Source organism: Trichechus manatus, unplaced genomic scaffold, assembly GCF_000243295.1.
Source record: "Trichechus manatus latirostris isolate Lorelei unplaced genomic scaffold, TriManLat1.0 scaffold00113, whole genome shotgun sequence".
In the NCBI taxonomy this organism is placed as follows: Eukaryota; Metazoa; Chordata; class Mammalia; order Sirenia; family Trichechidae; genus Trichechus; species Trichechus manatus.
This window is the reverse complement of record NW_004444049.1, coordinates 7,624,235-7,696,045: the sequence shown is the minus strand read 5'-3', so window position 1 is coordinate 7,696,045 and position 71,811 is coordinate 7,624,235. Positions and strand designations below refer to the sequence as shown.

At 43.2% G+C, this 71,811-nt stretch overlaps 3 protein-coding genes and 1 pseudogene across 3 annotated transcripts in view; 2 read left to right on the top strand and 2 right to left on the bottom strand.

Annotated features, from left to right (window-relative positions):
- LOC101346251 (solute carrier family 22 member 9-like) overlaps window positions 1-1,796 on the top strand; it is a 67,472-nt pseudogene extending 65,676 nt beyond the window's left edge.
- Window positions 1,797-24,860: 23,064 nt separating this feature from the next.
- On the bottom strand, window positions 24,861-49,400 carry PLAAT5 (phospholipase A and acyltransferase 5). Its single transcript, XM_023738126.1, has 5 exons — window positions 49,321-49,400; window positions 44,619-44,727; window positions 29,865-29,973; window positions 27,579-27,841; window positions 24,861-25,126 (listed from the first exon to the last, which is right to left on the bottom strand). The coding sequence occupies exons 1-5, from the start codon at window positions 49,398-49,400 to the stop codon at window positions 25,034-25,036; spliced, it is 654 nt and encodes a 217-aa protein (XP_023593894.1). The 3' UTR covers window positions 24,861-25,033.
- A 7,032-nt stretch (window positions 49,401-56,432) lies between these two features.
- On the top strand, window positions 56,433-69,312 carry LGALS12 (galectin 12). The gene is made up of 9 exons (XM_004383815.3): window positions 56,433-56,888; window positions 58,675-58,763; window positions 58,905-59,118; window positions 60,090-60,209; window positions 60,752-60,790; window positions 61,821-61,847; window positions 62,488-62,576; window positions 67,678-67,828; window positions 68,331-69,312. Exons 1-9 carry the CDS (start codon window positions 56,820-56,822, stop codon window positions 68,475-68,477), a joined length of 945 nt encoding a protein of 314 aa, XP_004383872.1. The 5' UTR covers window positions 56,433-56,819; the 3' UTR covers window positions 68,478-69,312.
- A 1,572-nt stretch (window positions 69,313-70,884) lies between these two features.
- Window positions 70,885-71,811, bottom strand: part of LOC101345736 (uncharacterized) — a 20,515-nt gene continuing 19,588 nt past the window's right edge. The window contains exon 6 of the mRNA XM_004383932.1: window positions 70,885-70,938. Within this exon, the coding sequence (XP_004383989.1) occupies window positions 70,885-70,938 (54 nt within the window). The remainder of the gene's footprint in view (window positions 70,939-71,811) is intronic.

The window sequence follows — 71,811 nt, the reverse complement described above, 5'->3', positions numbered from 1 at the left end:
TCAAGCTTCTCTTCATTCTGTCCATCAGCATAGAAGTCATGTCCTTTTATGACTCTCTTGTGCAATATTTAGCCCTGGTCAATATTGTATCTTCACCTATGTTTTCAACTCCTCAAGGACATAGATGAGTCTTAGACTCCTCAGAATTTGCCCACATGACAGTCCTACGTTCTACAGTAGGAGTATAGGAGGCACTAGGCAGAATAATGGAAGGAAACTCCTGCCAGACTCACTCTCCCTTCTCCTTTTCTGGAAAGTCTTAAATATGCATGGAGATTTGGTGCAATTACTTAGGTCTTTTTATTCACTATTTCTCTTAGTCAAGGTTCTCCAGAAAAACAGAACCAGTGAGATAGATGTATATATATAGAAAGAGATTTACAACAAGGCATTGGCTCACAGGACTGTGGGGCTGGCGAGTCCAGAATCTGTAGGTCAGGTAACAGGCTGGAGCCTCCTGCTGGCTCATGCAATTCAAGAAGACTGGCAAATTCAAAATCTGTAGGTCAAGTGGCAGGCTGCAGACTTCTGCAGACTTGCATCCCAAGACTCATAGATCAGGCAATGGGAAGAATGCAAATTCAAGACAGTGAGGGGGATTTTCCAAAATAACTATTTGTAGTCTGGAAGCAGACCACACCTTAAGGAAACTCCCTTTCCAACTGACTGATTGATTACATTACATGAGGTTACGTTGTGGAAGGTGACGAGCTTACATTGCATTAGATTACATTATGAAACAGCAACTAGTTCAGTGTCTGGCCAAACTATGGGGAACCATAACCTAACCAAGTTGACATACACGATTAACCATTACACTATTTACAATGTAATATGTAGATAAGTCACGTTTCTCAGCTCATCAGCCCCTCCACATTTTCTGCCTTTCTGCGGTTTCTCTACAACGTATTTTATGTTCGCGTACATCTTTGATAGGGGCTTTTTCTCTTGTATTTTGGGGGTGATGATTCCTTCAGCTCAGATTTCCTGATCTCACTGGTCTTCCTCTTTCCAGAAATGCAGACCTTGAATGTGATCTTGGCAATTTTGGGAATGGGAGCTGCTTCTGCCATTAACACCTGTTCCAGTGTCCACACCAATGAACTGTTCCCCACATCAATCAGGTACAAAATGCTCTGTCAGGGTCAAAAGAGAACTGGACCAGCTAGTGGGCACTTATGAAAGGAAGAAAACTGAGACTAGTTAGTTATCAAAAGTAATTCACTGTAATAGTATTAATAATAACAACAAATTAGAGCCAAATTTACTGGAAGTTGACTTTTTGCCAGGCACTGTGTAAGCCCTTCAATGCATCATCTCACTTTAATATTATGAACCACTCAAAGGGTAGGTGCAATGGGTATCGTTATTTTTTAAATGATCAAATTGTGTCTTAATGCCCTTGTGAACTTGAAAAAAAACAGCTAGTAAATAAGACAGCACATTTGAAAAGCAAGGGAATGCAGTCAATCTCTATGTATCCAAATGCTGTGCTGTAGTGGCTCCCATAATGAAAGCAAAATAATACATTAAGATTTCATGTGTGGCTTTTACCAGATTTTTTTTGTATTATCTTGTGCACTTCAAGGGCAAGAACTTCAGGAATCGGTTTAACGGCCAATAGTAGTGGAGCAGCCTTGGCTCCCCTCTTGATGACCCTAGTGGTGTATTCTGCCTCCCTGCTCTGGATCATCTATGGAGTCGCGCCCATCATGGCTGGCCTTGTTGTCCTTCTCCTTCCTGAAACCAGGAATTGGCCCCTGCTGGACACCACCCAGGATGTGGAAAATGAGTGAGTAAACCCTCTAACTTCCCGTTGAGGGAGCTGTGTGCTGTATAGGTCTCTGATGAGAAAAGCAAAACACCATTGAGGACCCTCTCTCCCTAAGCAGGCTCAGCCCTGAGTTTTTTCCTTTTGTGGCATTGCCTTGAGTTCACTATCCCCATCCACAGTGACGTAAGACTCCACCTGAGACTCTCTAGATATCACAGACCAGGTCTTCCCAGTTGTACCAGTAGGTTCAGTGGTGAAGAGGACACAATTAGGTCTTCTCTGTTTGCGCCCCCTCCTTGCTTAGTATGAGGCAAACCCCCTTGATGGTATTTCACAAATATGCACAGATCTAAATACCAGATTCTCATCCCTCAGTCCTTGTACCCTGCCATCCATTGAGAGCCAGCGAGCTGACTGACTACCCTTAGCTGTAGGCCTGATGACTGCCCTGGACTCTGAAGAAATGGGAAAGATCACATGAAGGACAAGAGTGTTCTCGCACAAAGGCAATATATCCAAAGAGAAGGAGTCCTGTTGTGTTGCCTGTGAGATTCAGTTAATCTGGTTTCACTGGGAATGAAAGTGTTAAGAAAAGAGAATAAGGAAAGGACATGGTAAGGGAAGGGAATTTCAAAGTGATAAAGAACAGGAAAGGATTCTAAAATTTTTCTGTGCTTCCCTTGCCTTTTCCAAAGACTCCTTTGGCCAATGCCATGGTGACCAAGGGTGAGAATAGCAACTGTGAAAGCTACTTACCCATATTCTGCCCTGGGAACTTGGTGTTTTACTTCACAAGATTTACTCGAGCTCTCACATAGAAAGCATGGTTTGTATCAAAGCTGGTGGGCAGATTATCAGCTAGCTTATCCCATGTCTTTGGTTTATGTTTTTTTTAATGTGTTTGATGGTTTCATTTTATTTGTCCCAGGAGGAAAGGCTCAAGAAAAGCAAAGGAAGATACCTACATGAAAGTGACACAGTTTTAAGGAATTCTAAGAGCTGCTGCAAATTAAAGAAAAAAAAATCAAAGTCATTGCTATATACTTTCAAAATTTGGAAAATAAATAAAAAGATATAATGGAAAATAAATCTGATTTATAATTGTGGTATTAAATTTGTAAATATAAAATACCTATCATTATAAGAAATATGAAGAAAACCATAATACTTTATAAACATTCACAGTAGAATATTTATATGATTGTAGATACCTAGCACATTTCTGTGTAGGAAAACTGAATCTCATTAAAAATATCAATGCTCCCACAATTAATTGATGAAGTAGTTACAAGTAAAAGCCCTAGATTTTCAGAATAACTTTACAAATAGTTCCAAATTTTTCTGGAACTTAATAATAAACAAAATGATTCAGAAAAAGGAGGATCATGGAGTGAGGATGGAGTTGGCAGGTAAATGTGTAGTAGCATATGCTAGACTGCTCTAGAAGCTACAATAGTCAAAACAGTAATAGCTGATGTTTTTACAAATCGAAAGAAGTCCAGAAACAGACCTTTTTATGTATAACATTTAATATATGATAATTTAGACTTCATAAAACACTGGGGTAAATGAATGATTATGCAACAAATAACACTAAATATTTGGATATAAACGAATAATACTTTGGTACTTAAACAGATATCTTCTTGGATAACTACATAGCACAAAGCTGGATCCTTTGAGGCAGAGGTCAAACATTTCCACTTTCCCACTTCTGCGTTATTTCTGACACCAGTCATCCCATGGCGTTCTCTCTCTCTCTACTGGATTCAATAATTCATTGCAATTCTCACAAAGCTCATGGAATCATCAAACCTGCAATAACAAACAGAGAAATATATAAACAAAGGATATAAACAAACATGAAGATAATGTATGGGGTGAGGTCCACATGGGACCCCAACATCTCAAGGGGACATGCTTACCCTCCTAAGAACAGATGTTCACTCTCAAATACTCCATGATATCTCTCTGGGGCAGAAGTACCTGCACAGCTCTTGGGGCCAACCTGCCTCCTGCATCTTAGCTCTGTGCCACTCTACTGCTGTGGTCCATGCCCACTGTTTGTCTCCACAGTTTCTGCCACCATACTGCCAGTCCACAGCTCTAAGCAGCTCTTTAACCCGGGTATGGAAGGGTTTCCAGCACGGGGGCTTCTGTGTCCTAACAAACTCACCACACTCTCAACACTCAGCCAAGAAGCCCCTGAAACCACTGTGTTTCATCTGGGCTCACTCTCCAGTCCAAGTACTCTGCTATCACTCCTCTGCCTGGCCTACCGGCTTCTCCTGGCCCCTGCCATTTCTCTTGGTTACTGGTAACTGCTCTGCTTTCCACCAGATTTAGCTCTTTACCCAGGTCCAGTGCTCCATCAGTGTTATAGCTCTTTATCGGTGTCTTAGTTATCTAGTGCTGCTATAACAGAAATGCCACAAGTGAATGGCTTCAACAAACAGAAATTTATTCTCTCATAGTCTAGGAGGCTAAGAAGTCCAAATTCAGGGTGCCAGCTCTAGGGGAAGGCTTACTTTCTCTGTCGGTTCTAGGGGAATGTCCTTGTCATCAATCTTCCCTGTTGAAGAGCTTCTCAGCGCAGGGACTTTGGGTCCAAAGGACACATTATTCTCCTGGCTCTTGTTTCTTGGTGGTATGAGGTCCTCCTGTCTCTCTGCTCACTTCTCTCTTTTATATCTCAAAAGAGATTGACTTAAGACACAACCTAATCTTGTAGATTGAATCCTGCCTCATTAATATAGCTGCCAATAATCCCACCTCATTAACACCATAGAGGTAGGATTTACAACACATAGGAAAATCACATCGGATAACAAAATGGTGGACAATCACACAATACTGGGAATGGAATCATGGCCCAGCCAAGTTGACACACATTTTGGGGGGATACAATTCAACCCATGACAATCAGTGTTACAGTTCCTTGCTGGGTCTGGTAGAGTCCTCAGAGCAGGGCCTCTATACCCCAAAGGACACACCAACCCTTCCAGCCCTCATCATCCAAGAGGCCTGAAGTCTCTGTTTTTCAACTCTTTATAGAGAGCCTTTCTTGTCAATTTCGAGGTGGAGCCTCCCTAGCTGGATTGGAGCCCAACCAATCCTCCTGGTTGATCGGCCAGCAACAAATCCTTGATTACTCAGGAGATGCCGATCAACTCAGGCCTTGTCAATCACGGGCCAGACTGAACAAAAGTAACAAATCCTTGAGTTGTTTATAGCATACCCAGGAAATGTCAATCAACTCAGGAAATCTCCTCCCAAGTTGTTTTTTTTCCACAAACCCAGGGCAAAAAGACCACATAAGGGAACTCATTGCCCCACAGGACTTTATACTTGTAATGCATTGAATTGTGTCTCTCAAAAATTTATGTTTAAGTCCTAACTCCTGCTCTCTGTGAAAGTGACTGTCTTAGTGTTCTCCAGAGGAACAGAACCAATAAGATATATGCATGTATGTGTGTGTGTGTGTGTGTGTGTGTATATATATATATAGTGAGATTTATTAAAAGAATTGGCTCACACAACTGTGGGGCTGACAAGTCCAAAATCCATAGGTCAGGCAACAGGCTGGAAATTCTAGTCTTATGTCTCAAAATTGGTAGACCAGGTGGTGGGGGGAGGGGTTTCAGCAGAATGTCTATTTATAGTCTTGAGGCAAAATCTTTCTCCACCAGGAAACCTCAGGTTTTTTTTTTTAAGGCCTTCAACTGATTGGATGAGGCCCACCTACATTATGGAGGGAAATCTACTTTATTAAGTTCAACTGATTTAAATGCTAATCACATGTAAATAACCTTCACAGCAACATCTAGACTAGCGTTTGACCAAACAAATGGGCACCATAGCCTAGACAAGTTGACACATACAATTAACTATCACCGTGCCCTGTTTGGAAATAAGGTCTTTGAAGATGTTATCAGCTAACATGAAGTCATACTGGAATAGGGTGGGTTCTAATTCTATATGAATGACGTCCTTATAAAAGAGGAGAACATGCATACACAGAGATACATACACAGATGGAAGGAGGCTGTGTGAAGATGCATCTATAAGATAAGGAATGCCAAGAAATGGCTGAGGCTACCAGAAGCTGGACAAGGCCAATACCAGAAGTGGACAAGACAAAAAAGGATAATCCCCTAGAGCAGACAGAGAGAGCATGGCCTTGACAATAATCTGAATTCAGACTACTAACCTCTAGAACTGTGAGACAATAAATTTCTGTTGTTTAAAGCCAGCCACGTTATGGTACTTTGTTATGGCAGCCCTAGGAAACCAATGTTATTGCTGTTGTTAGGTGTTGTGGAGTTGGTTCCAACTTATAGCCACCTTACGTACAATAGAACCAAACACTGCCATGTCCTGCACCATCCTCACAATCGTTGCTATGTTTGAGCCCATTATTGCAGCCACTGTGTCAATCCATCTCGTTGAGGATCTTCCTCTTTTTCACTGATCCTCTATTTTACCAAGCATGATGTCCTTCTCCAGGGACTGATCCTTCCTGATAATATGTCCAAAGTAAGTGAGACAAAGCCTCACCCTCCTCACTTCTAAGGAACAAACCTGTCCAAGACAGGTTTGTTCATTCTTTTGGCAGCCCATGATATATTCAATCTTCTTCACCAACACCATAATTCAAAGACATCAATTCTTCAGTCTTCCTTATTCATTGTCCAGTTTTGCATGGATATGAAGTGATTGAAAATACTATGGCTTGGGTCACGCACACCTTAGTCCTCAAAATGACATCTTTGCTTTTTTATAATGTCAAAAAAATTCCTTGATTAAAAAGTTAAATAGGACAAATAGACGGTTGTTTTCCACAGAAAACTTGGCTACAAAATCTTGTCTTGGCATAAGAAATTGTTCTGAATAATAAAGTGAACGCTAGAAATTTAATGATAGGTAGATTTGACTATATATTCATTTAAAGTCTCTGGAGGGAAAAACCCTAAAAAACTTGGGTCATTGAGGTTATGTCAATGGTGGTGGAATGATTTGGAAAAGGATAGCAAAAATGGTTGTACAACTTGAGGAATGTAACCAGTGTTACTGAACTGTACAGTAGAAATTGTTGAGATGGTGTATTTTTGTTGTGTATATTTTCACCACAATAAAATTAAAATTAATTAATTAAATTTTTAAAAACCTAGTAGAAGAAAACTAGAAAAATATTCACCAGTTAACTTTTAGTGGTGAATTTTTAATTGATTTTTACTTTCTTTGTAAATTTCTGTGTTCAAAGTTTAAACAAGGAATATGTAAAATTTCAAAATATTATAAGATATTGTCAAAAATGAAACATTAAAAGACAAAAATAATTTTCAAAATGTACATATACATTTAACATAAATAATTCTTATGAATATCTATGAAAAAAGATAATAAATACTCAGTAGAAAAATGGGTAAAAGGAAAGAACATCTAACTTTCAAGAGAAAAAAATCTTACGACTAGTAAATTTATGAAAAACTGTACAAATCCACTGGAACTTAATGACATACAAAGTAAAAGGAAATATCAACTTCTGTTTTCCAAAAGAGCAAAGATTTTAAAATATGTTAATTCTCAAGGTTGGTAAGAATGCAGTTAAATCGAAACTCATGAATTGGTGGTGAAATTACAAAATAAAACATGCTATTGTTGTGACTTGTTGTTAGCTGCTGTCAAGCTGGCTTCAACTCATGGCAACTCTATGTACTATATAGTGAAATGTTGCCCAGTCCTGTGCCATCTTCATGATCGTTGATATGCTCAAGACCATTGTTTCAGCTACTGAAAATGTGCTTAGAGCTGCTAAAAACACAATTTGGAAACATTAACAGCTTCAGAATGATCTTTCATTAATTCAGCAACCATGTATTAAAAGTGTAATAACAAACAAGCAGTCTGATAGGTGCTCTGGATACAAAGATGAAATGAAAAAAAAAAAGGCATAGAACAGATATAACAGTATGCATTTTTGTCCACAAGTGCAGATGTGGTGTCACATTTTCATTTTCTACAAGTCAACATGATTTTACTTTAAGGTCCCTGTGATAGTTAAGATTGTGTGTCAACTTGGCTGGGCCATGATTCTCAGTGTTTTGACAGTCATATAATGTTGTGATCACTTCCCTATTGACATTTGACACGTGATTACCCCCATGATGAGATCTGCTGTGAGTAGCCAATCAGTTGAAGGGGAGTTGGGTTGGCCATGTGGCCTGCATGAAGTGTGGATGGACGTTCAGGCAGGGACTCTGTGCTTTTGCTGTTCTGGATCCTGCAGCTGGCTCCTGTTCATCTGACCTCCAGTTCTTGAGACTTTAGCTAGCAGCTTACCTGAGGTCTTGCCTGCCGATCTTGGGATTTGTCGATCTGTACAGCCTGTGAGCAAGAGCCCTGCTTTCTGGCCTGCTGATCTTGGGTTCGCCAGCCCCAGCGGCCGTGTGAATCAGGAAAAGCCTCTTTCCTGACCCACCTCGTGAGCCATTTCCTTGATATAAATCTCTCTTTCTCCCTCCCTCTCCCTCCTTTTCTCTCTCTCTCTCCATATATATTTATTTATTATTTATTTATTTATATGCTTTACTGGTTTCACTTCTCTAGAGAACCCAGCCTAAGACAGTCCCCATTCCCTCCATGCTGGCAGTAAATTACAAGTCATTTGGGTTGGGGGATTATTTCCACAAACCCTCTGTATTAGCTTCCCAGGGCTGTCATAACAAAAAACCCCAAAGTGTATGGCTTTAAAGAACAGAAATTCATTATCTCACAGTTTTGGAGGATAGTAGTCCAAGTCAGGGTACCCACCATGTTGATCTCTTCTGGAGACTCTGAGAGAGAAACGGTTCCATGCCTCTCTCCTAGGTTCTGGTGGCTTCCAGCAATCCTTGACATTCCTTGGCTTGCAGCTGCATCTGCATTCATCATCACATGGCCATCCTTCTGTCTATTTCTGTGTCTGTTCTCCTCTTTTATAAGACACCACTTAGATGGGATTAGGATCCACCCTAGTCCATTATGACCTCAGGTTAGCTGATATCTTCAACAACCCTATTTCCAAATAAGGTTACATTAACTGGCTATCACTTATCTGTTCAAAGAGATTACCAGGTTACCACTGGGCCTGTGCACACAGATGCTGCAACACTGCCATTCATGACCACAATGAGGCACTGAAATCCAGAGCTTCCAATCTGACAACTCAGTCCCTTTGCAGTCACCATGCTAGGAGTCTGCTGCTTCTCTGAGGTGTTGTTAGGGGCCAGAACCGGAACCTTTCTTCTCCAGGACCAACAGACTGTCTCACATCATCGGCCCTTCCCAAACACCCGCCTTCCTTCTGTAAACCCTCTTCTCTCATTATTTCTTCCACAGTCCCTCTAGTTACCCTATGGAACTTATGTTTTGGAAACAAAAGTCAACCAGTCTTACAAGCTTCTTCTGTTTTTCACCTGCAAAATGCCTTCCAAGAGATCAAGAGATCAACCAGCAACCTGTAGGAATGTGAGAAATAGACAAGGGAAATTCCAAAGAAACCGTCTATAATGAATATCTTTGGTTTACCCAGCCACATTCACTTGAGAAAGAACAGACAACATCTATTGTTGTTCATGGCCACAAGGACTAGTGGCCAGTCTTCAGAATCTGATGTTTTTGGAAGAGTATGTCACATGGATCTTCATGTGCCTTTGATGTCTGTCATGAATTGAATTGTGTCCCCAAAAAATATCTGTCAACTTGGCTAGGTCATGATTCCCAGTATTGTATGATTGTCTACCATTTTATAGTCTGATGTGATTTCCCCATGTGTTGTAAATCCTATCACTATGATGTAATAAAATGGATTGGTGGCAGTTATATTGATGAGGTCTACAAGGTTAGTGTCTTAAGCCAATCTCTTTTGAGATATGAAAGAGAAGCGAGCAGAGAGACGTGGGGACCTCATACCACCAAGAAAGCAGTGCGAGGAGCACAGCAAGTCCTTTGGACCTGATGTTCCTGCACTGAGATGCTCCCAGACCAAGGGAGGACTGATGTATCACAAGGACCTTCCTCCAGAGCTGACAGAGAAAGAAAGCCTTCCCCTGGAGCTGATGCCTTGAATTTGGACTTGTAGCCTACTAGACTGTGAGAGAATAAATTTCTCTTGTTAAATCTATCCACCTGTGGTATTTCTGTTACAGCAGCACTAGATGACTAAGACAATGTCATAGGCCAGCATCTGTACCCAGGGGACAATCAGTGGAGCAGGGATTAAAAATGGTGAGGTATATTTTTGGTAGAGAACTATAGTGAAAATAAGTATAGGTATTCTGCTGTAGTGAGGAAAATGGACCAGTTTTTTTGTCTTGTTTTGTGGCGCACAAAACCAAAAGGTCAGTGGTTCAAACCCAGCAGCCACTCTGCAGAAGAAAAGACTTGACAATCTGCTCCCATAAAGATAATAGTCTTGGAAAACCAATGAGGCAGTTCTACTCCGTCCTGTAGGGTCTGTATTAGTTGGAACCGACTCAACGGGAGTTGGTTTTTGTTGTTTTTACTAGCAAAGCTGAGATTTTATTTTGCTTTCTTTGTACTTAAGATAACAGATTTTCCCCTTCCACCCACTTTTTTTTATATAGACTTTATTTTTTTGAGCAGTTTTAGGTTTACAGAAAAATTGTGCGGAAAGTACTGAGAGTTCCAATATGTCACCTTCCTACCCTAACCCCATCTTAGTCAGGTCCTCTAGATAAATAGAACCAGTAACATACAGAAAGAGAGATTTGTTTTGAGGAATTGGCTCACACAGTTGTAGGGGCTATCAAGTCCAAAATTGGTAGGTCAGGCCGTGGAGGGGAGAGAGGAATTCTAACAGAGTGTCTATTTATAGTCTGGAGGCAGAATCCTCCCTTGAGAAACCTCTAGTTTTGATTTTAAGGCCTTCAAATGATTCAATGAGTCTCACTCAGATTATGGAGGATAATCTGATTTACCTAAGACCAACTAATTTAAATGCTAACCACATGTAAATATTTCATCTGAACATCTAGGCTAATGTTTGACCAAACAAATGGGCACCATAGCCTAGCCAAGTTAACACATAAAATTAACCATCACACCCTTGTGCACTGTTTCTCACATTATTAATAACTTGCATGCATGTGGTGCATTTGTTACAATTTATGAGCCAATAGTAATATATTATTATTAACTAAAGTCCATAGTTTACATTGGGGTAACACTAACTCTTAGTGTTGTTTGTTCTATACCAGTTGCCAACAAGTCAATCCAAATTCATGGTGACCCCATGTGTGTCAAAGTAGAACTGGGTTCCGCATAATTTTCAATGGCTAATTTTTTTAGTAGACTGTCAGGCCTTTCTTTCGAGCCACCTCTGGGTAGACTCAAAACTCCAACCTTTTGGTTAGCAACTGAGTATTTTAACCATTGCAGCACCCAGGGCCTGCATACAATCCTATATGTATTGAAAAATGCATAATGTTATGTGTTCATCATTACATGATCAATCAGTTTCACTGTCTTAAAAATGCCCTGTGCTCTGTCTGTTCATCCCTCCCCTCACCCACTTAGCCCCTGACAACCACTGATCTTCTTTTTGTCCCTATAGTTTTGTCTTTTACAGAAGGTTATATAATTGAGTCAAACAGTGTATAGATTTTCCAGACTGGCTTCTTTCACTTAGAAACATGCATTTAAAGGTCCTCTATGTCTTTTCATAGCTTGATAGCTCGTTACTTTTTTATTGCTGAATAATACTCCATCGTATGGATGCACGCTACCTTGTTTACCCATTCACCTCTTGAAGGATATCTTTGTTGTTTCCAATTTTTGGTAATTATGGATAAAGCTGCTATAAACATTCATGTGCAGATTTTTATGTAGACATGTGTTTTCAACTCATGGGTAAATACTTAGTAGTGTAATTGTTGGATTATGTGGGAAGCCTATGTTTAGCTGGGTAAGAAACTGTCAGACTGTCTTCCAAAGTGGCTGTACCATTTTGCATTCCAACCAGCAATGAATGAGAGTTCTTGTTGCTCAAGTGGACCAGTTTTCCTTCAGTTTGACACAGAACAGCAGATATGTTCTTCAAGCACCTGGTTAATATTCTCTGTAAGGCCATCAATCTGCATTAGCATTACCAGTTATTTTTTTTCTTTTTATTTACTTGTGTTTTACAGTATTTTTCAAACTGAATCTTATTTAAAATAAATAAATAAGTCTGAAAAATGATGGTTACATTTCAAATAGGAAAGGGAATAGTAGAAATTATGGCAAATTCTCTCTCCTGATTGTTATATTAGAGCTTCTTCCTGCATAGAAACATGCATAGCCCCTGGGAAGGAAGCCCTGTAAACAATCCTATTCTGAGTGATGTGACTATGGATGATTTTTGATAGTCATGTTATATAAAGCAAGATTCTCTTAGTTTCTTGTAATTAGTTTCCTGGAATCTAGTTACAGGTTCTTAGGCCAGGATGGTGCCTGGAGCAAGGGCAGCTTAATCGTAGGCCGGCAGGTGATTTATAAGAGAAATTGGCATGAAAATCTCTGACGAAAGAGGTATCCAATTGTAGTCCTTCCAACCAGCAGATAGAGAGTAAATTTAGCAGAAGCAGATGCTGAGTTTGTGAAGAAAGGTACCACGAAGTTATGGGTAAGCCAAAATTAAGAGTAAACCAAAACTATAATTAAATATAATTAGTCAGTTTGGAGTGGGAACTATAACATTAGAGGAAGCAGAAGAATCCAAAAGCTTTGCTGTGATTCAGGTTTTAACAAATTCCTGCTGCTATATAGACAACAAAATGGTCCCTGGAATTAGGTTGGACATTACCATTTTCCTCTTTATAGTTCAGTCTCGGTGAAACAAACTCTACAAGTGTATCCTGGGTTCCTACAAGAATCCCATATCACTACTGGTATCATTATTCCTCCTGTTAAGGTCCAGGCTTGATCACAGGCAGCAAGCCTCCGACCATGTGAACTGGTCTGTCTCCTATAACCCTCTGTTACATCCACTCTGCCTACTGTTGCCCTTTCACCTAAAACTTCCACTTGTATATCTTATAATATGATATTAGGAGCTAGAGAGCATGGGAGAGGTTCTAGATTCCTTCTTTTACCACCACCAGCTCAAATACCTTAAATAATGAAACTCACGTGGTTGACAGTGGCAGTTGTAAAAACTAGCCTCCACTCTTAAGTATGTAATTTGAAGTCACAAAGACCTTTCAATGAGTACATCTAGAGAGCCCCAGATGGACATGTGCTAATCACGTTATAACCCATGAAGGGGAAAAGGTGAATGGATGTGATTAGCAAGAGACTCAAATTTCCTTTGCTTGTTCCTCTCCACATTCTGAAATCCTCCACTTTCTCTTTATTCCTCTCAAACTTACTACTGTACACTTGTCCTTGGATTTGGCATTAGTATTTGATTAACAAATACCAGGTCCAGGTAGGGATGAGGCTGTGCAGATGTACTTCCGTAAACATAACTCTCAAGAGTAGTTTCTCTTGAACTATAGACCTTTTAATTAAAGAGACAAGCAATGTGTCCCCTATACATTGGGACAGGTGTCTTATAGCCAACACAGACATTCCTATTTAAGAAGGGGAAAGGAAAGCACACGGGAGTCATTCGTCCATAGCGGTTCTGAAATCCAGCTGGGCAAATGTTGGAGGTTTCATGATTAAGACTCATTCATACTCCTCTCCAAGAGATGTTCTACATGCCTTTTGGCTACATCCTCTAGGCTCTTTGTTTTACTCTCCTTTTTCATTAAAATTAACACATGATTGTAGATGTGTGGTTATCTCAATCTGCTCCTTGTCAGTAGAATTTGAGGGACGGGGGTCCGATGGCTCTGTAATTTTCTGTTCAAGCTGGAAGTGTTTCTACTAATATAATTCTATTAAAATTTTCTAGGCCTCCTGTGGATCTTATTAGGGAACATTCAGACAAAAGTCACACCCACATATTTTTCAAAATAAGCTTGTCTCTATCTTGTGCTTCTGCTAAGGGACAGAGTCTTTAATCTTCCTAAAAGTGCTATTTTTTAATTGAGAGGAACTGTGAGTCACCACACTATTAAAATCTTTAGATAACTTCTGGTTGGACTGAATAATAACCTAAGAAATACCATATTTTATGAAAATAATGCACACCTTCTACATTTGTTTGCCAACCACTCCCTCCCACATGAGGTGTCTTCATAAATGTGCTGTGCTAATTTTTTTACAGCAACATGTAAAAAAAATTGGCATAATTAAGCTTATGAAAATACTCCCTGGAGGGAGGGTGCAGATGGCAAACAAACATAGAAGGGATGCATTATTTGCGTACAAATACGGTAACCTAGTATATTTCTCATGTTTTAATAAAGGATATTTTTAAACTTTCGACTACCAGCTCCTTCATGTTGAACAGTCCTTTTTTAGTTTTTTTCTCTCTTCTTGCATTTTACTATAAGCAGCAAGAAGAAACTAGGCCTCATCTTCAGCACTTTTTCCAGAAATCTCCTTAACAACATTAACCAGTTATTAGGCATATCTTCTACTTTCCACACATACTATAAGCAACGATGTTGCTAAACATGTGCCATTTCATAGAAAAAGATCCCTTTCCTCCAGTTTCCATAAACACATTCTTTACTTCCCTTTAAGCCACACTCAGTCTCCTCAAAATTACATAATGCTTCTAAAAACAGTTTATTGAAGGCTGTTTAAGTTTTTTACTAACATTCTCATGTAAATCCTTCCAGTTTATACCTATTACCTAATTCCAAAGCCACTTTCACATTCATAGGTATTTCTTAGGACTACAACCTGCACCGCTTTGGGCAAAGCTGCTGCAAAAGTGTTGAAAAGCAAAGATGTCACCTTGAAGACTAACGTGCGCCTGGCCCAAGCCATGGTGTTTTCATTGCTTCATATGCATGTGAAAGCTGGACGATGGATAAGGAAGACTGAAGAAGAATTGACACCTTTGAACTGTGGTGTTGACGAAGAATATTGAATATACCATGGACTGCCAAAAGAACTAACACATCTGTCTTGGAAGAAGTACAACCAGAATGCTCCTTCAAAGAAAGGATGGTGAAACTACATCTTACATACTTTGGACATGTTATCAGGAGGGATCAGTCCCTGGAGAAGAACATTATACTTGGTAAAGTAGAGGGTCAGTGAAAAAGAGGAAGACCCTCAATGAGATGGATTGACACAGTGACTGCAACAATGGGCTCAAGCATAACAATGATTGTGAGATTGGCACACAACTTGGCAGTGTTTCCTTCTGTTGTACATAGGGCCACTATGAGTTGGAACCAACTCAATCGCACCTAACAACAAAAACAAGCCCTCTGCTCCCAGTACCAAAGCCTATATTAGTTATCTATTGCTGCAAAACATAGCATCCCAAACTTAGCAACTTAAAACAACAAACATTTATTATCTTACACAGTTCATGATGATCAAGAATCCTGGAGCAACTTAACTAGATACCTCTGGCTCTAAGTCTCTTATGACATTGCAGTCAAACTGTTTGCAAGGGTTCAGTTACCTAAAGGCTTGAGTGATGTTGAAGGATCTGAATCCAAGATAGCTCACTTACTGGCTGCTGTTAGCAGAGGTCTCATTTCCTTGTCACATGGGCCTCCTCTCAGGGAATGTCCTCACAGCATGCATCTTGCTTTCCCCAGATGAATGATCCAAGAGGCAAAGCTACCAGGATAGAAGCCACAGTGCCTTTTTGTAACCTAGCCTCCAAAACCACGCACCATTTTTTCTGCTTCTTTTAGTTCCTCAGAAATGAGTCACTAAGTCCAGCCTACACTGCAGGGGAGGAGATTAGGCTCCAATTTTTAAAAGGAGGTGTATCAAAGTATTTGTGGATATAATTCTTTTAAAAACCGCAAACTACATCACTGTTCAAGCTGCTTCTCCGTCTTCCCAATCCTGTGTCCCTTATACACTTGAAACTGTTGGTTATAAGCAACCATATGTACCTTTCTTTCCATTCTTAACATCATATATCTGTCAGGCTCCTCATGTTTACTCTTGATAGACAAGCCTCAGTGACAATGGCCCACTCTTCCTGAGTCCAACCTTGGAAAGTAGGAGTCCAGAGTATAAGCCCCCAAGAAGCAGTAGTATTAGTAGAAGAAGTAGTATTAGAGCACTATTTTCCTAATGTTCAGGGGTTTGGTGGAGATGCCTTAGGGCTCCCCTGGAAACTCACAGGATATAGAGGTATGGGAGAACAGAACCCGCAGCATCTGCTTTTGAGTGAGACATACAAAAACTTTTTGCTATATTCCCCTGTCTTAGTTATCTAGTGCTGTTATAACAGAAATATCACAAATGGAGGCTTTAACAAACAGAAATTTATTCTCTCACAGTTTAAGAAGCTAGAAGTGCAAATTCAGGCTGCCAACTCCAAGGGAATTCTTTCTCTCTATCTGCTCTGGGGAAAGGTCCTTGTCATCAATTTTCCATTTGGTCTAGGAGTTTCTCAGCACAGGGACCCTATGTCCAAAGGACACACTCTGCTCCTGGCTCTTCTTTCTTGGTGGTAGGAGGTCCCTCTCTCTCTGCTCTCTTCTCTCTCCTTTTATCTCTTGTAAGATAAAAGGTGGTGCCAGCCAAACCCCAGGGAAACTCCCCTTACCTCTGCTCAGGGCTATGACCTAAGTAACAGTGTTGCATCCTATCCTAATCTTCATTAACAAGATCTAATCCTGTCTTATTAACATAAAGGACAGCTCACTCCCAAATGGAATCATAACTAAGATTTACAACACTTCACAAAATGGAGGATAATCACATCACAAAATGGAGGACAACCACAAAACACTGATAATCATGGCCAAGCCAAGTTGACACATATTTTGGGGGGACACAATTCAATCCATGACACCCCCTGAGCTGAAATGGTAGTGAAATCTGCTCCCACTACAGGTTTCCTGAGACACCGAAGCTACCTTCTTGGTAGGTTCTGCTGTCCAAGCAAGCTCTGCCACAGCCACAAGGTTGGCGGTCACAGTGCTGCAGAGGCTCTGACGGTCCATGGCTCCCTAGTTCCACCCTGGACTGAGGCTCTCCCACCACCACCACCAACACCTCCCCAGGAGGACACACCTTGTTGCTTTAATTCCTTGAGTGGATGCTGAATGTGGACAATCTCCCATCACAAATGTGCCATAGATCATTTCAACTTTATCCTACTCATGCTTCCAAGTCCACTATTAAGATTATATACAGTTGACTGTGGCCCTGCTAGTGGGCTGTGGATGACACATTGCTTTGCCCTTGCCTAAACTGTCCCAAAGTTATGCATTTTTGAGCCTTAATCACCCTCTCCCCCTACTTATGCCTGGGTTCATTATAAAGTAGCTCTTGCTTTCAATTTCCTTATTTTGTTGAGTGCAGTCATTCCTGTTGAAAACGTTTACCCAGTCAAAGCACTATGTAAAGCTGGTTGAGTGCAGGAGTCTGCTTAAGGGAGTCACAGAGTCTGAAATGTTGGAAATAATGGAGATAAACACATAACAGCCATGGAGTGAGGTCCTCACAGAGGTGTTTCTAAAGCATTTAAAGCAGTGGCTAGAACAGCATGAGCACTTGATGACTGTCACAATTGTTGGTGTCATTACCAGTTTATTCTCATCAATGGTTGACAGAGAATGTCTGTGAGGGCCTGAAGAGAGGGTTCTGCTGCTAAGAGAAAATATGCAAGCCACTGCACTGGAAGGTCAATCGAGGTCCTTGTCTCTGATTCAAGCCCTGACATGTTCTCTGTTCAAGGTGAGATTTCTTTTGCAGCAAAGCCTGAATGCCAAAGCACCCCCACATTGCTACAAATGCATATATGTTCTAATTAACTTTTTTTTCCTTACGACCTGAGGGCAAAATCCAGCCCTCTACCTGTTTTTTCCCCATTATTTTTTTTCATTATTCAGTTGACTTTTTTTTCTTTGTACTTTAGATGAAGATTTACAGACAAACTAGCTTCTTATTAAACGATTAGTATACAGACTGTTTTGTGATATTGGTTACTAACCCCAAGACATGTCAACATTCTCCCTTCTCCACCTTGGGTTCTCCTAATGGACTGCCCTGCACTGTTTCCTGGTACACACTGTTAGCCCTGGTACGTGCCACAAACAACCCATCCCAGCAACTCCCCTTCAGCTGGACCTGCCCTGCTGTACCATACCTGAGTGACTGACCCTGCCTATTGGAGAAGGAGGTGAAAAATATCGCACCCACAGATGAGCAAACAACAAAGAATGCACAGCCCGCCTGCTCAGACATAACCAAATAAAACAAAAAAGCAGGGCGTAACAAACAAATCTACAATCAATAAATGAAGAAAATAACCACTGAATGCCCTGAAGACAGCAAACAACATCCAAACATTTACAAAAACAGGACAGGATGGTTCCAGTAGGCATCCAAAATAAAACTCCAGGTGACCTTCTAGTAGAGGAAAAGGCACTAGATCTAACTGATAGGGAATTCAAATCTCTAATATTCAGAATTATACAAGAGTTGAAGCAAAAAACATACAGAAATGAGGAAAAAATAGACAAATTCATGGAAAAGGCAGACAAATTCATAGAAAATACAGACAAAAAAATGGAAGAATTCAAGAAAATAATACTGGAACAAAATGATGAAATAAATTCACAACTAGAAATCATAAAAAAACAACAATTAGAAATCCAGAAGATAAACAACAAGATTTCAAAAATGGACAGTTTCATAGAGGAGCTGAGGAGCAGGTTTGAAAAGATGGAAGACAGGATCAGCGAAATTGAAGACAAACACTTGGCTACAACTCTGTTTGAGGAAAAATCAGAAAAAAGAACGAAGAAAAGCGAAGAAACTCTGAGAATCATGTGGGATACAATCAAAAGCAAAAGTCTGCAAGTGATTGGAGTTCCAGAACAAGGGGAGAAAACAGAAAACACAGAGAGGATCATTGAAGAACTGCTGACAGAAAACTTCCCCAATATCATGAGAGATAAAAAGCTGACCATCCAAGAAGCTCAACAAACCCCATATAAGATAGACCCCAAAATAAAATCTCCAAAGCATATCATAATCACACAGACAAAGAATCCTGAGAGCAGCTTGAGAAAAACAAAAAGTCACATACAGAGGAGAAACAAGAAGACTAAGCTCAGATTATTTGGCAGAAACCATGCAGGCAAGAAGGCAATGGGATGACATATATAAAACCTTGAAAGAAAAAAATTGCCATCCAAGAATAATAATATATCCTGCAAAACTCTTGTTCAAATATGATGGTGAAATTAGGTCATTTCCAGATAAACAGAAATTAAGGGACTATGTAAAAACCAAACCAAACTTACAAGACTTATTAAAGGAAGTCCTTCAATCTGGGAACAAACAACATCAGACCACAGGCTGAATATAGGACAGAAGATTGTATTAGCCAGCTACCAACCTAGGAAATGAACTCTTAAGGACTATGCAAAACCAAAAGAATTACAACATGGAACCAGAGAGGTTAATCTGTAAATGACAACAGTATGAGAACAATAAAGGAGGGAATAAATGGTGTAGGTATAGAACCTTCTAATGGAGAGGAAGTCAAGAGACACCAAGTAATAACAGACTGGTTCAAATCTAGGAAGATAAGGGTAAATTTCAAGGTAACCACAAAGAAAGTTAACAAACCTACTCATCAAAATAAAGAAGAAAAACAGAGTCTCAGTAAAAACAAAACCTACAAAAACAAAACAAATTTTAAAAAATCCACAAACAAAAGGAACTCAGCACAGGAGAGTAAGAGGAACAAAGGAAACGTCAGCACCACAAAAAAAAGCACTACAAAATGCAAGCCCACTCCTAGGAATATATCCTAGAGAAATAAAAGCCGTCACACTAATAGACATATGCACACCCATATTCACTGAAGCACTGTTCACAACAGCAAAAAGATGGAAACAACCTAGATGCACATCAACAGATGAATGGATAAACAAACTATGGTACATACACACAATGGAGTATTATACAAAGATAAAGAACAATTATGAATCTGTGAAGCATCTCATAACATGGATGAAACTGGAGGACATTATGCTGAGTGAAATAAGTCAATCACAAAAAGACAAATATGGTATGAGACCTCTACTGTATAACTCACATAAAAGTTTACACACAAAGAAGAAACAATCTTTGTTGGTTATGAGGAATGGGAAGGGTCGGGGGGGGGAACTAAATAGATAAGTGGTAACTTTGGTGAAAGATAGGACAGTACACATTACTGGGGAAGCCAGCACAACTTGTACAAGGAAAGGTCATGGAAGCTCCATAGACACTTCCAAACTCCCTAAGGGACTGAGTTGCTAGGCGGAGGGCTGTGGGGACCATGGTCTCGAGGAACTTCTAGCTCAATTGGCATAACACAGTTTATAAAGACAATGTTCTACATTCTACCTTGGTGAGCAGCGTCTGGCTTCTTAAAAGCCTGTGAACAGCCATCTAAGACACCCCACTGGCCTTACCCCTTTGGGAGCAAGGGAGAATGAAGAGAACAGGATACAAGGAAAAGATTAGCCCAAAGGACTAATGGACCACAGCTACCACAGCCTCCACCAGACTGAGTCCAGCACAGCTAGATGGTGCCCGGACACCACCACTGACTGCTCTGACTGGGATCACAATAGAGGCTCCTGGACAGAGCTGGAAAAGGATGTAGAAGAAAATTCTAACTCACAAAACAAAGACCAGATTTACCGCCCTGACAGACTGGAGAAACCCCGATAGTACGGCCCTGGACACCCTTTTAGCTCAGTAGTGAAGCCTTTCCCGAAGTTCACTGTTCAGCCAGGGATTGGACAGCCTCATAAAACGAAACAGGATGAATGAAGCACAGTGTCCAGGGACAAGGACTAGAAGGCAGGAGGGGACAGGAAAGCTGGTGATACAGAACCCAAGGTTGAGAAGGGACAGTGTTGACATGTCATGGGGTTGTTAACCATTGTCATAGGGCAATATGTGTACTAACTGTCTAATGAGAAACTATTTGTTCTGCAAACCTTCATCTAAGGTACAAAATAAAAAAGAATTATCTATGTGAGATCAAATTGGCAACAAGCGACTCGAAAGGTTTGATGGGAAGCCTAGGGGACAGTGAGTTGAAGATAATGGTGATGGAATAATTTGGAAAAGGATAGTGAGAATAGTAGCACAACTGGAAGAATGTAATCGATATCACTGAATTGTACGTGCAGAAACTTTTGAAATGGTGTAACTTTGGCTATGCATATTTTCACCAAAAAAAAGGTCCTCAAGGTCGAGAAGGGAGAGTGTTGACATGTCATGGGGTTGTTAACCAATGTCATAAAACAGTATGTGCACTGACTGTTTAATGAGAAACTATTTGTTCCATAAATCCTCATCTAAAGTACAATAAAAAAAATTTTTTTAATTAATTTCTTTATATTTAACCTAGCAATCTGTTACCTTTTTTTTTTTTAACCACCACCATAATCATGCAAAAAAAGCCAACCACTTCCACTATACCAGGCAGAGGCATGGGGTTCTTAAATAGTTGCCTTCTCATTAAAATAAAGATTCTGCCCAGCTTCTAAAGCACTGGAAAGAGAAACTTTGATAGAACAGAACTTTAAGCAGTTCAAATTGCCTTCTTAGAGTTTGTATAATAATGTACTGCTCTGCTAAAGTAATAACAAAAGTTGCTATAGGAAGAGTATGGGAGTCAAACTGGTCTGTGAATCATCAGTATGCTGTGTATCCAACTCCAACTCCCCTTATGTTGTGCTTGTCTATATGTGATTGAAGCGTCCAAGATTCTATCCTGTAGATTGAGGAGTCATCATTCCCTTTAAAGCCTTACTCATTTGAACAAGTCCCCTCCTGCATGACTGCAGGAAACTAGTTCTCTCTGAAAGTATTCCCAAGGACTCCAATGGATGCTTATTTTCTAAAGCAACATGGAATCTCCCTGTTCAGCTTGCTTTCTATAGACTACCTCCAGTCATCTCAGCTCTTCTCCCCATAGCTGTAGCACTTATGGGTACTGCAAACCATGGCCACTGTCTCCTCTCTTTTTTCCTCAAGCACAGCTCATACCAGGCTGTTGCTTAACAAGTTTTACTAAGGTTTGAAGATAACAAAAGGGAATTATAACAGAAGACAAAAACTTAACACTGGGAACTGGGTAGTAGATCACCTCTGCTCCTGGCATCACAAGGGCTCCCCTCGGGCCATTTCTCCCCTCAGCCTCTGGTCCGATGCCCCAGGAATGGGTTTCTTCCCCTTTCTTCAGTTGTCATACTGACTGACATGTTTCCACTACCTGTCCTCCACTCCCAGCCAGCAAATCTGTCTTGGAAGAAATACAGCCAGAATGCTCCTTAGAAGTGAGGATGGCGAGACTTCATCTCACATACATTGGACATTTTATCAGGAGGGACCAGTCCTTGAAGAAGGACATCATGCTTGGTAGAGTAGAAGGTCAGCAAAAAAGAGGAAGACCCCCAATGAGATGGATTGACGTGGTGCCTGCAACAATGGGTTCAAACATAGCAACAATTGTGAGGATGGTGCAGGCAGCATTTCATTCTGTTGTACATAGGGTCACTATGAGTGCCACTTGGTGACACCTAACAATATTCAGCAAAACCAGATCCCTTTATACTCACAATAATCTCTGCAGAGCTGATTCCTGAAATCAGCCTTTTCTATGATTAACAAAGCACATGGATTCTGTTCAGCACCTGCTGGCTCATGGATCGCCAACAGTGGTCTTTCCACCAATAAGGAACAGGGGCACATTCAGGTTCTCTGCCTTTTGCATGTGAGACACCAAGTGGACCAATATCGCCACTGCCCTAGCATGCCCTCCCCCCAAAGTGAAAAGGAATAGACACTAAAAAATAAGCACATATACAAAAGCCGAATAGTTGACATCTCAGAAACATTACTTTCCCTTAGGGTCTCCCCACCCCAACCCCCAACAATGGCCTTAATTTCTATAAGACTAGAAAGGCTTACTGAGTGGCGCACTCGAAGGAGAGATTTCAGCTTCTACCCTAGAATGCAGAGGGTACTACTGGTTTTTAAATAACACTTTAAGAAACTCCCCTCCTCATCTGCAAAATGTGAAGTGTCCATTCCAGAGCTCACAGCTTTATGGACAGCTTGGAAGTTGGAGGAGTCTGCTGTCCAGCAAGTGGTCTCTGCCCCACACTCTCATTGTGCCTTGAGTCTGCATAAACCACTCAGAACTCCTCATAGCCAACCCTGAACACTGCTCATGTGTTCAGGAGAAGGTGGAGGTAGCCAGGCTCTGGCACCAGGTCGACACTCAGAAGTGTTTGCTGCATGAATGAGGGTGCATGAGCCCTGGTGTCCCCTGGAGTTCTCTGCCCCCTAGGTTCAAACCAGAAACGAGATAAGTGTCCTTCCGTCCCAAACATCAGCAAGAAATGGATGAGTTCATTGCTTAGAAATGACTGAACACTTCTTGGTGTGGAGGAATTGGTTGTTTCTTTTGGGATAGGCAACATCCAGTTTGTTTGACTGAAGATTATTAATGTTGTCCATGAGTTGGAAGTCTTGTTCAGATCAAAAGATTAATTAAAACATGACTTAGTTCACAGCTAAAAAGAATATGGAAGTCTCAACCTAGACCATACAGTGAATAAAGCGACTGAGAGAAGAGGTATTGGTAACTCAACTGATTTTTCAGAAAACAAAACAAAAACATAAATTAAAAAAAAAAAAAACTAGCAGCATTGGCTTTATCCCTGTCATGACTTACAGAAATGGCGGCACTCTACCTACAATCATCACAGACTGCCATGCAAAAGAAAGCGAGAGGCTTCTCAGGAAGGACAGAGGGAACTCAAAGACACACACCCAGACTCCAGGATCTAGGAAATAGGAGGAGGCAGTCAAGCTTAGATTGTTAAGAAAAGGATGGAGTGTGGGAGGGGAGGGGGGCGATGGCCTTTGATTGTGGGTCTATTCTTTCCAAATAGGAGAAAGGCTTACGAGAGATCTTAACAGATCTTATCAGAAACTTTTTGTGGGTTCCATCTTGCTATTGTCCACGTTCTTCATATGCTCTAGGCATTTCGAGAACCCTGCTCTAGCTTTCATGGATGGCTTCAGTTCTTGACTGGCATTAAAATCCCCAGTCATAAGTTCAAATTTTTGATTTATCATGTCAACATTCTTCTTCAAAACACAAAAATCTCTCCTGCCTCTCCCTCATTCACACAGTAGAAGTCAATTGATTAAATGTTTAAATATATAGATACCTGAAACCAATGAGAATAGAAATTTCTGATTTTATGATAATTATAAGATAAAAGTATAGAAAGGTAAGCTAACTGGTTTTATCAACTATAACTTAAATTGAAGATTTTGAAGCAATAGAGAATAAAGCTGATGCATAACTTTAAAAAAAGAAAATATTTCTTGGGAAAGGTGTTTCCAAATGAAGGTACAGTTGGCCTTGAATAGCAAGTCAGAGGTTTCCTTAAAGTCTTCCTTCCCTGAACTACACCGTGGGGCCTAAAAGATCAGGACTAGGATGGATGTAAAGAAGCTACAAATATATTTTAGTTCAATAAAAAGAACATCTGAAAAGAGTTATTCATCACTGGGAATGTCCAAGCAGAGGTTTCCAGGATGTTTCAGACAGTATCGAAGCATCACAGACTAGGGTCTGCCTAAGAAACCAGCGAGGCCTATTCCTACAAAAAAAAAATAAGTATATGAAATGCCTGGCACATGATAGAAGTATAATAAATATTAGTTCTTTCCATTATAAAGTCCCTAGGTGGCACAAACAGTTTGCACTCAACTGCTAACCTGGGTCGGTTCGAACCCACCCAGCGGTACCACAGAAGATAGGCCTAACAATCTGCTTCCATTGAGATTACAGCCAAGAAAATGCTATGGAGCAGTTCAAGTCTATAACACATGGGTTGCCATGAGTCAGAATCAACTTGAGGAAAATTAACACCAACAACAACTTCCCATTCTAAGAGTGCATGATCACATATATGGGATGTATTTTCTGGAGGGGTAATTGGATACATTCTAGATTCTTCCAGAAGTTCACAAGTCTCTTATGAGGGCCTATTGAGAGAGGAAGGCAAGAGGAGGGAAGGGGGCGTGTTCTGTTTGCTGGTGGCAGGATAGCTCTTCCTCTACTTGGAGTTTTCAGCACTTTCAGGCAGTTGCTGGTTTGGGCCTGATGCTGTCCACCACCGCTGAGAGAACGGCTCCTGCAGCCTTTGCGCCCTCCCTCAAGGCGTGCTCTACCTGCAAAGCAGATAGGTTGACAGGATGGTCAGTCACAGCCCTAGGCCTGTGTCCTCCCCTTCCCCTGCCCCACTGCTACCCTTCAGAAACTGGCCTTTTCCTAAAGGAGGATGCAGCCTGTGCTATCCTAGATTTCCCAAAACCTAGGTCTGCAAGAAACCAAGAGAAGCTAGCATTGCTCAAGACCAACATCCAAGGCAGGCTTGCTTCCTTTCCTCTGGGAGCATGCAGGGCTCCTGGTCCCCCTCCTCCCTCAAAGCCATTCTGCCCAGGGTTTGCCTCCAGCATGGGACTCAGAGGCAAAGCATCTAAGAGTGTCACAGTCACTGAGGCCCTCATTTTACCCAGAGGGGCGAACCCATTTGGACAAATTCACATAGTGAATTAGTGTCTGAGCTTAGATTTGGGCTTGGGTTTCCTGACTCCTTGGCTTGGGATCCTTAGGAGGCCCAAATATAAACCCCTTTAAACTGACGATCTTCTTTTCATGTACAAATGCTTGTGGAACAGGAAATCCCTCATACAAGAGCCAGGCAAGCTCCAGACACCTAAGTAAGGCCTCACAAGAATGGAATGCAGGAGAGGACCCAGAGTGCAGAGGAAGAAGATGCAGAAAGTCAATAGTGGACAGGGTATTGCGGGCGGCACGGAGGGCATACTAGTGCTCACTGAGAGACCAGATCACCATCGGATAAAGACCAACATACTAGGATTTGAGCCCAGCCTGTTAACTAAGAAAAAATGATTTTGTCTTTAAACTTTGATTTTTTTTCATCTATAAAATCACCATCACCACCAGTTGCTGTCAAGTCAGTTCTGACTCATGAAGACCCCATGTGTTTCAGAGTAGAACTGTGCTCATAGGGTTTCCAATGGCTGATTTTTCAAAAGTAAATCACCAGGCTTTCTTCCCAAGGTGCCTCTGGGTGGACTTGAACCTCCAACCTTTCGGTTAGCAGCCAAGTGTGTTAACCATTTGCACCACCCAGGGACTCTCATCTATAAAAAGGAGATAATATTACTTCCTTTGCTTATCTGATGGGGTTTTAGTAAGGGTCAGATATTAACAAGAGAAGCCCAAATTATCACAGATATTTAGGATTTTCAAAGCCCTTTCACATGTATTATACCACATTTAATTTATCATCACCCTATATGGTGGGAGCCCTGGTGGCACAGTAGTTAAAGTGTTCGACTGCTAACCGAAAGCTCAGCAGTTCAAACCCACCAGCCACTCTGTGGGAGAAAGATGTGGCAGTCTGCTTACATAAAGACTACAGCTTTGGAAACCCAATGTGACAGTTCTACTCTGTCCTATAGAGTCACTATGACTCGGAATCAACTTGATGGCAATGCGTTTTGTTTTTATATAGTGGGAGGTCAGAAACCCAAATGCAATGGGGCCAAGCAGGTAATGTGAGGAAAGCTGGTAGGTGATACACTATCCCTACCCACCCCATGTAAAGGGAAGCCACTACAGAGTGTCGACAAGCAGGAATGCAGGCCCATAGCCTGATCAAAATGTGGTTCAAGAGAAGCTGTGAGTTCAGATCTTTTTGTATAAAATTTCTATATTTTCACATGTTGGCAAGTAATTCAAATTCAAAAAAAATAATACCATACATCCAAGCAGAACATATCTGTGGGCTAGAGATGGCCTACAGGCTTCTGGATAAAGTATTTGCCTCGGTCTATCCCCATTTTGTAAAGTAGGAAATAGTCTCAGAAATAAAAGTGACTTGACCAAGGAGACTACATTAGTTAATTGTCACACTTGGACTTTAACTGAGTGGTCTTTCTATAAGCCCAGTGGTTTTTCCACTCCTCTGTGGGTTAATATTCACCACCCGTCTGTCAGTTTGTCATATTGTGGTGACATGCATGTGTCGCTGTGATGCTGGAAGCTATGCACTGGTATTTTACCCATGGTGTTACCCATGGTAGACAAGTTTCAGTAGACCTTTCGCACTAAGACAGAGTAGGAAGAAAGGCCAAGTGATCTCCTTTCGAAATTTAGCCAGTGAAAAGCTTATGGAGCACAACAGAACAATGTCCAACTCACTTGCTTTTGATACATTATAAGGAAGGATCAGTTGCTGATGAACCAATATGACATCATGTTTGGTGAATTAGTGGGCCACTGAGGGCTAGGGATTGGCACAATAGCTGCAACAATGGACTCGAACATGCCAGCGATCATGAGGATGACGAAGGACTGGGCAACATTTCACTCTGTTGTACATAAGGTCATCATGAGTCGAAGTCAACTCAACGGCAGCTATCTATCTATGTCTATGGGTTAATATAGGTGAAAATACTTCCTGAACCATAAAGTCCTATAGTACAACAAATAATATGATGATGCCACAGATCACTGTCCTGATCACTGATGAGATAATAAAGCTCATGAAAGCTCCACAAGAAGCCATCATTAAAGCAAAGGGCGCCATACCTGCTGACTCCTGTGCACACCGTATCTGAGGTCATTCACAAAGTGCTCACAGTTGCCTTCAATCAGGCTGTACTGCACGATCTTGTTGATCATCATCTTCGTACGCTGGATAATCCTGTCCACGGGCAGGGGCAGGTATGTCCCATCTAGCTTGTTGTTGATCTTCCAGGAGCAGCCATGCAATACGTCCTCCAGACGACTATATTTTACAACGGCTCGGTTGCTAAAGACAGAAGTGATGCTGCCAGCCTCAAATTCCTCACCTAGAGACCAAAGACAAACCAAAGTTGGACAGTGGCTAGGGGTAGTATACAGAGCACTGGTTCACTCTAAGACTTTAAGTCAGCTGCTCCTTTTGGGGCCTTAGTTTCACCATCTGTAAAAGGCATAGCAGGGAATAAGGGGTTGGACTAGATGAACTATAAAGGACCAGCTTCCCCACCAAGGTTTTGCCCTGCACTGCAGTACTGCTCTCAACCCCTCAGGGAGGTCTGTCTTATTAAACTCTATCGGTACCTTCCAGTGTGGTCCCAGACTACAATCAGTGTTGTGCTGACCTCTAATTGGTCCTTGGATTTGAGTCTTGCTTTCCTTATCAGACTTCAGTGACCTTCACAAGTAACATGTATAGGGCGCCCTCTATCTGTATTTGTGAGCTCCTGGGCATGGTGCTATCATGTACATGATAATAGTGGTTTTCAAACTGTCCATGGCACGCCTTCAGGGCCACTGCAGGGGAACAGGGAAGCAAGCAGACAGGGCTCCAGATGGCACCAACCAGCTTCAACTCAGAGCAGCTTTGCTTTTATCTGTATTCAAATGCTGGAATTCTCATTAAAAGAGTTTGTTTGGAAAATAGGGTTCCACAGCTTTGAAAAAAGAAAAGTTTAAAACTGTTATAGCAGTCAGTCCTTAGAGGAGACAGAGGCTCAGAGAGGTTCAAGAACTGGACCCAAAGCCAGGTAGGTGGTAATTTAAAACAAGAACTGGTTTTTTGCTACAGTATATGTATATAAGTCAAAATTGACCCAACGGCAACGGGTTTGGTTTTGGTGGTTTGTTATATGCATATGCAAATGTAGGTACACTTCCCCTGTGTTAGTTAACCAAGAGCTAGAAATGTCCCTATTCTTTTCTTGCGGATTTCAAGAAAAACTGCTGATTTTACAAAAGCTGGCAGTGAGCACCCAGCATTTGGGAGCAGAGACGGCAGAATTCATTTGTAGAGATATTTCTGATGGTGGCGGAGTTGGCGGGACAAAACTGTCAATGAGCTCTTCGGTTATACAAGAGGGAGGCTCCCAGACTTAGTCTGGAAAGGAGAAATGGAAATAATTGCAATGTGATTTTTACATTCTTTGCATAGAATCTGAAACAAGAAGTGGGGAAGGGTGTGAGTGGATGGGGCAAGGAAGAGAGGCGATGGGAATCTGCTCTGTGGGAAGGTCCCAGAAAGATGGGAGGCTGGGCCAAAGGAGGAGGATAGGATGCAAATATGAGGGCCATGGACATTGGCCTTTGGTACCAGTGCCCTTCTGTAATTTAAGTTTGAATGGCAGTATTTGCAACAGGATACAAAATTCAAAAGACATTGAAGAGTATACAATGGAGTCCCCTCCCTCCCCATCTCCCAGACCCCCAGCTGCCATCTCTTGTGACAATCACTGTGACCAGGGATTCTAGATGTTCAATTTTAAGTTGTTTCTGTTCTAAACTGCAATTTTCCTCTATTATCACTACCACCCTCATCAAGTCTCTACTAAAATTTGATTAACCACAGGTTTAGTCTTAGTTTTATGTCAATGCTGCCTTGAGAAATAAAAGATGTCTACACTGAGAGTGAAGCCGACTGGAGCAGATTGGAGCAGTAGCGAGACAAGGTGAGGAGCCTGCCAAAGGTGATCAGAGAGCTGAAAGCAGCATTTGGGAACAATAGTTAACAAGTGACGATCAGAACATCTCCCGCATCCCTCCCAGGGACTCCTCAGAAATATGAGGAAGGTTATTGAACTCTTGTCAATACAAAATGGAGGTTTACGCTCTTACACTTGTACTTTAAAATAAAGGATGACCTAGAAGGTCAGGGAACTTGGGGGACACTTTTTACACTGTCATCTCTCTTAGTCTGGGCACACAATGGTTATTGGCAAACAGAGACCAAGCTTTATTACATAGTAAATAGGGGTCCAGTATGCTTCAGGGTACTTTATTGCTAAGAAGGACAGCAGCTGAGGAACACAATAATTAACTTCAATATAAATATTTCAATAGAGTATCCACTCTTACTCGGGGAAGCCAGATGGACCACATAATCATCTTCCACATAGATGGCCCAGTGCTCATAGCCAATTCGAAAAATTTCAATCAGGTCTCCGGGTCTGGGCTTTGGTTTGCCCTATAATGGAAAAAAAAAAGAGAGAGAGATAGAAACTTCACATGCTCAAGGAACTCCAGAGACCCAGCTGGAGAGCTGCTGCAGCTCAGCCTAAGATCCCCTCACTGTTTCTAATCACCTTACCCAAGCTGAAGAAAGTTCTCTTCACACAAAGGACCAAAGAACATCCCCCATCCTGTTATCACTCTCATCATTAGAGCTTTAGAGGCCATCTGTGCTAGTTATCAATTTATTGCTTCTCAACTCCGAATGTACCCTCTGATATATGGTCTGTGATTAACCACAGAATTCCCTTAAGCATCTTTCCTTTAAAGTGAGCAAGATGTTACGCTTTCTCAATAAAGGACCCTGGAGGGACACTGCAAGAGGAAGGGGCTTTCCTGCAGTTTCTGGCTGGGGAGGAAGAAGACTGATGGTCAATAGCTTGAGCATGAGGATAGCTGGTGGAGCAATGCCTGAGCTCACATTCTCAGTTCCTAAGCACCCTTGCAGCCTCCACTTTTCTGGGGTTCTCTTGACAGGGAAACCTGTGCCCAAAGGCCTTCTGCCCATGCAGGTGTCCTGATTCCTACCTCCCTCACCTTCCCACCCCCATATGGTCTACTGGCAGCCCAGAGGGTCCTCCCCTCCTCTGCACACCCATGCCATCAGTTGCTGATCACCAGCCTCCCACCTGCACTCCAGAAGGTTGCCTCCTGCTTGCTTTCCATTTGGTGCTTTCTTATAATTTCTGTCTCTTTATTGATATTCTCTATTTGATGAGTCATTGTCATCCTACTTTCATTTACTTCTTTAAACATACTCCTAATAGCTGTTTAGAAGTCTTTGTCTGCTAGGCCCCACATCTGGGCCCCCTAGGAAATAGTTTCTATTGACTGTTTTGTTTTTGTTTTGTTTTCTTGTTTATGAGCCACTCCCACTTCTTTGCATGTCCCATAATTTTTTGTTGAAAAATGGACATTTTAGGTAATACATTGTAGTAATTCTGGATTCTGATTACCCTCCCCTTGAGGAATGGCAGTTGTTGCTTTTTGTTTTCACGTTTGTTGGTTGGTTTGTTGGTTTATTTGTTTAGTGACTTTCTGGACTAATCCTGTGGAGTCCGCTTCCCTCACAGTGTATGGCCACTAACGTGTCTACAAAGTTTTTCTTCTTGTTTTTATTTTTAAGCCTGGCTTCCTAGGGATCATTCTTGGGCCAATATAACTTAATGATCAGTCAGTATTTGGTCATAGGCTGAACCACACATTGAGCCAATAAGGCTTCCACCCTTTGCCAGTGGATCTCTCTGTGGCTTGGAAAATGCAACTGAAGTTCCAAAAGTTTACAAGTCTGTCCCAGCTTTTACTTCTGCATTCATAAGGCCTCATGTTCAGCAAGGGGTTAGAGACTCACTATGGCCTTCTCCAGTCTCTCCTGAATGTGTGTGTAGCCTTGTGCATGCCTTCCAAACCACAAGGTATATGTGGCAGATTTTCAAGGCCCTCTTAAGATGTCTTGCTACCTGGATTTCCATGTTAAATTTCTGGTTGATCTGTTGGTCTATTTCTTGTCTCAACAAGTACTGCAACCTCAGGCTAGCTGCAATTTTTGCCTGCCATGATTTTTTGCCACTGAGATAGTTATTGTTTCAACAACATCCCTGGGCATGGAATTTTCCAAACTCTGCCCCAAATAAATTCACCTCCACCCCCCTTTGTTGCTCCGGTCCTCCCAGCCTGCCCCACCCACCTAGGTAGAACTTTCCCACACAGAGCTGGAGGAGGGAGACCTGAAAAACCACAGTCTTCCCTTGTTCTTTCCTAGATTCAGTAGATTTTCTTGAATTAACGCTTCTCTATTTGTTGTATGCTTTTGGTCAAATTTCCAGTCTTAATTTTGTCCAGCTTTATCTTTGCTTTTTGGGGAGAGGATTTGCTAAGAACCTCACTTAACCATTACAGAAGGCCTGGCCACTTCAGGGAATGGGTTTTTATAGGCATAAACCGGATAATCTACACTCCTATGTTACATGGAAGGAATTGAGACCAAGGGAGATGAAGTCCTTTGTCGAACGTTCCATAGCAAGTCCACGGTAGAGCTAAAACAAGAACTAGGGCTTCTTTCTGTCTCCCTAACCAACTCTTTCTTCTTTAAAGGGAAAACGCAATGGTAGAGGAGCACCCACTAGAGGGCACCCTAACCTAGCATTCTCACCCGGAAAGCAGAACTATATTGTAGGAGACTTAAAGCTGAGTTTCATTTTCTTTTGCCATAGACCCAGGAAAAGAGATGTGGATATACTCCTCCTTGAAATCTGGATGTTCACAGTCCCTCATGGTTATTTCTGACAGGAAAACTATACTGTCAAAGAAGCCACGTAGGAAAAGGGAGATAATGCCAACTCTACCCTCCCCAATGGTAGAGGGTCCCAAGGCTAAGGCAGCAAATGTTTGAAGGCCCCTCTGGAGTCAAAGAAAGGTGACAGAAGAGCTAAGTAATGAGCACATTAGATCATCATAATGGACATCTTTAAAAACTCCAGTTTGATTAGGGGCTGGGAGGAGAAAAAAAGCCAAAGACTTGTACTAGGGTTACTAAGGAAGGTGGGAGTATTTTGAGGGGGGTAACAGCTAAGGATTGGGAGGACAACACATAAAAGATGGCACAGATCAGAAAAAGTGATGTGATGATGATAGATGGAGATGGAGGACTAAGGAGAAGTAGGACTAAGGAGAAGGAAAGAGACTAAGCAGAGAGAGGAGATCTTTCTCATCCTTTGGCCAAGATTAAAAAGAAACAATTAGCAAATTAATAGAATTCTGTTTGTGATTCAAATATCAAGAAGAATATGTTGTTTTAAACAAACACTTCTGTCTTGATAAACACCAGTGGGATCAGAGCAGTGTTTTAAAATTTCCATAAGGAAGTCTGAATTATCAAATATTTTGAAACTTATTTTTAAAAAATTAAAAACTAAGTTTAGTTCAACATTTGCATGCACTGACACAAGTAAACAGTTAAATTACTTCTAATTTATAATTTAGTTATATACAGACCTTTGATTCCTGGATTTTCTAATCATTTTTCTCCTTTGGACATAGGTAAATGAGAAAGAAATGATTAAGTATAGTATTTTTAAAGGAAAAAAATGCTCTAAGTGAGGGCTATTTCTGCTCTTATACACATAATACAAGAAGGCCCATAAGCTCATCCTCACCAATACAGTAGCCTGTTGTAAGCTGTAGTCAAGTCGGCCCCTGACTCATGGTGACCTGATGCACAACAGAACAAAATGCTGCCAGGTCCTGCGCCATCCCCATGATCGGTTACGGATTGGACCATTGTGATCCATAGGGTTTTCATCGGCTGATCTTTGGAAGTAGATAGCCAAGCCTTTCTTCCTAGTCCATCTTCATCCAGAAGCTCCAGTGAAACATTTTCAACATCATAGCAACACATAAGCCTCCACTGACAGACATATGGTGTCTGTGCAGGAGGTGCACTGGCCAGGAATCGCATGCAGTTCTCCTGCATGGAAGGTAAGACTTCTACCATAGCCTAAAGACCAGTAGTATTTAAGTCTTGTTATTAGCTAGGAAGAAAAAGAAAGGCCCAGAGAGGAAGAGGAAAGGACAGACAATAAGTTGAAGTACAGGAATTCAAATCAATCACACTCAGGCTATTTCTGCACTGATCAGGGCTTGGGGAAGGAGGGTTGACAATAATGTTGTAGGGCAGGTTTTGCTGAGTCAGTACAGAAGGAGACCCAGATGAAACTTTATGCAGCTTTGACACCATCCCTGACTCCATCTCAGCCTACCTGAGCACAAACCCTGATACCCGAGAGTATATTGATACCAATGACATTTACCTTCCTCCCAGAGTATCTAGTGGAGGGCAGGACTCTGTAAGCCTGCCAAGCCAAGTGGACAGCCACACCCAGTGTAAGCCCATTTCCCCCACCAACCAAAGAGCTAATTACCTCCCACTAGGCATAACTGAAGAAGCCCTAATGGCACAATGGTTAAACACTCGGCTGCTAACACAAAGGTTGTGGTTCAAACCCATCAGCCACTCCACAGGAGAAAAGACCTGGCAATCTGCTCCTGTAAAGATTACAGCTTAGGCTCCTAGGAATATATCCTAGAGAAATAAGAGACATGACACAAATACGCATATGCACACCCATGTTCATTGCAGCATTATTCACAATAGTAAAAAGATGGAAACAACCTAAGTGTCCATCAACAGATGAATGGATAAACAAATTATGGTACATACACACAGTGGAATGTGATGCAACAATAAAGAACAATGACAAACCCACAAAACATCCCACAACATGGGTGAATCTGGAGGGCATTATGTTGAGTGAAATAAGTCATTCCCAGAAGGACAAATACTGTATGAGACCACTATTATAAAAACTCATGAAAAGGTCTGCACACTGAAAGAAACAATCTTTGATGGCTACAAGGGATGGGAGCAGTGGGAGGGAAAAACACTAGACAATAGATAAGTGGTAACTCTGGTGAAGGGTAAGACAGTACACAATGCTGGGGAAGTCAGCACAACTTGACCAAGGCAAGGTCACGGAAGCTTCATAGATACATCCAAAACCCCTGAGGGACCGAATTACTGGGCTGAGGGCTGGAGACCATGGCCTCAGAGGACATCTATCTCAATTGGCAGAACATAGTTTATAAATAAAATGTTCTACATCCTACTTTGGTGAGTAGTGTCTGGGTCTTAAAAGCTTGTGAGTGGCCACCTAAGATACTCCATTGGTCCCACCCCAACTCGAGCAAGGGAGAATAAAGAAAACCAAAGACACAAGGGAAAGATTAGTCCAAAGGACTAATGAACCACAACCAACTACCACAGCCTCCACCACACTGAGTTCAGCACAACTAGATGATGCCCAGCTACCACCACCAACTGCTCTGACAGGGATCACAATAGAGGGTCCCGAACAGAGCTAGAGAAAAATGTAGAACAAAATTCAGACTCACAAAAAAAGACCAGACTGACTGGTCTGACAGAGACTGGAGACACCCTGAGAGCATGGCCCTTGGACACCCTTTTAACTCAGTACCGAAGTCACTTGTGAAGTTCACCCTTCAGCCAAAGATTAGATGGGCCCATAAAACAAACAACAACACAGTAGCTCCATCATCTCTACGAGACTAAACAGGCACACCAGCCCAAGGGCAAGGATGAGAAGGCAGAAGGGGACAGGAAAGCTGGGCAAATGGAAATGGGGAACCCAACGTCAAGAACTGGAGAGTGTTGACACATCATGGGGTTGGCAACCAATGTCACAAAACAGTATGTGTATGAATTGTTTAATGAGAAAATAATTTACTCTGTAAACCTTCATCTAAAGCACAATTTTTTAAAAAGCACATAAGTTAAAAAAAAGTGTGCATATTTGTATGCAAGTACTGACATAATGATGACTAACAAATTGACTTATTTAAATATTTCATTCCTAGACTAAAATGCCCTTATGTAAAAAAAAAAAAAAAAAAATTACAGCCTAGGAAACCCTAGGCGGTAGTTCTGCTCTGTCCGATAGGGTTACTATGAGTTGGAATCAACTCAAAAGCAAACAACACCACCACCATGACTGGGTCATTCTCACTGACAACATCAATCAATGAAGCAATCAATATCATCTTTGTTATTTCCTGGAATAACTGCCAATAGGAGGACAGCACAACTGATTGTGATGTTAGTCTAAGGGAGAAGAACATACAAAGGAGTCTGTATGCTGATCATCAAGGACGCTGAACAAGCTTTGTGGTGCAGAAAACAGAAGGACCTGGGATTAGGGGTGGGATGAGTTAGAATTTTAAACAGTTTTCTTTGTTCTTTAGTGCTCTCTCCCCTGCAATATTGCCACTGGATGGGTTAAAAAAAAACTTTGCTGTCAAGTCGATTCCGACTCTTAACGACCCTATAGGACAGAGTAGAACTGGCCCATAGGGTTTCAAGGTGCAACTAGCGCATTCGAACTGCCAACCTTTCGGTGAGCAGCTGAGCTTTTAACCACTGTGCCACAAAACTGAAAGGGATTCACAACAGATTTAATAGTCATCTCTAGTTACCCACTCTCTTGCTAAATTTTCTCCCACTGTAAAGTGATTATATTGAGCATTGGTTATCAAACTTCGTTGCACACCAAAATCTCCTGGGGAGCTTTAGAAAATTATGACTGGCCTGGAGTAAGGCCTGGGCATCAGAGTTCTAAGAGGTCCCCAGGTGATTCTAGTATACAGCTAAGACTGAGGATTGCTACAGGGGAGGCTTTTCCAAGGTCACATCCTTCCCTTTTCCCTTGCTTTACACTCTCCCAGCTTTTCACGAACTACAAGGAACCTGTCTACTGCCTCCAGGGTGACCTCCAATCCCAACTGATATTCTAATCTTCAATTCCAGTTTAAGGTTTTTCTTCCTTTTTTCCCTCTTTGGAATAAGATGTGACTTCAAAATCCTCCATCCATCTGCTATTTACATCCCTTGCACAGACTGGCAACCCAGCTCTAGTCCTTCTCCCCAAAACAGACACTGACTTTAAAAAAAAAAAAAGACTGGTCTTTCATGAGACTTCCTGGATAATAATATTTTGTGAAAGTATTATCTGACAGTTGTGATGCAGAGAAGTGGGTAGAAGTTTCATTCCTGCCTGCAGCATGCGGCAGGGAGGTAGGAGCTAAATCACAAAGTAAGAGTTTTATTTTTAACTCCTAGGAGACAAAAATGTGAAGCCTCTAGGCTGTTTCTATAACACACTGACTCTTGGGTCAATACCTTACCAGGCATTAGAACAGACGTGGAAAGCTGGGAGAAGAAGAAAATCATCAAGACACAAGTATGAGGCCTGTTGGAACTTCACTTTCAACTCCAGCCCTAACCCAGATAACATCTCAGGAATGAAACCCAAAGCTTCATATGTTGACATGTCACAAAAGAGCAAATACTATTAAGAATGGCAGACAACTAGAGAGTCATAGAAAGAAGACAATTCTTTCCGGAGTTAGGAGACCTGATTCAAACCCCAACTCTTCCACTTACTTAGAACTTCTGAGAGAGCAACAATATGGTTCTTTACTATTTCAATGTCAAAAGATTATTATATGTCCTATTGGAGTCCATCATTCTGATTATTCTGTTATAAATCTGTCATCATGAATTTTTTTTCTAATCCTTTGTAATAGCTATCTGGTGGTTTTATTCACCTGATAAATTACCTCTTTATATATTCAATCAATAAATATTTATCACGCACTTACTATTTTAAGCATTGGAAATATAGCAATGAAAAAGACTGGCAAGTGCTCTGCCCTCTGGTTGGAAGGAGACAGATAATCAATAGGCAAGATACTATATAGTGTAATAAGTGCTATTAAGGCAATAAATGGGACAACATGACAGAAGTGTTGTGTTTTTGGGGTGGAGAAGACTACTTTAGATAGAGAGGTCAGAGATAACCTCTCTGAAAAGAAGACAAGTATGGGCAGGATCTGAAAAATGAGGAAAGAGCAGTCCTGGCAACCCAGTAAATGCTAAGGCTCTGAGGAAGGAGGCTGGCACGGCTGATGCAGCATGAGTAAGGGGCTGGAGGAGGTGAGCGATACAAGATGAATCTGGAGATGATGTATGGGTTGTAGGCCATGGTAAATGGTTTGGATTCTTTTGATAATAGCCCACCCATTTTCCTTTGGGTTATTTCTCCTTCCCTCTCCGTCCATGTGATTCTAGTAGAGATACTAGTCACAATATTCAGGCTTAGCCAATCATTACACTCTGTTCCAAGCTGGGTCAATATGATAGTCCTTCCCTTGGATTCTTATAAACAAATCAAAGGGAGAGATGCTCTATTTTCTTGGGTTGCTAGCTGGGACTATGTAAATCCAGAGTTGCCAGAGGCCTCCCCACCCCAAACCACGTGGAGGAAGCTACTGATTTTGAGGAAAATGAAGCCATTAATCTGAAATAAGCCAAGAGGAGAGACAGAAAGATAGAAAGAGGCCCCTGACATACCAGAGACACTGTTTAAAGTCTCTAAGGAACCCGGAGCTGCCCAGGTTCCTACCGTGATTCCTTCCCGACTCTAAGTTACCCCAGTTAGCATCCATAAAAATTCCTTTTTGATTAATACTAGTTAAAGCTGGTTTTCTATTATTTACAACTTAAAGTCTTGGTTAATACACCCCTTATTCATTTATTCATTCCTTCAACAAGTATTTATTATGCGCTACGTGCCAAGTACTGTTACAGATGATAAGGACCAATGTACGAGGAAGGAAAGAAATCTACACTCATAGATTTATATTCTAATGAAAAGAAACAGATAAACAAATAAACAAGAAAATACCGGGTAGTAAAAAAACGTGCTGTGATGAAACTGAAAAAGAGGGATATGATGGAAGGTAACTGTGTTGCATGGTCGATAAAGAGCTCTATGAAGAAGTAAGATCAGGATTGATCAGAAGTCAATGTCAAGAAAAAGAAAATTATGTAAAGATCTGGAAGATCATTCCACGGAGGGGGGCAGTACAAAGACCGTGAGCTGGATGAAGGACAATAAATGAGTGGGGAGATCATGCCAGATGAGGCTGTAGAGGAAGAAAGAGATCAGACTATGGTTCAGGTGGAAGCTTTTCTGGAGTGGATCAAACATTAAATGGAAAGTGAGAAACTGCAGACCATGAGTGTAGACAACTCTTTCAAGACATTATGAAAGGAACGAGAGGCACAAAGTGGTAAATGAAGCAAAATATGGGATCTGGGGAGTGCATTTTCACGATGGGAAAGACAACCAAAACAAAAAAACCCATTGCCTTTGAGTCAATTCCAACCCATAGTGACCCTATAGGACACAGTAGAACTGCCCCATAGGTTTCCAAGGAGTGGCTGGTGGATTTGAACTGCCAACCTTTTGGTTAGCAGACATATCACTTAATCACTGCACCACCAGAGCTCCAATAGCATGTTTAAATTCCAGTAATAAGGCTCCAGCAGCGAGGGAGATGCTGATGATAGAACTCTTAAGGGTCCTGAGAAAGTGAGAGGGGCTAACATCAAGAGCACATTGAGGAAGAATGGGTCTTGCTTAAAAATAAGGATCTTCTTCCATGGGAATAGAAAGAACAAAGGACAGAATGGGAGCAGGGGGAGGTATGGCCATGGTCAGTGATCTCTAAGCCCTCGGGTCAGAGAAAGAGTTGGCATTCCTCTCGTGCTAGGACTTTGAGATGTATTTATTTCATCTGTCCTGTCTTGGCATTAATTCACCCCTGTTATATAAAACAGTAAGTAATCCCAGCATTTTAAAGGGTATGTACATGGTTTGATGAAAGCAGCAGAAATAGGAGTTAAATGATTGAAGGGATAAATCCAGAGCCCCAAAATGGCACACGAGAACATATAACTTTAGAGAAATGTAAAAGAAGCCATGTCCATCAAAGATATATGCACAGGGGGAAAAAAAAAGATATATGCACAGACCTTAATCAGGTTACAATGAAAACAGAACAGCTTAAAGTGATGCGTCATGGCAGATTTTTGTCATAACTCTTTCTAAACCAGGAAAAAGTGAGTGAAACCACGTATGTATTTTATACACAGTTTATATGGGGATGGTGCTTATCACATTGTATTATGAGTTCTTTTTCCTGTTTTCCTAAATAGTCTGTGAAGACCTTGAGGGCAAAGACAAGAATATCCTGCCAGATCTCTACTGAACACAATACTGTAGAAGAGCAATGCTATATACGTCTTATCTCACTGTTACAAAGTAAAATCCCATTCATCTCTTACCCCATTTTTGCTATTAAAATTGAGTTCTCCAGGCCCTTTTTTTTTTTTTTTTTTTTGCTTATAATGTTATCAAATGAAACTCCAGAGCTTAATCTTAAAAATGCAAGTCTTTATAAATTAAAAAAGAAAAAAATGTCTCAGAAAACATTGAAGGTGATGGCCACCCTACCGCTAAACAACAAGACATAATTTTCTGCACGTAGAACTTGCTAAAGAATCTGATTTGATAAGGTGTTAAATTGAAAACATCCACAAGAATATCAATCTTGTTATATTGTGCAATATGGAGACTCTATGAATATTCATAACTGTTAGCAACTTGTTCCTTTCTCTGTCAATATGAATCAGTCCTGAGAAGTATCATTTTAACAAAATGGTCTTAAAACATTTTAGAAATTGTTCTGGTGTCTTTTGAAAGTAGTCTTAAAGAAAATATGAAATTTTGATTGGTTGTTGGGCATGATAATTAGTTGTCCTGGTAATAACGTTGTAATTGATACCTTCATATTCTGTAGAATCAAAAAAAGGGTCAATTGGCACTTTCTTCTTCTATCATATGATGAAAAATAAACACTTGTGACTGTGAGAATTATTATTTTAATAAAGATTAAGAGCCTTGTCTCCTTTAAATGAACATAATGCAACAGGGGAACCTAGCAGTAGCTGTGATAGCCAAGTTTTCCAGCAGACCCAGATAATATCTTTTTTGGATAATATCACACTAAAATCACTGCTATAAGACACCTTAAAGAACATTAAGTATGATTTCTTCATTTTACACAAAAAAAAATGAGCTTATACAGTCATTGGCAAAGCCAAGACAATAATACAGGCCTATTGATTTCGAGTAAAATGCTTTTTTGCCCATCATACTTCCCTTATTGGCAAGACTGAGATAAGGAAAATGAAATGATGAATTAAAAACTTCTGGAGCTGTCAGCCCTGGCAACGAGCTGAATTTTTTAGACTGAAAAAATTTACAGACTTTATAGATGTACGGACAAAGTGAACAATTATGTCTAATAAAGATTTTTTTTAAGCATAAGCTAATCCTATGTATTGTCAAGATGGAATATTGGGTACTAGATTTACCCTCCTGCCTGAAACAACCAAAAGAACAAGAAAAAAATGTTTACAAGACATGAAACAACAATTTTCACAACACTGGACTTTAGGCAACAAAGGACAGTGATCCTTGAGAGATCAGAAACAAATGAGATGAGCTCTACAATTGTCTCAGCTTACAGTCTTGAGAGAGTTTCTAGGCCATGGTGTAGAGAGGAAGAATGCAGGTAAAGCCCGGCATACTCTCTGAGTAAGAAACTAGAACTGAAAGTCAGGGGAGACCAAGACAACAAAAGCTGGCAGCACACAGTACAGAGGGGAGAGAGATGCAAAGAGAGTAAAAACTGCAGCTCTACAGAGGATCCCTCTCAAGTATTTAGTGAAGAACTGAAGAGTATATGCATGTGAAGAAACTATCTGAGGCTGGAAGAAGAACCATCCCAATGGGTCAGAAAGAATGGTACCAAGACCCATGAAGGGCCAGGAATACTGCCTGTTCTCAAAAGCCAGAACCTCATAATTCACAAAATATTAGGTAGGGCACTTAGAAGGATCTTTCCTTACAAGTGGGAAAAAGCATTGACAAAACATGGCTCTGGTGTTCTCTTAAAAAAATCTTCAAAGATCTGAAAGGATCAAATTGTTTCCAAGTAATGTAACTGCATCCCAGAACAAAGCTCGAGAATATTTATTTGAATAGCAAAATATCTAGCATCCAACAAGGTAAATCCCAATCAAAGATTACCAGTCAGGCAAAGAAAATGCAACCCACAATGAGGAGAAAAATAAATCAATCAAAACTGATCCGGAACTGAAAAAGATGTAAGAATTAGCAGATAAGGACATTAAAATAGTTATAACTATATCATTCTGTTTTTTAAAAAGCTAAGTAAAGATATAGAAGCTATTTTTTTAAACCAAATTGAAATTCTTGAAATGAAACTATAGTGTTTGATATGAAAAATAGGCTGAATGCTATTAAAAGCTGATGAGACATTGAAGAAAAGATTAGTGAACTTGGAGACATAGCAACAGATGCTATCCAAAGGAAAGACAGAGATTTTTTAAATGATTTTAAATGGAAAGAGAAACGGTGAGCTGTAGGACAACTTCAAGCAGCATAATATGCATGTATTTTATTCTTGAAGGAAACTCTGGTGGCGTAGTGGTTAAGTGCTACAGCTACTAACCAAAGGGTCAGCAGTTTGAATCCACCAGGTACTCCTTGAAAACTCTATGGGGCAGTTCTACTCTGTCCCATACAATCACTATGAGTCGGAATTGACTTGACGGCAATGTGTTTTTATGCATATCCTTGAAAGAAAGGGAAGCTACTGAAGAAATAGTCTCCAATATTTCTCCAACTTTGATGAAAACTATAAATCCGCAAATCCAAGAAGTTCAACAAACCTCAAGAACAAGAAATATGAAGAAAACTACACCAAGGCACTTCATAATCAAATTGCTCAAAACCGGCAAGAAAGACAAACTTTTAAAAAGCAGACAGAGCAAAAAAAATATCATATACCGTACAGAAAAAGAAAACAAAGGTAAGAATATCAGCAGATTTCTGTTTTGAAACAATGTAAGCAATAAGACAGTGGAGCAACATCTTTAAAATAAGGAAAGAAAAAACTGTCAACCTAGAATTTCCTTTTTTTCTCAAAAAAAGGGAAAAATACTTTTTCAGACATCACAAAACATTACTGATAGAAATAAAAGAAGATTTAAATAGAGACACACCTTCTTCATAAGACTCAATCTTGTTAAGATGCCAATTTTCTAAAGTTTCAAGGCAATTCAGTCAAAATTCTAGCAGGCTTTTTGTAGAAATTGGCAACCTGAATATTGGTAACAAATCACCTAGAATATCCAAAATAACTTTGAAAAATAAAGATCAAGTTGGAGGACTAACATTACTCGATTTCAAAAATTATTATAAAAGTACATTAATCAAGATAGTGTGGTACTGCTCTTACAATGGACAAACAGGATCAACCAAACAAATAGAGTCCAGAAAGAGATCCACAAGCAAATGGATAACTGATTTTCCACAAAGGTTCTAAGGCAACTCAGTGGAGAAAGGATAGTCTTTTCAACAAATGGTGCTGGAACAACAGGATATCCAGATGGAGAAAAAATAAGCTTCGATCTATACCTTGCACCATATTAAAAAATTAAGTCAAGATGTGTCAAAGACCTAAATGCAAAAACTAAAACTAAGACTTCTAGGAGACAATCTTTGTGGCCTTGGATTAGGCAAAGATTTCTTAGATACCAGAAGTATGATTCGTAAAATAAAACGCTGATAAACTGGGCTTCATCAAAATTAAAAACTTCTCTCCTTCAGAAGACACCGTTAAGAGAACGCAAAGATAAGGCCCAAACTGAGAAAAATATTGCAAAGCATGTATCTAGTGAAGAACCTGTATCCAGAATTTCTACAGAGCTCTCAAAACATAATAAGAAAATATACAAACCAACTTTTTTCAAATGTTCAAAAGACATTTCACCAAAGAAAATATATATGGATGACAATATACAAGGACGTGAAAAGATACTCAACATCATTACTCGTTGTCGTTGTTAGCTGCCGTGGAGTCAGTTCTGACTCCTAGCAACCCTGTGTACAATAGAACAAAACACTGCCGTGTTCTGCACCATCCTCACAATCATTGCTTTTTGAGCCCGGTGTTGCAGCCACTGTGTCAATCCATCTCTTGAGGGTCTTCCTCTTTTTCCCTGACCCTCTACTTTACCAAGCATGATGTCCTTCTCCAGGGACTGGTCCCTCCTGATAACAAGTCCAAAGTATGTCAGACAAAGTCTCACCATCCTCACTTCTAAGGAGCATTCTGGCTGTGCTTCTTCCAAGACAGATTTGTTTGTTCTTCCGATAGGCCATGGTATATTCGAAGTTCTTCGACAACACCATAATTCAAATGCCTCTCAGTAGTCATTAGGGAAATCAAAATTAAAACTACAGTGAGATATGAATACATACTTATTAGAATAGCCAAAATAAAAAAGACAGAACATACCAAGTTGGTGAGGATGTGTAAAATGGTAGAGCCACTTTGGGAAACAATAAGCTAAGCGTACACCAACTATATGATCTAACCATTTCATTCCTAGGTATTCACCCAAGAGAAAGAAAATATACATCTATGTAAAGACTTGTACACAAATGTTCACAGCAACTTATAATAGCCCAAAGCTGGCAACAACCCAAATGTCAGTTGACAGGTGAAAGGAGAAACAAATAGTGGTATATCCATACATATATGTTCAGCAATAACTTATTCATAACATGCAACAACATGAATGTAATTTAAAATAATTAAATACAGTGAAAGGAATCAGACCAAAAAAAAGAGTACATACTGTGTGATTCCATTTAGATAAGTCTCTAAAAACTGCAATCTAATCTTTAGTGACAGAAAGGAGACCAATTGTTGCCTGAGGATGGGGGCAGAGTGGGGAGAGGGAGAGCTTACAAAGGCACAAGGAAACATTATCTTGATTGTGGTGATGGTTTCACGGATGTTACATATACAGAAATTTAACAAATTGCATATTTTAAATATGTTCAGATTACTGTACCTCAATAAAGCTGTTTTTAAAGCAGGGGGAGGGGGAGTAGGCAACCAACATCCCAAATCAGAGCGAGGTTTTACTGTGCCTCACAGTCTAAATAAAGTAAAATACAATACGTCCAGAAATCACTGGGAAGCTAAAGATACACGCTGTCTATGACTTCTTGCTATACCTACCTCAGCTGTTTGCTTTATGAACTTGCCGGGACTTTCAGGCTTCGTTGCTGAATTCGACTCTGTCCCTTTCCAGCTGGGTGTTACATCAGCGTTAACTTCGGCCTGCTCCCTAAATGAATTTCAGATGGTATTTCACAATTATTTGGAAATCGGTATTACAGATCACTTCAGATTTGTGACTTTTAAGATACCTTTCCATTTTGAGATTCTAGGCAACATTTTCCTCTAAGATTGTTTCTATGAAGTTATACCTTTCATACAAAATAATGGCTGTTTACTATTTTTCTGACAATTGTTGAAAATGCTATAACAGAAATGAGTAGCTTTCAGGGTGTTTTTTAATTTGCTAATAATCCTTTCAATTGTTTAGCAAAGTTATACTTGCACATAGCTTACGAAAAGGAAACAGTAGGTGATGGCTTATAACGAAATCCGTTATGAGGGCTTCTGCCCCACCGCCTCTCACCGCCCTCCCGCCCAGTTCTACTGCCCAGAGGCAAGCCCAGCGAACTCTTGAGCTGTTTCTTTTAATAATTAGCTCCATATTTCTGAGAAATCTTGTTGCATCACAACACTTTAACTCGAAATAATGTGAAAGAAATCAGAATATTTTATTTCTTGAAACAAAACGTTACGGGAGAGAATTGAAAGTGAAGAGGAAAATATGCTTTTTGGGTACTATTTAAAAAAAAAAAAAAACACTTGCCATTGCGTTGATTCCAACTTGTGGAGACCCCACGTGTTTCAGAGTAGAACTGCACTCTATAGGGTTTTCAACAGCTGTGGTCTTTCAGAAGTAGATCACCAGGTCTTTCTTCCTAGGCACTTCTGAGCGGATTCGAACCGCCAACCTTAGCAGCCAAGCGCTTAACCATTTGTGCTACCCAGGGACTCCTTTTGGGGTAGTAGAGTAAAATGTTTGGGGACCAGAAAGCCCTGGGTTTGAATCCTGGCTCTGATGCTTGCTGTCCAACCTTCAGCTGGTAAATCAATTTGTCTGAACCTTTGTTTGACTATCGGTAAAATAAAGATGATAATGTGAGCCTCACAGAGATGTCAAGAGGATTAAATGAAAAAGCACAAACAGTAATGCCTGTGAAAGCTGGAAACTGTCAAGCAGAAATCTGTCAGAGAAGGAAAACGCCAATATTTTCCACTAAATAGAGAACAACAGAAGTGACGGCACCTGTCAAAGACGGAAAACTTGCGAGACCTGGAAAAACAAGGCAGTCTCCTCGAGTTCCAGCTCTCACAGGTGTCACTGTATATGCATCTTCTACATTGTTGTTGTTAGGTGCTATCTAGTCAGTTCTGACTCATACAGACCCGATGTACAACAAAATGAAACACTGCTCAGTCCTGCACCATCTTCACAACCGTTGCCATGTTTTAGCCCATTGTTGCAGCCACTGTGTCAATCCATGTCGTAAGGGTCTTCCTCTTTTTTGCTGACCCTCTACTTTACCAAGCATGATGTCCTTCTCCAGGGACAGGTCTCTCCTGATAAAATGTTCAAAATACATAAGACGAAGTCTTGCCATCCTTGCTTCTAATAAGCATTCTGGCTATACTTCTTCCAAGACAGATATGTGTGTTTTTCTGGAAGTCCATGGTATATTCAATATTCTTTGCCAAGACCATAATTCAAAGGTATCAATTCTTCGGTCTGCCTTATTCATTGTCCAGCTTTCACATGCATATGAGGTGACAGAAAATACCATGGCTTGGCTCAGGCACGCTTTAGTACTCAAAGTGATATCTTTGCTTTTTAACACTTTAAAAGAAGTCTTTTGCAGATTTGCCCAATACAATGCATCTTTGATTTCTTGACTGTTGCTTCCATGGGCACTGATTGTGGATCCAGGTAAAATGAAATCCTTGACAAGTTCAATGTTTTCTCCGTTTATCATGATGTTGCTTATTGGTCCAGTTGTGAGGATTTTCGTTTTCTTTATGTTGAGATGTAATCCATACTGAAGCTGTGGTCTTTGTACTTCATCAATAAATGCTTTAAGTCCTCTTCACTTTCAGCAAGCAAGGTTGTTAATGAGTCTTCCTTCAATCTTGATGCCCCGTTCTTCGTCATATAGTCCAACTTCTCGGATTATTTGCTCAGCATCCAGATTGAATAAGTACAGTGAAAGGACACAACCCTGACGCACACCTTTCCTGATTTTAAACTACACAATATCTCCTTGTTCTGTTCGAATAACTGCCTCTTGATCTATGTACAGGCTCCTCATGAGTACAATTAAGCGTTCTGGAATTCCCATTCTTCACAATGTTATCCATAATTTGTCATGACCCACACAGTTGAATGTCTTTGCATAGTCAATAAAACACAGGTAAACATCTTTCTGGTATTCTCTGCTTTCAGCCAATATCCATCTGACATCAGCAATGATATCCCTTGTTCCACATCCTCTTCTGAATCTGACTTGCATTTCTGATGGTTCCCTGCTGATGTACTGCTGCCATCGGTTTTTAATTATCTTCAGCAAAACTTTACTTGGATTTGATATTAATGATACTGTTCAATAATGTCCACATTCTGTTGGATCACCTTTCTTTGAAATGGGCACGAATATGGATCTCTTCCAGTCATTTGGCCAGGTAGCTGTCTTCCAAATTTCTTGCGATAGATGAGTGAGTGCTTCCAGCATTTGTATCCGTTTGTTGAAGCACGTCACTTGGTATTCTGTCAGTTCTCAGATCCTTGTTTTTCGCCAGTGCCTTCAGTGCAACTTGGACTTCTTCATTCAATACCATTGATTCTTGATCATATGCTACCTCCTAAAATGGTTGAACACTGACCAATTCTTTTTGGTATGGTGACTCTGTGTATTCCTTCCATCTTTCCTTGATGCCGTGTTGTTCAATATCTTGCCTTCAATATTGCAACTCAAGACTTGAATTTTTTCTTCAATTTTTTCAGCTTGAGAAATGCCAAGTGTGTTCTTCCCTTTTGGTTTTCTAACTCCAGGTCTTTGCACATTTCATTATAATACTTTACTTTTGTCTTCTCGAGCTGCCTCTTGAAATCTTCTGTTCAGCTCTTTCACATGATCTTTTCTTCTGTTCACTTTAGGTACCCTACGTTCAAGAGCAAGTTTCAGAGTCTCTTCTGACATCCATTTTGGTCTTTTCTTTCTTTCCTTTCTTTTTAATGACCTTTTTGCTTTCTTCATGTATGATGTCCTTGACGTCATCCCACAACTCGTCTGGTCTTCAGTCATTAGTGTTCAGTGCATCAAGTATATTTCTGAGATGGTCTCTAAATTCTGGTGGGATATACTCAAGATCATATTTTGGTTTTCGTGGATTTGTTTTAATTTTCTTGAGCTTCAACTTGAACTTGCATAAGAGCAATTGATGGTCTGTTCCCCAGTCAGCCCCTGGCCTTCTTCTGACTGATGATACTGAGCTACTCCATTGTCTCTTTCCACAGATGTAGTCGATTTGATTCTTGTGTATTCCATCTGGCAAGGTCCACATTTATGTTGTTGAAAAAAAGATATTTGCAATGAAGAAGACTTTGGTCTTGCAAAATTCTGTCATGCAATCTCCAGCGTTGTTTCTATCACCAAGACCATATTTTCAAACTACAGATCCTTCTTTGTTTCCAACTTTTGCATCCCAATCACCAGTAATTATCAATGCATCTTGATTGCATGTTTGATCAATTTCAGACTGCAGAAATTCGTAAAAATCTTCAATTTCTTCATCTTTGGCATTAGCGGATATGCATAAATTTGAATAATAGTCGTATTAACTGGTCTTCCTTGTATGCATATGGATATTATCCGATCACTGTTAGTGCTGTACTTCAGGATAGATCTTGAAATGTTCTTTGTGACCATGAATGTGATGCCATTCCTCTTCAATTTTTCGTTCCGGGCATAGTAGACCATATGATTGTCCAATTCAAAATGGCCAATACCAGTCTGTTTCAGCTAACTAATGGCTAGGATATTGATCTTTATGTGGTCCATTTCACTTCTGACAACTTGCAGTTTGTCATAATATGGCGGCTTTCGTGTTAGTGTGATGCTGGAAGCCATGCCACCAGTATTTCAAATACGAGCATGTTCACCCATGGTGGACAGGTTTCAGTGGAGCTTCCAGACTAAGACAGACTAGGAATAAAGACCTGGCAATCCACTGCTAATAAAATTGGCCAGTGAAAACCTTACGAACAGCAGCGGAACATTGTCTTGTATATTACCAGCACTCAAAAATGGTTTCTTTACCTTTCCCCACATTTTAATTCTTCTTCTTCAAAACTAAACCATATGTGGGAAGGAGGGGGACACCTCATTTTCAGTATAGCTCTTCTCCGTAACTCAGCCCCTTGGAATTTTGAAAAAGAGGCAAATATCGGGTTTTGTCTCATTCGTTAGTTAGGGACACCAGCTGGCAATATTGTGATCCCTCTTCCAAAGTGATTCAGTTTGCAGTCGTCTGGAGAATGGCCCTGTGGCTTGAAACTACTGCAGACTATGCCTCCAGCCAGTGGGTCACAGGCCTCATCGTCATCTGTCATGACCAGGAGCACACCAGCCTTCTCTTTACTGGTTAGTGGGGAGCTGGTTTGCACAGAAATCACCTCAGGATTTGTTTTACTGAAAGGCCATCAAGGTCAATTCTTCAAAAGGCCTGTCTACTGCCCAAAGACCTAGTCCTTTCATACCAGGAATCTTACCCCTGCTGGCCACTTCTTCCCTGGTCTGACGCACCCTGCTGTGGTGACTTGGGTGACTTGGGCGGGAGCTGGGTCAACATCTGGCATCCCAGGGATTCTTCTAATTCAAGAAAAAGTAAATGCTATTTAAAACCACAATTGCTTTTCAGGAGGTTTAGACCTGTGAGAGAAGAATTTGAGAACCTTGAGGCTATGCAGAGGTGGACCCTGAGCTCTAATCCAGAACCTGCCTGGCTCCTGGTAACCCTCAGTACATTTTCCGATGAAGGGAAGCGTGGGAGTAGGTGCTGGGCAGGGTTCAGTTCCTCTGCCACAGAGAGACTTTGGAATTCCCAGGGGCGGAATTGGGGCAAAGGTGAAGAAGCGAGAATGGTTCTCCCCCAGACTCGCAGAAATCTTGGGGCTCAGCCCCTTCAGAAGCTTCTGCGGAGCTAGAGCCTTTCTTAGCTCTACCTGCGGGAGAGCTGTCACCTCAGTCTCGCTTCCCCTGAAATGTGGTAGGAAGGTTCAAGAGAGCCGCTGGATGCCTGGCTCACTGGGTAGGTCGTAACTGTATCTGTGATGGAATTACTAACAAATGATCATTCTGAACTATTCATTCATTACGCTCAACAGGTGTTTCACACAATCAAATGGTGACTACGGTGACTTATCTGAGGTTCCGACGGCCTGCCGGGGTCAGCGGCTACCATTCCCCAGGCAGACCCGCTGGGGTACAGCTGACTGAAGGGGAGGAAGCTCTGGCCGCCCCCGGGGCCAAGTACCGGAGGCTTTCGACGTGGCTTTGGAGCCGGGCTGCGGCAACCGAGAGAGGCGGAACCTGTGTTTGCCACCGGCCGCGGGGCTCAAGCCCATCCCGCCACTGCTGCCCGCCCAGCCCCGGCCCTCGCAAGCCCGCCAGGTCTCAGTCGGCGCGGTCCCTGGTCGGCAGAGCTGCCAGGTCGTGGGCGCTCGGGCGGCGCGGGGAGAGGCTGAGATGGCAGGGAGAGGTGGAGGGGGGCGGGGTGCATCGCAAACGGCGTGGGGGCGCGGGGGGCGCGGGGAGAGGCTGAGATGGCAGGGAGAGGCGGAGCGGAGCGCGGGGGGCGTCGCAAACGGCCGTGGGCGCGCAGGGCAACGGCTAGGGCCCAGTGAGCATGTCCAGGGACAGAGAGGGGCACCAATGACGGCTCTGGAATGCCCAAGAATCTGGGGGCCTTCGAGAGGACAGGCAGGGAAAGGGACGCAGGAGGTTGTTCGTGGAGTGGAAGGCAGCGCAAAACACTGCCCAAAAGTCTTGGAATATGGCTGGAGAAGCTGAGTGTTAAGGAGCAGACAGAGGAGCGATATCTGGAGAGTGGGGGCTGAGGCCAGATTAGGAGTGCATTGGGGAAGACATTCAGAAGTTAAAACCTGGAAGAGTTCATAGTTTCTCTTTAAAACTAATAACAATTGTTGTTTGGTGCCGTCCAGTTGGTTCCGACTCATAGCTACCCTATGTACAACAGAAGGAAACGTTGTTGCAGCCATGGTGTCAATCGGTCTCATTGAGGGTCTTCCTCTTTTTCGCTGACCTTCTCCTTTACCCCGTAATTCAAAGGCATCAATTCTTCTTCCGGCTTCCTTATTCATTGTCCAGCTTTCCCATGCATATAAGGCCATTGAAAACACCATGGCTTGGGTCAGGCGCACCATAGTCCTCAAAGTGACATCTTTGCTTTTCAACACTTTAAATAGGTCCTTTGCAGGATTTGCCCGATGCAATACGTCTCACGAAACCCGTGAGAGGGGCAACTTGACGGGGCTGCCTTGTTTTTCCGGATCTCAAAGGTTTTCTGCCTTTGACAGGGTGCAGTCTTACCACTTTTCGGTGCTCTCTGTTAGGGGAAAATATTTGAGTTTTCCTTCTCTGAAAGGTTTCCGCCTTACACGGATTCTGATTTTTGCAGGTTTTACTGTATTATGTATTATATGCAAAAGAACACATGGAATGTAGGTAGTTATGAAACATAATAATAAAATTGCTGTTGTTGTTAATTGTGGTGACTCATGGTGACCAGTAAGTATGACAGACCCAAAGATTGCCTGGTTTGGTTTTCTACCACCTTCACGATCGTGTTTGAGTCCAATAGTCCACTACGTATTAATACATGACCCTACTTTCGAATGGTAACATACCCAATACAGATGCTTCTCCCTATATGTTCTTCCCTTATCCTATCTCCCTGCCTCCCCACCCAAGGTAACGTCTGTCCTGGATTTTGTGCCCTTATGCCCTTGCATTTCTAAAATAGTTTTTGTAATCGTTTATTTGTATCCCCAGTATATTGTTTTGTTTTGTTTTCATCTTTATAAAAATGGTATCATGGTGTATGTTGTCTTCTGCAACTTGCTTCTTTCAAAATTGTTTCTATGATACATCCATGTTTATGTGTAGACCTGTAACTCATTTTCACTGCTGTAAAATATTCCATTATGTGAATATACCACAATTTAGTAATCCAGTGATAAAGCCATTGTTGTTGTGTTTTTTTGGTTTGTTTTTGTTTTTTTTTTTAATTTTGTTTTCTGGCTGGTTGAGTTTCCCCCTCCCTGCCAATCTGGGGTTGGAAACAATTGAAAAGAAAACCCTGGTGCATGCGTGCAAGAGATTCTATGGGTTTAATACCTAGGAGGGTGTTATGGATTGAACTGTGTCTCCCAAAAATGTGTGTCAAATTGGCCAGTCCATGATTCCCAGTATTGTGTGACTGTCCACCATTTTGTCATCTAATGTGATTTTTCTATGTGTTGTAAATCCTACATCTATGATGTTAATGGGGTGGGATTAGTGACAGTCATGTTAATTAGGCAGGACTCCATTTACAAGATTAGGTTATGTCTTAAGTCAATTTCTTTTGAGATACAAAAGAGAGAAGCGAGCAGAGAGACATGCGGACCTCATACAACCAAGAAAGTAGAGCCACATGCATGCGTCCTTTGGACCCAGGGTCCCTGCCCTGAGAAGCTCCTAGAGCAGGGGAAGATTTATGACAAGGACCTTTCCCTAGAACCAGCAGAGAGAGAAAGGCTTCCCCTGGAACTGGCACCCTTAATTTGGACTTCTAGCCTCCCAGACTGTGAGAGAATAAATTTCTGTTTGTTAAAGCCATCCACTTGTGGTATTTCTGTTATAGCAGCACTAGATAACTAAGACAGAGGGTATGCAAATGTTCAGCTTCACAACAGAACACTAAGACGATTTCCCAATTGGTGGTACCAGATTCACTTCTGCCAGCCATGTGTAATTGTCCTTGTTAATTTACATCTTCACCAACACTTAGTACTGCCACTTTTTATAAACTAGTATTTACTGTAGTTTTAATTTATATTTCCCTGATCACTAATAAGATTTAGACCTTTACATATGTTTATTAGCCATTTAGATTTCCCCTTTGGAAAAGGGCTTGTTCATGTCTTTTGCCCATTTTTCTTTTGAGTTATCTTATTGATTTGTAGGAGCTCTTTATATGTTCTTAATACTCATCTTCAGTCAGTTCTATGTGTTTACACATATTTTCTTCCACTTGATGGTTTGTCTTTTCCCTTTCTTTATGATGTCTTTTGATGACGAGAAGTTATTAACTTTCATGAAGTAGAATTTATCAGTCTTTTGTGGTTATTTCTCTGCATCTTTTCATGAAGTCCTTCCTTGCCCTGAAGTCAGAAAAATATTCTTCTATATTGTAAAAATTTTTTAAATTTTGCCTTTTTATTACATGTACCTGGAATTGATTTGTGTGTATGTGTACAACAGGGGTCCAGTTTTGTTTTTCCCCATATGAACAATCAGTTGTCTCAGGACCACTTATTGATATTCTCTCCTTTCCCCAGTAATGAGCCAGACAGTCTCTGTCACGTTTTGGGTTTTCATGAATGAGCAGGAATATCATTGGCTGTATTTTATTCCATTTTCCCTGCTTTATGATATTTCTGTCAAAACAGTTCTATTTCTGTGGGGGTGGGGGGAGATAATTGTAAAGCAGCCGGCTTTGTTCTGTTCTCTTCTAAGTGCATGTCTTCCCCCTCCAATTAGACTGTAACCTTCTTGAGGGCAGGACTGATTGTTGCTCCCTTTAACCACCACAGCACCCAGTTATGAAAAATGGCTGCAGCTACCCAAACTCACTTGTAGGGCAGAATAGCACCAAAATAAATCAAAACTATTTTCTCAAAAGTTTATTAACATGCTTTTGGGCAACAGCACCTTCATTCCTTCAACAAATATTGATTGAACATCCCCTGTGTCCGGGATCTGTGCAGACTGACCCCTGCACTCATTCCCACCTCCACCAAAGTGATCTTGACTAGAATACACCAGCTGGTCACCCCTCCAGATCATACCCACCAGCTCCCTGATTTTTGTTAATGGCACCAGAATCTTCCCAGTTATCAGGTTCAAGATGCTGGAGTCACTTTTGCTTGTTCCCTTTCCTTGGTCTCCCTTATCCAAATACCAGGTTCTGTCAAGTCTTCCTACCTAGTATTTCTCCTAATTATCCTAACGAAGGAGATGCGTTACTTTCTGTTCTAAGAGGACATGAAACTGGCCCCAGGAGGAGGAGGATTCAGGAGAGAGTGTCCAGTGACCAAGAAGGGAATCAGATGGAAAATATAGGGAGATATGGCGACCAAAGCAGGTTAATCTAGGCATTAGTCTCTCCGTAGACCCAAACAGTTACACCCACTTAGGAGCAGGGATTGTGAAAGAAGCTCCTGGGCTAAAGAATGGCCCCTGGTCACGGGTCATGTTTCCAGGTTATGAATGGTCTATTGATGCATATAGATAAAATTCCCCCATTGTAATTTGTGGCCAATTAGAAGAGTGTGTGCTTGGTTTCACAATTCCACACCTGCTGGGGAGAGACAGCTGAAGACAAAGACAGAGAACAGACAGCAGCCATAAACCATCACTTGTTACATTGATTCATTCTATAAATATATTTTGAGCACTTACTCTGTGTCAAGCACTTTGCTCAGTCCTGAGGGTGTAAGAATAACACTGCCCTTGTGGTGCTTATAACTGGGGAGTAGGGGTAGTGGAGAAGTCCCTAGGTGGTACAAACAGGTGAGCAGCCAGCTACTGACCGAATGGTTGGTGGTTTGAATCCACCTAGAAGCACCTCAGAAGAAAGGCCTGGCCATCTACTTCTTGCAGATCGTAGCCATTGAAAATCCTATGGAGCACAGTTCTACTCTGACACATATGAGGTTGCCATGAATCGGAATCAACTCAATGGTAACTGGTTTGGACTTTTTGGTTAAGGGGAATGGGGAGACAAACATTAAACAATTCTTCAAATATAAAATGACAAGTTGTGGAATGTGCACTGAGGGAAAAGTACAGGGTTAGGGAGCTGGAGTGAGGGTGGAGGGATCTGGGCCCTGCCAGTGTCAGGGTCAGCAGCGCGGGCCACTGGGGCCCCTGGGGTCATCAGCCTGTGCTTGGACCTCTCTCCCAAGTTCCCCCTCACTCTGGCTCAGGGAGAGGGACTTGCACTCCCTCACCGCCCAACAGAAACACAGACTCTAAGATCCTTTCTTATTCTTGAGCAAGGACAAGCTTTTGAGGTGTTTTGAGATGCAAATATGCTTCTTCCTTCTGCTACCTCCCCTGAGGGAGGCCTCACCAGCCCCTCCTCCACCCTTGACTGTTGCAATCACCATGGGGGTTCAGAAAGAGAAAGCTTATAGCTAGTCCTCCTTCCTCCTTGCAGATTAAGACACTGATGTTGGGGTGGAGGTTAGGTGGAGGAGAGACACCACTTGCCTCCTAATCACTTCTGCCATTTGCCAGAAGGTCATTGCTGCCGGGACTGGGACCAGGGCAGGCATCTGATTCCCAGTACAGGGCTCGGTGTCCCTGGCCAACTGGTCTTTCCACCTCTGGTTTCTCCCTGGTCCCTCTGCTGTGTGAATAGATTTCTCTTCCTGAACACTGCTCTGATCATATTTCCCCGCTCAAGCACCACCAGCAGTCCAGTGCCACCCATCCAGCAAGGACTGAACAAACCCCTTGGCTTCTCAAAGCCCTTCCACTTAGGACTAAGTCAGCACTTCTTAACATTATCCTGTATCAGAATCACCTGGAGAACTTATTAAAATGCAGATTCCTGGGCCCCACTTCCAGAGATTCGGCTTCAGGGGATCCAGGGTGGGGCCCAAGAATGTGCATTTCTAACAAGCTTCCAGGTGACCCTGGAGAACATCTTGAGTAGCACTGATGAAGGTACTTTCCCCAGAACCCTCTGTGCTCTCCCCACTCCATCAAAGGAGCTGCTTACTCTCCCCTCCCCTCCCCATCCCCTGTGCTTGAGCCTTTGCCCAGGCTGGTCCTGCCAGGAAACCCTTGCTGCCAAGTCTGACACTGTGGTCAGATCCTGGGACCTCCTGACTCGGGATAAAGTGAAGAGGCTGTGCCGCTGTTTAAAGGGAAAGACTTACTGGAATTTGAACCAGAGCTGGAAGTACTCTGAGTCCAAATCATCACAGGGAGCTTGATAAAAACGCAGGTCTCTGGACCCGACCCCCAGAGGCAGATCCCCTGGGAGACACATTGCTTGGGTCACCCTCAAAATACAGATGATGAAACTGAGGTCCAGAGCGGGGACATGACTTGTCCATGGGCACACAGCAAGTTAAAGCAAAGGTCAGGCAAGAACCCGGGACTCCTTCAGTGTAGCTGTCTGCTCCCCTTTTCTGAACCTACTGGAGCTCTCCTCCCTCCCTGACCTGTTCTCACCTGCCCCTGTCCCACTTTCCTGTGACCCCAGCTGGGCCCTGGCTTTTCCATCTAGTGCTGAAATGAAGCCTCAGGAGACTGTAGAACTTGGAAAAGGGAGAAGAGTGGGGAAAGGGGCAGGGAAAGGAGGAAAAGATATGAAAACTTTTGCAGGCTGCCCGGGGAGGGAAGGAAAGCACAGAAGCTATCCAAGGTTGTCCACAAAGCTGGGGGCGGGGCTTCTGCTGGGTGCACATGTACCCCCACGCCTCCCCCTGACTCGGTGAGGGCCCGGAAACCACAAACCCTTGTGACCTCAAAGGAGCCAGCCCTGGCGTCCTGCTGCAGCGGCCTTATGCTCCAGTACCAGAGGGGTGGGTGAGCCGGGTAGTAGTTAGTTAGATGGTTTGTGGTTAGTTGGTTGGTTGGTCGGATGGTTGGTTGGTTAGTTAGTGCGAGCTTCCCACCCCTGGACCCAGAGTGTCTGCTGACAGAACTAGCCCAGCCTGAACGGCGGCTCTGCTGTGCACAGGGCTGGGGGCTGGTGGGGGCCGGGGGCTGGCCTGCTGTCCTCCCAGCCCTGCCCTCCCAGGCCTGCTCCAGCAGCCTTAGGACCCTGTAGGGCGCAGGTGAGACTAACAGCTGGGAGAGCTGCCTGACACTTTAGGGTCCTGGCTGGAGAAGGTGAGTCTGCCCAGCGGAGGCAGGGCTCCTGGAATCCAAATTAGCAGCCCAAGTTGGAGTCGCCCACTCCCCGCCCATGTCACCTGAAGAAAAGCTGGACCCGCTTCCTGACAGCTTCATCCTGCAGCCGCCAGTCTTCCACCCGGTGAGCAGCGCTCTGACCTGGAGCCTCCTGGGACTCAGGGCTCTTCCCTTCCAGCTGGGCTCACACTGTCAGCTGGTGGGACAGACAGGCCCTCCATCTTAGGGTCCGCTTTCCCAGGCACCTGCCCACGAGCTCTGGAAGTCCCTCCTGAGCTTAGCAAAGTGGTTGACCAGCTCATTCCCACTTGGGTGTGGATGACTGCTGGGCTCCCGGGGTCCTTGCATTTTGCAGGTAGCTGAGCCTGGTGAGGCAGTGCTGTGCCCCTAAAGCAATAGGTGGCTTCCTAGAAGAGGGGGGGAGGGGAGATGGGGACTTTCAGAAGTATTATTGGGGAGTGGAGGGGACACTGATTACCTATGAGGGTCAATCGCATCTCCAGCTTTGAAGGGAAGGCCAGGTTGGAACCTCCAACTCAGGGATGGGGAGGGGTTTCCTCTCCTCTTGCTCAGCGCTAGGGCGGATTTACAGAAGACTGAACTCCCAGAAGGACCCCTCCCCCCACCCCACGGGGCTGTAACTGGACTGAGGAGCACTAATTGTCACTTTGCCTTTACTTGGGCCTCTCCTTCCTGGAGCGCTGCCTCAGCTCACTCAGCTACGAGCCAGGCCTGGAGCCTGGTAATTGGGAGCAGCTGAACTGTTGAACCCAGCTAAGCTGTTGGCATTCTGACAGGCAGGGTCCCGGCCTCCCATACCACCCCAGGTGCTCAACTAATGGGGTGAAGTAGCTGCACAGGTTACAATGGCTCCTTTCTTTAGGCTGAGAGCTTCCACTAGGAGGGCAGCACTGGTGGGTCTCTCCCTGCTCTTCCAAGGTCACTTGGGGTTCTGAAGTCTGCTGGGAGTTGGAGACGGACATGGAGGGAGGGCCGATCTTGTGACAGTGTGTCACATGCACCTGCTGTACTGTTCACATGCGTCCGGCAAACATCTACTCGGAGCCCACCCTGTGCTAGGCCAGGCGCTGGGCCTACAGAAGGGCAAGAAAGGCTTTGAGGGACTGTAGCCTCCCAGGGTCAACAGCCAGCCACACATCTCCATCCAAGCCAGTGGGTCAAGAACCATGCCAGCCAGGCGAGTGGAATGTTCTGGGAGCACAGTGGGGGAAGGGAACAATTCAGGCACCAGAGTGGATGATGCTTGGAGAAGGCATCAAAGAAAATGGCAGGAGCCTTGGGGTGAAGGGGGAGCAAAGGAAGGAAAAGCACTGGAATAGGAAGGAGTTGTGAAGGCGTGCAGTGTGTCTTAAGAATGTTAGCAGCTCCTACGAGGGGAAAGGTGGGCCCAGGAAAGTAGTCAGGGGCCATTGTTAGGTATTGCTCCAGGCGTCCCTATCAGGGTCAACTCACATTTCCCAAATTGTCCATCCTCCTTCTCCTAGTTCCCAGGCTCTGGTCATTAAAGAGTCTTCAGGAAGCCTTGGTACGAGGCTTCCGGGAGCCAGGATAGCATCCAGCGGATGGGGAGCAGCACTGGGGACAGAGCAGCCTACCAAGCCCTAGAAGCCAGGGGTAACGGCTGGGCTGGTGGTGCTCCAAAGGGACAGTGGAGTTGAACTTGGCTTCCCTAGTGCAGGGTATCTTTGAGGAGTGATGTTCGAGGAAAGGGGAGTAGGTGGGAAAGAATATTTCAGAGAAAGATAATTTTTTCCCTTAAGCAGCTTTTCTATTCTGGGAAAAAGTTGAGTTTTCTTGTTCTTCTTTGCTTCCCTCTCCCCTCATCTGACATAGGGGTCCCTGGGCCCTTCCTCCAACCCTGCATGGATGGTATTTCTCCTCTTTTTCAGGTAATTCCTTATGTCACGACAATTTTTGGTGGCCTACACGCTGGCAAGATGGTCATGCTACAGGGAGTAGTTCCCCAACATGGACACAGGTAAGGGGTGTGGCTCATGGGGATGATGGAACTCAACTCTAGAGGCTCCAAGCTGGGGCTTCTCTCTGCCTTCAGGGTCACTCTGGTGGTTGGGAGGACCTCCAACTGAAGTTGCCATTTGAGAGCCTTATCTTCCACCAGGTTCCAGGTGGACTTCCAGTGTGGCTGCAGCCTGCAGCCCCGGCCAGATATCGCCATCCACTTCAACCCTCGCTTCCATACCACCAAGCCTCACGTCATCTGCAACACCCTGTATGGTGGGTGCTGGCAAGCAGAGGCCCGGTGGCCTGGCCTGCCCCTGCAGAGAGGGGCCAGCTTCCTCATCCTCTTTCTCTTTGGGAATGAGGCAGTGAAGGTAAGTGGACGGGATGACATTGGGTCGATCTAGAACTTGTGTTCTTCTACCTCTCCCTTCCCTCAGCCAAATTCCCCATGTCACTGTGTTGAGTGGCATTGGTGGGAAGGAGTGGATACTGAGAGGAGCTGCCGAGAAGAGCTCCAAGGAGCTGCCAAGCCCAGTTCCAGGCTGCCCTAGACCCACCTTGCCTGGGACACTTGGTGGCAAGAAAGCTCTACTGTGTTTGGCCCTGGAGAGGGCATCACAGCCATAATCCTAGCAAGCACTTAGAGAAAAATACCAGTTGTTTTCAAGTTGATCCCAACTCATGCCAACCCCATGTGCACCCACTGTATGCCAAGCGTTGGTCTAAGACTTTTAAATACATCAGCTCATTTAATCCTCACAATAGCCCCATGAGGTGAATACTATCATTATCTCCATTTTATGGCTGAGTGGGCAGGGAACAGAGACGGAAGACTTGACCTCAAGGTTTTGACTTCTGTTGTGAGCTCCTGCTGGAAAGAAAGATGGCAGGACCTCCAGACTTCTCCAGTGGAGAAGGTAGCTAGTGGGAGAGAGCCAGCAGTGGGAAAATCCTGGGGCAGATGGTGGGGTGGGGGGAGGGTGTTGTGGCATATGGGGTAACCACACAGCCTCCTGAGCCTCAGTTTCCTCACCTGGAGCTGTGGGTGCTGCTGCTGCTAAGAAGGCGAAATGAGGGACTGCACGGAGATGTGCCTTGTCAGGGGCAGAGAGGGGCCTGGATTCCAAGGCCAGCTCTGCCATCTGCCAACTCTGCAGCTTGGGAAGGTTACTTAAGCTCCCAAGTGTTGGGCACCACATCAGTAAAATGTACCTACCTCACAGAGTTTTTGTGACGTTAGATGAGAACTATCCAGGTAGAAGTGCCTACTTATGCCTGTCAGGTTACTATGAACTCAGTGAACACTAGCTGCTGTTGAGCCAGCCTCTGTCTCTCTCTCCAGGTGAGCGTGAATGGACACCACTTTCTCCACTACCCCTACCGGCTCCCACTGTCCCGGGTGGACACCCTGGGCATATTTGGTGACATCTTGGTGAAGGCCATTGGATTCCTGAACATCAACGTAAGTTCCTCTGGTGCCAAGGCCTGAGTGCAGAGCTTTCAGTGTCCTCTGGCACCTAGATGGGCCTGGGGACCCCCTCCCCTGACCCAGACCAAGAGACAGATAAAGGAGAGGGAATCCATAGGGATGTCGGATGTGAGTAGGGGTGGGGAAGAGAAGGTGAGGACAGAAAGGGGGCCTGAAGTCTGCAAGGGTCTGGGGTCTGGTTAACACTGAAGAGCAGTGGCCAGGAGGTGAATGACTGGAGCAGTGGAGCCCAAACAGACTACAGTCTGCTGGATTATTCTCAACTGAGAAGCTTAATGAAAATGCAGATTTCTGGGACCCACCACCAGAGATTCAGATTCAATAAATCCGAGGTGGGGCTTTCCCAGTTTGGGAATCACTGCCAGGCAGCGTGGGAAGAATGAGAAGCTATAAAGGCCAAAGCCTGGCCTCTGCCCACCTCCCAGGCCTACACAGGGAGGATGGGAACAAAATAAACGCTGCCTAGCGCCTTGTGGTGGTCTGAATCCTGCTTGTTGTTCTTTCTCTTTGCACAGCCATTTATGGAGGGCGGAAGAGAATATCCAGTCGGACATGTGAGTCTCTTGGGGGCAAGGTTCCCTCATGGCAACCAGAGCCTTGAGGGAAGGGGCTGCTGGGCGTTTTGGTCCTGGCCACACTAGCTGGCCAGCTTGTTCTCCCTTCTCCTCCAGCTGGGCTGCCACTCACATTGCACAAGTCCCAGCAGCCCCTTCCCTCACGGCTCTGGTTGCCATAGATATGGCTGCCTCAGCTTCAGTCCTTAGAGAGCCTAGATTGGCCTCTCCTGACCTGTCTTCCAAGGAGCCCTGGTGGCACTGTGGTTAAAGCATTCAGCTGCTGACCAAAAGATGGGTGGGTCGAACTCATCAGCCACTCCATGGGAGAAAGATGTGGCTGTCTCCTTCCATAAAGATTACAGCCTTGGAAATCCTATGGGGCAGTTCTACTCTGTCCTATAGCGTCGCTATGAGTTAGAATTGACTCGATGGCAGTGGGTATTCAATGGATCTATTTTGCAGCTGGGAAAATGGATGGGGCTGCACTGGATGCCTGAAGTGGGCAGGACCCTGTCTTCCTGTCAGGCAATCCCTCTCAGGAGCAGGTGGCATAGTGGTTAAGAGCTACAGCTGCTAACCAAAAGGTTGGCAGCTTGACTCCACCAGCCACTCCTTGGAAACCCTATGGGGCAGTTCTACTCTGTCTTGTAGCGTCACTATGAGTTGTGATCTACTGGACGGCAATGGATTTGGTTTGGTCCATCTCTCTCAGTTGGAGCTTTCAGTTCTCAGAGCAACCCTGTGAGGTAGTTAGGGTTGGCCCCTCAGGACAGAATGAGAGATAAGGCCCATGTACTTGCCCAAGGCCACACAGAGAGTGTGATAGAACCTCCCATCCCGTCTTCCCCATTATTCCACAGCTGGTGATCCTCTAAGTTCAAGAGGACCCCCACAGGGACACCAGTGAGTCACCTGCTTCTGTGGGAGGCAAACCCCAGATACCCCCAATTTCTAATGATAATGCTAGCAGGTACCCTTTCATTCAGCAAACACATGTCCTCCCTGTCTCTATTTTCTTTCCTTGTAGCCTTTCCTGCTGAAAAGCTCCAGGCTGGTGAGTGACCCTTCCTCCTCTTCTCTCCTGGAGGTGTAGTCCCTTACCTGCTCATGAGCCCCACCTGGTGGAAAATGCCCTCGGCATCAGGGTTTCCCCTTCCTTCACGGAAAACTGCAGGCTGTGGGGTGGACCAGGCAGCTTCAAACTGACGCTCCAGTTTCACTTTTACCCTTGCTTCATTCGTTCTGCAAACAGTTATGTGACACTGCTCTGTGCCAGGCCCCGGGCCAGGCTCTAGGATAGAGGGACAAGCCTGTCTCAGCCCTCCAGGAGCTCACAGGCTGGTGGGGGAGAGAGACCACTGAACAGACCATTATGGTTCAGGATGCAGGGATGGGAGGCGTACTATGCACTCAGGGCACCGAGGGGCACCGAGCTCAGCCTGGAGCAGTCCAAGAAAAGCTGTGGGCAGGAGCGGGGTACAGGAAGACTGGCCTGCAGTAGGTGTTGAATAAATAAGTAGAGCCGAGTCTTCTCCTAGCTGCAGGCCCGGAGACAGAAGCTTACCTGCTCTAGTGCTCCACTGGCCCCTGAGGGCAGCCCAGGAAGCCCCTCCTGGGGGCAGGTGCCTTTCCCTGAGCACACCCCCCTCCCCATGAGTCACTTTCTCAGTCATCTCCGTTGTGTGTTCCTTCAGGAGGTACCCTGTTCGCGTGCTCTCCCCCAGGGTCTCTGGCCTGAGCAGGTCATCATAGTGCGGGGGCTGGTCTTGCAAGAGTTGGAGGAGTAAGTACCCGATGGAGGGGAGGAAGTAGCACCTCTGTAAGTTGCCCAAGGTCACAGAGCTCCTGAAAGTCAGGCTGGGAGTGGCACCAGGTGGGGCTGCCCTCATGGCCCCAACAGCCTCACCTTTGGGAGCATCTTCCCGACCAGGACACCTGGTCAGGCCAACTGTCCTCTCATTAAAAGCCCTGGCTTTTGAGGCCATGAGAGAAGACATGCCTCTCAAGATGACAGCCTGGAGGCCGGGTTGGGGGAGGGGAGGGGCTGGGGTTAATGCTTGGAAGCCTAGACTTGGAGGGACACACTTACTAAGTGGACACTGCCTGACTGCTCCTGCAGGGGTCGCTCCCACCTCATCTGCCAAACCTGTGGGCTCAAATCCAGTCCTAAAGAGAAGGGCATTTATTTATGTATTTATTTACTTATTTATTTGTTTGTTTATTATTTATTTATCTATATATCTATTTTTGGAGATGAATTGATTTTATGATTTTTCTCGGCCAGATTGCCTGGGTTTAACTTCTGCTTCATCCACTTACTACATGGGTGACCTTAGGGCAATTACTTTTCCTCTCTATGCCTCAGTTTCCTTATCTGTAAAAGGGGGTAATGATAGTGCCAGCTTCAGAGGTGGAGTAAATGCTAAGACCAGTGCCTGGCACATATTAAGTGATCAACAGATGTGGGTGTATTAGAATTACCTCAGAAAGTAAGGGGAGTGCCCTGTGTCCCCCTAGCCTTGCCCCTTTTGTTTTTAAGTCTCTGACCTCACTAAACCCTTGTTTGCATGCTCTTAATCATGCCCATGAACTCTGGGGCAGGCATGAAGCCCAGCACAGGTCAGCACGGGCTTTGGAACCAGGCACACCTGGGATGAATTCCTAGTTTTGCCTGTTATAAACTCTGTGGTATGGGGCAAGTCACTACACCCCTCTGAGTTTCCATTTCTCCATCTGAAAAAAGGAGGGAGAGAATCCCAGTCTTATAGGGAAAACAAAAAGGAGCTCAGTGGTAGAAAGAACCACCCCCCAAAACTAGGAGATATGAGAGCAGGTTTGTGTCCTCGCTCAAAGTCACATGGTTATTATTAGTAACACAGCTAGTAACTTAACTGCTCTTTCTCAAAGGCCATGAATGCAGATGCCCTCGGAAGCCAGGCAGGTCACATTGTGAGGCACTAGGATGGGTAGGTGGTGAAGTAGAAAGAATATTTCCATAGGTCCAGTGATAACAGATCTTCTGATTATTTTTAAAGAGAGCTGGAAGCCATTTTTTATATAAAATCTCTATTTTTGAATACTGTATTAATTTAAAATCTAAGCATACTTACAGAAGACTATACTAAGAATTCTGCAGGCCAATCCAGCCATAGGCCATGAACATCAAGACTTAACACTGTGCCTGGCGCTTGGCAACACTGCAATAAATGCCACTGCTGCTGTTGTTACTGATTTCTGAAAGTGACTGATGGCTTGAATTGGCCAGAAGCGAACGAGAGTTGGACGGCACGAGGCTCATTTGCAGTGAAAATATGCCCTCCACACACACCATACTTGTTCAATCCTTTCACCATACTTATTCAATCCTTTCACCATACTTATCCAATCTGCATGCTGAACAAATAATCCGAGAAGCTGGACTATATGAAGAAGAATGCAGCATCACAACTGGAGGAAGACTCATTAAGAACCTGCATTATACAGATGACACAACCTTGCTTGCTGTAAGTGAAGAGGAAATGAAGCACTTACTGATGATCAAAGACCACAGCTTTCAGTATGGATTACACCTTAACATAAAGAAAAAAAATCCTCACAACTGGACCAATAAGCAACATCATGATAAACAGAGAAAACGTTGAAATTGTCAAGGATTTCATTTTACTTGGATCCGCAATCAACGCCCATGGAAGGAGACGTCAAGAAATCAAAAGACACATTGCATTGGGCAAAGAGGCTGCAAAAGACCCCTTTAAAGTATTAAAAAGCAGAAATGCCACTAAGGTGCACCTGATCCAAGCCATGGTGTTTTCAATCACCTCATATGCATGCAAAAGCTGGACAATGAATAAGGAAGACTGAAGAAGAGTTGATGCCTTTGGATTATGGTGTTGGCAAAGAATATTGAATATACTAGGGACTGCCAAAAAAATGAACAAATCTGTCTTGGAAGAAGTACAGCCAGAGTGCTTCTTAGAAGCCAAAATGGCGAGACTTCATCTCACATGCATTCGCATGTTATCAGGAGGAACCAATCCCTGAAGAAAGACATGGTAAAGTATAGGGTTGGTGAAAGAGAGGAAGACCCTCAACAAGATGGATGGACACAGTGGCTGCAACAGTGGGCTGAAGCATAGCAATGATTGTGAGGACGGTGCAGGACCGGGCAGTGTTTCGTTCTGTTGTACATAGGGTCACTGAGTTGAAACCAACACAATGGCACCTAACAACACACACCAAGATATGGCTGCAGCCTCAAGGAGCTTCCATTCGACAGAGCTCCACTGGACATCTAGAGGGAGTCCATTGCCCAGCCTAGGGCTGTGCTGTATAGGCATAAGGTTGGGGGGGCACTGAGGCCTCCAAGAATTCTCAGGCCAGTGGGAAAACAAAACCTTACCTAGAGAGCTGAGAAAAGGGGCTTGGAGGAGAGAAAGGCATAGAAAAGAGCTGATGTGGAGGTAGGTAAGGGGGCTTGGGGCTTGGTCTGACTAGCTCTCTGGCCACACGGGGCTGGAGGCTCCGCAGAGTCCATTCTCCAGGGACCCTACCTTCTAAGCTTCTTCCAGCTTTAAGCCCATGCCATCTCCTTCCCAAAGCTGGGAATTTATGGAGCCTCCTCCTGCAATGGATCCACCAAGAGTCCCTAAAAGCCCACCCAGGGCATGCATTTTGCCCTCTTTGTCCCTCCATCTGCTCCCTGTGTCTCCTCTCACTCTCAGGAGTCAGCTGGCAGCAGCTTCTTGGGGGGGGCTGTTTTAAAGAAGGTGACCTTGTGAGCGCCCAAGACATAAAACAGAATCTGTCTGCCCTATTTGTGAGGCAGGTGCCAGGCAGTAGAAAGACCCCTGCAAATCCAGAGGCATGAATCCTGGTTCACATCCCAGATTGAGGCCCCTACTGCTATTACTAGTAACAGATCAAGTCATTTAACATCTTTTCCTTATCAGTAAAATGGGCTGATAAACTTCATGGCACAGGATTTTTGTGAGGACTAAGAAAAACAAACACTAACATCTGTAGGACATCTGTAGGACACCTACTGTGTGCTGGGTACTTGCTAGTTTTCACACAAATTATCTCCTTTGTTCCCATCAGTGGTCCTATAAGTAGTAATATTTTAATAACAATAGATTTATCATTTAAGTGTTTACTAAGTGCCAGGCGTTGTTGTAAATGTTACAAGTATCAACTCATCTAATTCTCACAACAGCCCATGAGACAGGTTGTTGTTGTTAGGTGTCATCGAGTTGCTTCCAACTCGTAGCGACCCTGTGTACAACACAACGAAACACTGCCCAGTCCTGCGCCATCCTCACAATCGTTCTTGTGCTTGAGCCCAATGTTGCAGCCACTATGTCAATCCAACTCATGGAGTGTCTTCCTCTTTTTCGATGACCCTCTACTTTACCAAGCATGATGTCCTTCTCCAGGGGCTGATCCCTTCTGATAACATGTCCAAAGTATGTGAGATGTAGTCTCGCCATCCTTGCTTCTAAGGAGCATTCTGGTTGTACTTCTTCCAAGATGGATTTGTTTGTTCTTTTGGTAGTCCATGGTATATTCAATATTCTTCGCCAACACCATAATTCAAAGGCCTCTGTTCTTCTTCCGTCTTCCTTATTCCTTGTCCAGCTTTTGCATACATATGAGGCAATTGAAAACACCATGGCTTGGGTCAAGTGCACCTTAGTCCTCAAGGTGACATCTTTGCTTTTCAACACTTTAAAGAGGTCTTTTGCAGCCAATTTGCCCAATGCAAGGCGTCTTTTGATTTCTTGACTGCCGCTTCCATGGGTGTTGATTGTGGATCCAAGTAAAATGAAATCCTTGACAACTTCAATCCTTTCTCCATTTATCATGATGTTGCTTATTGGTTCAACTGTGAGGATTTTTGTTTTATGTTGAGGTGTAATCCATACTGAAGGCTGTGGTCTTTGATCTTCATCAGTAAGAGACGGGTACAGTACCATTATTATCCCCCTATTAGAAACAAGGAAACTGAGGCACAGAGGACAAATGACTTGCCAAGGTCACAGGACTAGTAAGTAGCAGAGCCAGGGCTGAACCCAGGCAGCCTTGCTCTAACCACTAAGCTATTTCTAAACACTTTAAAAAAAATACTTGGCACGTAGTTAGCTCTCAGTAAATGCTAAACCAAACCCCTTACCATGGAGTAGATTCCGACTCATAGCAACCCTATAGGACACAGTAGAACTGCCCCATAGGATTTCCAAGGAGCATCTGGTGGATTCAAACTGCCACCTTTTGGTTAGCAGCAGTAGCTCTTAACCACTAGGCCACCAGGGTTTCCCAGTAAATGTTAGCTACTATTATTATCCCCATTTTGAGAAGGACAGAGGCACAGATAGTTTGCCCATAGTCCCCCAGCCAGTAGGTGGCAGCATTGGAATTCCATCTCAGGTCTGTAAAGGACTTGGAGTCCAGTGCTGTTTTCACTCCTCTGAGCTCTTAGAGTCACGCTGGTGGCTCAGTGGTTAAGCACGCTGGGCTGCTAACCCAAAGGTCGGCGGTTTGATCCCACCAGCCACTCGTGGGGGAAAGACGTGTCTCTCCGCTTCCATAAAGAGCCTTGGAAACCCTAAGGGGCAGTTCTGCTCTGTCCTAGACGGTCGCTATGAGTCAGAATGGACTGGATCGCAATGGATTTGGATTTCTTGTTGTTGTGGAGCTGTTACAAGTACAAGCATGCAACCCACGGCCTGCCGTTGGTCCTTAACACTTGTTTCCAGAGGCGGAATCTGTTAACTCTTCCAGCCTCTCTCCCACCTCCTCGGCCTCCACACCCTGCAGCCACAACTCAGAGGAATCAGCTGAGCAATGGCCTGAGATCAGTGGAAGGTGATCCCCTTCTCTTCCTGCAGTTTCACGCTGAGCCTGAGGGACAAGTCAGGTCACATTCCTGTGACGCTCCGGGCTTCCTTCACAGACCGGACTCTGGCCTGGATCTACCCCTGGAGACGCAAGAAGCTGATCTTGGCCCCCTTCCTCTTTTATCCCCAGCGATTCTTTGAGGCAAGTCAGAGCAAGGGCAGTTTCCTCCCTCTGGGATGGAGTCCTGGACTCCATTCCCATAATCGTCCGGGAGATTGCCGAGGCGCCTCCTGGGCGGGGTGGGCAGAGCAGAAGTAATGGTACCCAGGAGCTGGAACCCGCAGGGCCAGAGAGAACTTCCGGGTCAACCCTTCACACTGATGCCATGGATCCCACGCCCATAAACTCAGATTTAAATTAATCTGAGTGGGCCCAGGCATCAGTGTTATTAAAAAGTTCCCCTGATGATTCCAATGTGCAGCCACAACTGGGAATCACTCTTTTAGGAAAGCAACTCCTATCACAGGTATTGAAACAGGCTCAGGGCTGGGAAGATGATAGAAGAAGGTCATAGTGGCCTGGTGACATGCTGAAACTTTAGTCCTGGGTCCATTCTTTGTGTTCTCTAGTGGGAGGAGGGTCTCTGACAGGCAAGGAAGGGTTCTGATTAGAAGCCTAAGCTTGTTCCCACCTCCTTTCCTAGGTGCTGCTCCTGTGCCACAAGGGAGGGCTGAAGCTGGCACTCAATGGGCAGGGACTGGGAGCCACCAGCCTGGATCAGCAGGCCCTGGAGCGGCTGCGGGAGCTTCGGATCAGTGGCAGTATTAAGCTTTACTGCGTCCACTACTGAGAAGGACTTGAAGGGGACCCTGGCCAGAGAAGAGGGCCAGCCTATGCCAGGGCCCCACAGGGTGGCCCCACTCTCCCCTCCTCATTGAACTGTCCACCTGTCACCATATCAAGCCTGATTCATTTCTGCGGCCCCCAGTTTGAGTCTACAGGGGCTTTGGGCCCCACCTCAGAGGGAAGGCACAAGAGCATGAAGTCCCTTTCATGCTCTGCACCTCCCTTCACCCTTAACCTGGAATTTATCACCATCTTCCTTCAGAGCCTAGACAGAGGCTCAATGAGGCAATTTTTGTAGCCTAACAAGGACATTCAAAATACAATAACTTAAAGAATTTCAAAGTTTATTTCATTCTCATCTAGCAGTTCTGGGGAGAATAGTCAAAGTCAGTGGGTCTGCTCTGCTCCCCATGGACATTCAGCTCTGTCCTAGTCATCATCCTACCACTCTCAGGGCATCATCATTGTCTGTGTGGTTGAAGCTTGGATGCCACCATATGTAGATTTCAGCCACTGAGAAGGTGGATGGAGCATGTAGACAAGGCCCACCTGATTTCATAAGCCCCAGGCATGGAATTGGCACACACTATTCACACTCACATTTTATTGGCCATACTGTCTGCAAAGAAAGCTGGGAAATGTTCTCCAGCAGCATATTTACTATGAAAGAAAGAGACCGTGGATTTTGGCAGATAATTGTAGACTCTGCAAAAGTAGATGCTATTAATATCCTCATTTTATAAAAGAGGAAACTGAGTGTTATAGATTGAATTGTGTCCCCCCAAAATATGTGTCAACTTGGCTAAGCCATGATTCACAGTATTGTGTGGTTGTCCATCATTTTGTGATGTGATGTGATTATCCTATGTGTTGGAAATCCTAACCTCTACGATGCTAATGAGACAGGATTAGAGGCCGTTATATTAATGAGGCAGGACTCAGTCTACAGACTAGGTTTTATCTTGAGTCAATATCTTTTGAGATATAAAAGAGAGAAACAAGCAGAGAGGAGAGGGGATTTACTACCACCAAGCAAGAAGAGCTGGGAGTGGCGCACATCCTTTGGACCTGGGGTCCCTTGCTGAGAAGCTCCTAGACCAGGGAAAGGTTGATGACAATGACCTTCCCCTAGAGCTGACAGAGAGGGAAAGCCTTCCCCTGGAGCTGGCGCACTGAATTCGGACTTCTAGCCTCCTAAACTGTGGGAGAATAAATTTCTGTTTGTTCAATCCATCCCCTTGTGGTATTTCTGTTACAGCAGCACTAGATAACTAAGACACTGAGGCACAGAAAGGATAAGTAATTTGCAGAGATCACGTAGCTAGTAAGTGGTGGTACTAGAATTGGAGCCCAGGGATTCTGTCTACAGGCAGCGACTCTTCACTATTATACTATAGTGCATACATACACACTAGAATTTGCAGATTAAGGTGGGCATGGGAGTTTGAGGCTTGGGAGACAAAAAGGAAAATTGCAAATTTAGAAAAAGCATGGACAGAGAAAAAGGGAAAATACCGCTAAAGCAAGCAGAAAGGTTAAATAAGACAGAAAGAGTAAAGCCAAATATTTCAGCTATCCCAGTATATGACACTGAGTGTTGTTTTGCTAAGAAACAATATCCATCTATATGCTGTTTTCAAGAAGCACTCCTAAAGGAAGGTGAAAAAGGAGGGTTGTTTTCTTCAGGCACTTACCCGTTTTGTAGTGGTATATTTATTTGTTTGTTCACATGTTTATTATCTTTCTCCCTCACTAAATGGCTTACTCCACCAAGGCAGGAACTATATAGGACTGTTTTGCTCACCCCAGTACTTAGTGCATTACTTCAAAGATACTAGGAATTCAATATATAATAGTTAACCATTATATTGCATCTCTTATGTCCCACATACTGTTCAAAGCACTTATCACATATTTCATGAAATATTCACTAGAACCCTATGAGGAAAATGCTTTTATTACCTCCCTTTGCAGATGAGAAACCAAAGCGCAGAGATTTAATGAGTAATTAAAATCTATTGGTAAAAGTTTATTAGGAAAACATAACCCAAAGAAAACAGGGTGGCAATATTAATACCAGATGAAGCATGAGTCAAAACCAAAAGCATTAAATGGAACAAGGAGGGCAGCTTTATAATCACAGAAGGTATGTCTACATAGAAGCATACAAGTCATAAACCTCTCTGCACTCTATAACAGAGAAGTGAAATGAAGCAAAACATCCCTGGAAATATAAGGGGAACTCGATGAAACCATAATCATCGCAAAACACTCTATCAGTTAGCACAGGATAGATTCGGCTGCAGTAACATCTCAAATATCAGTGACTTAAAACAGCAAAAGTTTATCTGTAATGCATACTGTGTATCCGCCACAGGCTGACTGGGGTTCTGCCCTGCATCATCATGGTCCTACTCCAGGACACGGGCTAACAAAGTAGCCACAGCCTGGTACACTGCCGGCCACTGTGGCAGAGGGAAAAGAGAATGAAGTGTGCACAGGCTCGTAAACTGTCTGCCCCAAAGTGACACAAACCACAACTGCTCCCGTTTTATTGGTCAAAGCATGTCATGTGGCCACACCTTGGAAGTACACTGTTATAATGGTCCCTGATGGAAGAAGAACCAAACGTTTGTAACAGCCTTAAACTAAAACCCAATTCTGACTCATGACGAACATGTGTGTCATGGAGTAGACCCTGCTGCTCCATAGGATTTTCTTGGCTGTAATCTTGATGGAAGCAATTCACGAGGCCTTTCATCTCCAGAGCCACTGGGTGGGTTTGAACCACCAATCTTTAGTTTAGCAACTGATTACAAACTGTTTGTGCCACGCAGTGACCTTGTAACAACCCTACAGGTTCTTTAATACCCTATTCTCAGTATTTGGCAGATTAAGTAAATCAAGAAAAAAGGAAGGCTGTAGAGGATTTGAATTATATAATCAAATAGCTGAAATTAATAGGTATTTTTGGAACTTTGTACCCCACAGGCAGAGAATAGCATTTTTCCTTCATGTCTATTACCCAAATCAATCCTGTATCTATCACAAAGAAAAATCTTAGCAAATTCACCCAAGTAGAGATTCTATAGCAAATATGCCGTTATTGTCATCTAATAAAACAAGAAATCAATGACAAGGTAATTTAAAAGCGACCAGCTGGAAACTAAGGCACTGTCTGCTAGATAAGATCTAGGTCATAGAGGAGATCACAATTTGGTGGGTGAATCAAGGTCTTGCATATCCCAAGATCAAAGCAAATGGAGGGATGAAGGTAGCTCAGCCTTGTCTCATCCAGCTGTGCCAAGAGCAAAGCTGGTGATTATTTGTTATTCCTC

Excerpts from the sequence above, each read along its gene's own strand:
- LGALS12 (XM_004383815.3), top strand. The coding sequence starts at position 56,820 with ATGTCACCTGAAGAAAAGCTGGACCCGCTTCCTGACAGCTTCATCCTG. Across the intron at positions 60,210-60,751 it reads TTGGATTCCTGAACATCAAC|CCATTTATGGAGGGCGGAAG; the intron begins GTAAGTTCCTCT and ends CTCTTTGCACAG. Across the intron at positions 61,848-62,487 it reads TGCTGAAAAGCTCCAGGCTG|GAGGTACCCTGTTCGCGTGC; the intron begins GTGAGTGACCCT and ends GTGTTCCTTCAG.
- PLAAT5 (XM_023738126.1), bottom strand. The coding sequence starts at position 49,400 with ATGTTGACCCAGCTCCCGCCCAAGTCACCCAAGTCACCACAGCAGGGT. Across the intron at positions 29,974-44,618 it reads TCATAAAGCAAACAGCTGAG|GGCAAACCAAAGCCCAGACC; the intron begins GTAGGTATAGCA and ends TTTCCATTATAG. Across the intron at positions 25,127-27,578 it reads GTGTGCACAGGAGTCAGCAG|GTAGAGCACGCCTTGAGGGA; the intron begins GTATGGCGCCCT and ends TCTGCTTTGCAG.